We start from the raw sequence: 72089 nt of genomic DNA, 5'->3' as shown, positions 1-72089 counted from the left end.
GGCTCAAAACCAGTCTCGATCCTAAATCTACTCTTGCTCTGAAGTTCTTACAAGAACTTTGCCTTTCTTCCCAGTCTTGTTCTGGCTTGGTTCCCCGTTATTCTAACTTATGCTATTATAACACCTTCCTAATTTGTCTTTCTGTTTCCACATTTTCCTACTTCTGATCCAATCTGAATACCACTGCCATCAGATAAATAGCCCTAAAAACTGATTTTATCTTGCTCTCCCACTTTCAAAAAAACCTTCAGAAACTTTTCACTGCACATAAAATAATGTTTAAAGTTCCTTCTAAAACAAATCTTCACTCAAGGCCCTCCACAAACTGTTGTGACCTACATTTCCAGCTTTAATGCCAATGATAATGTTTCTCCATTTTAATTACACCATTAGCTATTCTGGGCTGCTTGCTTTCTCCAAACATGTGTTGTGCTTTTCAGAGACCACCATGCCTCTGCTACTGAACTAGGCAACAGAAGGACTTGTGAGTTTTGATAACCACCCTGGGAAGTGTCAGAATGCTTGCCACACCCATAACCACTTCTCAGGGATATCTAATTGACAGAACACTGAATTATGTATCAATTTATTCTGCCATTTCAAGCAAAACCATTTAGTCCAGGAGCAGGCACCTACCCTAGAGCAGTACACTTATGTTCATATAACAACTTGTCAGAGGAAGTTCTTCCTAACTGCCTATACTTGATGGTGAGCAGCCAAACCAGTCAGGCCCTTTGGAGGGTTGAACGTGAAATACAAAGAGGGAGTCAGCAGTGGGGAGAAACAAAAAGATTCACAGAGGGAAGAAAGCTGACATCACGTGGCAGCAGAAACCATGAGCAATAGAAAGTGTGAGACAGAGAAAAGAATAGAAAGTACTTAGTAGCAAGGGCAACAGAATAGAGTCACAATAATAGCAGATAATTAGAGTACAAAGCAACAGATATTTACTGCCAAAGAGCTCGCAAGATAACCCAGCTGCTATGGCTGTCTTATGTGCTGAATCACCTTTCAGTCCCCACTGGTCATTACTTAAACTTAGATGGAGGCAACTTGAGTCTATCTCTGTCCTGAAAATTAAATTTTTGCCTCCTGGTGTCTGTATCAGTCAAGATCATGGCAGGAAACTCACACTCCACTGGGATTTTGACAATAATTTAATCAAGACACTATTTACGAAGGTGTAGGCACGGTTTCTGGAGCAAAGGAAGTATTGAGGCACCCAAGGACTAGCGAGAGTTGAAGCCCAGGGCTGAAGAGACAAGGGATGGAAAAGGTGTTATGAGAGTCCTGAAGGAGCTCGAGCTGCAAAAGGGCATAGCTGCTGCCAGAACCTGGTGCTAAAGCAGAAGAAGGAAGAAGAAATAGCTTAACCTCTTTTTTTCTCCTACCCTTTGATACTTGCTGATGCCTCCTATTGGCTAAACCCAACAGTAAGCAAGAGGGCAATGGAGCCCAGGCGAGTCATCTGTAGATAACAGCCTCAGGGGGCACAGAGCAGGGAATAGGAGGATAGGAGGCTGTCATGGGCTACCTAGTGCACCTCGACAAAATATATCCACATGCTACTGCCTGGGACCTGAGGAAATTATAGTATATGCAAAGGACGTAATTGAGTTCAGGATCCTGATAGAAGAGTGCACGTATCCTAGTTTACATGGGTGGGCCCTGAGTGCAATCACATGTATCCTAAAAGAGAAGCAGCCGGAGTTCTGAGAGAGAAGAGGAGGAAGCAGCATGTCCACAGAATCAGAACTAGAGTCAAGTGACCACAAGCCAGGGAATCCTGAAGCCATCAGAAGCTGGAAGAGGCAAGGAACAGATTCATCCTGAGAGCCTTCGGAGGGAGCCTGGCAATGCCAAAGCCTTGATTTCAGGCTTCTGGCCTCCAGAACTTTGAGAAAATAAAATTATGTTGTTGTTAGCCACCCAGTTTGGTAATTTGTTACAGCAGTCACAAGAAACTAATACAGGGGCCAAACAGAGAATAAGGAGTGCAAAATCTATTCATCTCAAATGCTGTGTTGACTAACATGATATCCCCGGTCACTTTGACTGGAAATTCTTTTGCCTACCTTCGGTATTCCCTTTGGTACTTCTTTTTGGACCACTCATATGATTCAGATAAAAAGCTCCCTAGTTATAGTTACTTTTGCATACAAATATTTTTTCCTCCTAACTAGATTATAAATTCTCCTTTAGAACAAGAACCTTGTCTTGCCCATCTTTGTATCCCATGAAAATCCTAGCACAGTACTTTGAACAGAGTGCACATTCTGTAATTGGTAAATGAGAAAGAAAGCTTCCATTTGTCCATCCATAAATGGAAAATAACAATTTCCACTGACTTGTCTTTCAGAGATAATAATGACAGTGTTTCCTGGAAACAATTTCTGTACCTGTAATAGAATGATAGAACTGAAACACCCATTCCTGCTGGAGCAGTTCCTTTAAAAAAAAGAAAAACCATTTGGTTTTAGCGTGTTATCTATCCCATGTGGAGCTAAACCTGCTTGCAGTTTTACCCCAAGGAGGAAAAGGCAAGATAATTGAGAAAATATTAGAGCTGAATATTAGTTTTTTTCCTCAGGAATTCTAATTCATCAAATAAATATTTATCAAAAGACTATTATGTTAAAGTACAGTCCATAAATGCTGGGGGAATACACACACATGTACACACACATAGAATATGCTGTAATTCCAAGTCAGTAGCTGCCACACAACATGATGAATGCTTTTTATAAAAACAAGATGCTACGGGACCAGAAGGAACTCTATCGATGGAAGGTTTCACCAAAAAAAGAGGTCGCATTCAAGCTGGTCTTTTAGGACTTTATCAGGCAGAGCAAAGTCAAGAACACTTGGGGACCAAGAGAAATAACTTTGCTTGAGCTGTTGCCAAGCAAACCACACCCTCAGTTCAGCCCTGTTGTATCCACAAAGACCTATTTTTATTCATTATCCTCATAGTTTCTATTCAAGAGAGGAAGAGAATGCTGGGTACTTCCCTGTTTTGCACCTAGGTTATTTTATATGTCACTGACAGATTATCAGGAGGGAAAGCAGAGGTTGATTTCTGACAAGTCAAATAATGATGAGTCCAAGTAGCCACCCTATAATGAGTTAATGAAAACTCTTGCCTTTCCTGAGCTTCTCCCTCATTTCTGAAAACTGAGGCAGGCTATGCTGTGAGAGTGTGTGATACCAGGGCATAAATAGCTCTGAGGAAACCAGGCAAGGAATGAAACCTCTCCCTGGTCTCACCGCTCCAAATCAGGAGGCCCTTCTTTGTGGCAAAGCCCCCTTGAAGGAGGATTATGGCTGAAGCCCTCTGTCCTCCCCTAGACTGACCTTCATATGGCTCCTTGAGGAACAGTTCTGTCCAGGGCACCGCCCAGTGTTTCTCCCAGCCCAGCCCTGCTGGGCCTCTGAGACCAGAACTGTGCTGCGTATGAGTGGGAGGAGAAAAGTCGGGAAAGCAGCCAGCAGACAGGGAAAGAGCAACCTAAACCCACCAAGGGGCAGAGCGTTCCCCATCCTCACCCTCCAGCTTCCACTGGAAAACAAGGAAGCCAGGCAATCAGAATCCAGCCTGTAAGGACCTATCGCTTGTCCTTGTTTTCTCAAGAAGCCTCTACCTTCCAGACCTTGCCAGGAAGCCGGCGGCATTTTCATGAAGCAGTAATAACAAGGACAGAGCGTTCTAGCCTGCTGGAGCCTGCTGGCTGGTCACTCTTTCCACTGCCTTTTGTTTTCATGCAGCATTCCCTCACTTGCTTCTCAGATTCCTCAGGGCTTTGAAAAAGCCACAAATGCTCCACACAGTGACACCACCCAGCGGGCTGGCAGACATCGCTGACACGCACCCTGCCCTAAGCAATGGCACGTATGCAAGTCCTGACAGCTGGCACCCAGCCACACACCTACTGAGAGGCAAGATGGCTCCCAGAAAGCTAACATAGTCTCCCATCAACCCAGCTGTCAAAGGTGGGACTTTAAGTCCCCAGTCAGTGGGCTGGTCAATCATACACCCAACATCTACAACATATGTTGGGCAGTGGTACTTCTCTACCCATCTTCAAGGATCTAAGTGCAGATAAATCGATCTATCCAATATAGATGTTACCAACAAAGTGCTAGAGCCCTTTCACCATACCAGTTCACATACTGATGTACAGACTGTGCATACGTACATAGAGCTGGTGCTCTCAATGATACAAGTTTATTCATGATCACTGGGCTTCAGTATCACCTATGGCCTGTTTCAAACCACATTCCAGAGTTACCCTAACAGAATCTGTGAAAATAGGACCCAGATATGTGTAGTTTTTTAAAAATCTTGACACTGTTGGTTAGACTGTAAAATGAGAGAAATTCTCATATATCATTGATGAGAGTAAGAAGTAGTTCAGCATCTGTGGAGAATAATCTAGAGAGCAATCTAGTGAAGTTGAGAATGCATAGTCTATTCCTTAATAACTTCCATTCTAGATATATTCCCTAGAAGAACTCTTATACAGTAGCCTATGGAGGCATACGCCAGAACATTAATTATATAACAATTTGAAATAGCAAAAAACTAGACATAACAAATATCCACCTATAGATCATCCATTCTAGAATATTTATACAATGAGACTATATTGTAGTACTATATGTTATTACTCTGTTATAAAAAATGAACGAGCTCTACAAGTATCACATGGATAAATCTTAAAAGCATGATGTTGAAAAAAGTTCTAGAAAAATATGTACACCATTTATGTACATGTTTAAACACCCAAAATATATATATTTGTAGCAAAAATGTAAAAACATGTGGGAAGGATTCTCACTATCTTTAAGAGACTGGCTATCTCTGAGGAGAGACGGAATGAAAGGGCCTTTTTTTGTAACTAAAATGTTTTACTTATAGCTTAAAAATCTTAAGCAAATATGGCAAGTTGATATAATTTATTAAATCTGGATAATACATATATGTTGCACAGGTAACTCTGAGGGTCATCCATAGCAGAGAGATCTCTTGAAATTTTTAGGATTATCAAATATTGAAATTCAAAGTTTGTGTGTAGGGATAGCTCATATCAGTGAGCCTTCAGATCCTTTCTACTCTGTTTTTTTCAGACTCTCCAACTTTTAATGGTCTCTCCATCCCCTGAACTTTTCTAGAGCTCTAATTATCTGTAGTGTTCATTTGGCAATTCTGTACTTTCCTGCACATTGCCGAAACAGGCAATTATTCACTCAATAAGTTTATGTCTTATTTCTTGAATTAGGCTATCAGCTTCTTCAGAATAGGGATCATATCTTGTTCATTTTTGTATTTTTTATAATGTTTAACACAGATTAAGCAGTAAAGCATATGAGTAAGAATATAAGATAAAAACAAGTTCAGAAATGTGGCAGGATATAAGAACAATATACAAAAATCAATTGTATTTCTATACAATACCAATGAACAGTCAGAAAATGAAATTCAATGCAATCCTCTCCATATCTTACTGCTTTTTCTTTTTTCCTTTTTTTTCTTCTTTTAAAATTTTTTTTTCAAAAATCATCAAGCTGATGCTACATTTCATATGGAAATGTAACTCAGAATAACCAAAACATTTTGGAAAAGGAAGAACAAATTTGGAAGATACACATTTCCTGACTTCAGAACTTACAAAAAACCTACAGAAATCAAGGAATAAGGCATAGGAACTCATGTTTAGATCAAAGGAATAGAACTGAATGTCCAGAAATAAACCATCATGCACATGGTCAGTTTATTTTTTTTTTGACAAGGGACCCAAGACAATTCAATAGGCAAAAGGTAGTTTTCTCAATAAATACTGCTAGAACAACTGGGTTCAGTTCAGTTCAGTTGCTCAGTTGTGTCCACTGGGTATCCATGTGTAAGAGAATGAAGTTGGGCTATACCTTACACCATACAAATAAATTAACTCAAAATGGATCATAGACCTAAATGTAAGAGCTAAAAGTACAAAACTCCTAGAAGAAAACAGAGAAAATGTTTATGACCTTGGATATGGCAAGATTTCTTAGATATGCTGCCAAAAGCAGATGTGACAAAAAAATAAATCAGACTTCAAAATTAAAAACTTTTGGGCTTCACAGAACACCATCAAGAAAGTAAGAGGACAACAACAGAATGGGAGAAAACCTTTGCAAATTGTATATCGACAAGGAACTTATATCTAGAATATATACAAATGTATTATGACTCAATAATAATAAGACAACCCAGTTAAATCATGGGCAAGGAATTTGAATGAAATTCCTCCAAAGAATCTATACAAATTGCCAATACGCACAAGAAGAGACACTAAGCATCACTAGTCATTAGGGAAATGCCAGTCAAAACCTCACAAGGGATAGCTCTTCACGCCCACAAGGATGGCTATAATAAGAACAGACAATAACAAGTGTTTGTAAGGATATAGAGAAATTGGAACCCTCATATACTGTGGGTGGGCATGTAAAATGATGCAGCCACTTTGGAAAACAGTTTGGTAGTTTCTCAAAATTGTAAGCATGGACTTACTTTAATACTCATCAATTCCACTCCCAGGCACATACTCAAGAGAAATGAAAACATAGCTCCACACAAAAGCTTATACATGAACGTTCATAGCAGGGTTATTTACAGTGGTTAAAAAGTGCAGACAACCTATGTCCATAAACTGATGAATGGGTAAACAAAATGTTTTACATGCATACAATGGAACATTTTCTGCATGAAGTACTGATGTATGTGACAACATGGATAAACTTTGAAAACATTATGCTAAGCAAAAGAAGCTATTCACAAAAGACAATAGATTGTATTGATAGATAAGGTCCTTAATGAGGTTAAGTTAAAATGAAGTCTTTAAGGTGGGCCCTAATTCAATATGCACAGCAAGACACCAGGACTGCCCACGCCCAGAGAAAAGAACATCTGAGGACACACCAAGAAGGCAGACACGTGCGAGCCAAGGAGGGAGGTTTCAGGAGCAAAGAGACCTGCTGACATCCTGGACTTTTAGCCTTTAGCACTGTGAGAAAATAATCTGCTGCTGTTTAAACCACCCAGTCTAAGGTATTTTGTCATGGCAGCTACAGCAAACTAACACAGTGGTTTTTTTGAGTGTGTAACAATGCTGCGGTGTATAAGAAAGGCCTATGCTTTGAATTATTGTATTTTGCAGAGTGGCATCTTTTGATCACTTATATAATCAATTGCTAGAAATATGAGAACTCTCTAGAAGCTCAAGTTTAGTGCAATAGTTACCATGAGCAGGTCCATAAAGCCCTGGCCTTTGAAAATGCCCTATTCACCTGTTCAAGAAGGTAAACACTTAGAAAATCTCTCCAGACCCATGGGATTTTCATAAATTGGTAGAGAGTGATCCAGATCTGCTTATAACTAGGGAAAATGTCATTTAAAATCATGTTAATTACTGAGAACTTTTAATAACATGGGGAAATGATTATAATAGTAAGTAAAAATTCAGCATGCAAATTTAACACGTATAGATAGAATCACCTTATCTGTATAACGATATACATAGAAGACTTAATAGAAATATAGTCCGAGTTAATATTAGTTCTTCTTTGGGGTGAGACTATGGATTATTTTTGATTTATTCTTTATACCTCTGTATTTCTGAATTTTCCAAAGTGAGCACATATTAGTTTATAATCACAAAATATGCTTACATTTTAAAAACTAAAAACTGAGGCAGAGGGTATATAACCCAATGCTGGGACTGAGAATCATCTCCAGGAGATATGGTTCCGGGACTCAGAGGTCAGATCTGTCAGAGATCCTCCCTTCAGACCTCTAACTCCCAATTCTAAATTTAGGTTACTCTTTCTGGATTTATGTGGCCACCTCTCTTTCTCTCCCAATGACTCAACTCAATATCCCCCTTTTTCTCCCCTACCTTTCTCCCAATATTTGTACTCTGAGGCTACCCACAGTGATGCACTGATAGCTGTGTCCTTCATGAGCAGTGTGGCTAAGAAGTAGCACAAAATGAGAGGAGGGGGTCAAGAGAAGGGAGACACTGAGGGAGATGCTTCTGAGGATTCTGTCCTTGTGGACATTTGACTCTCCTGGCCTCTGTCTGCTGCTGCTGCTGCTAAGTCGCTTCAGTCATGTCCGACTCTGTGCGACCCCATAGATCGCAGCCCACCAGGCTCCCCTGTCCCTGGGATTCTCCAGTCAAGAACACTAGAGTGGGTTGCCATTTCCTTCTCCAATGCGTGAAAGTGAAGTCGCTCAGTTGTGTCTGACTCTTAGGGACCCTATGGACTGCAGCCCACCAAGCTCCTCCATCCATGGGATTTTCCAGGCAAGAGTACTGGAGTGAGGTGTCATTGCCTTCTCCATGGCCTCTGTCTGCCCCTCTCTTATTCCTCCTCCTTAGGGGAGGGGCTTAATCTGCTTTGTGAATTGCAAAGTACACATGGCAGGTTCAGTTTAGCGCCTCCTTTCTTTCAGAAGGTTATGTATCTACCTGCCCACAGTGAGGATATCACTTTAATTTACTCCTCCAGGGGCAGGGTCCCCTTCCTGCTCCCACTGCTACTCCCAGCATGAGAGGTCCTATTCTGGTCAAATTTTACTTGTGACTGGGTAAACAAGTTGACCTAACTCATTTAGTATTTAGTAATCATTATCTCTTACAATAAACAGCCTTTATCAACAATCGAAGTGGCATTTTGGTCTCCATCTGCTCACTCTTTTGTTTCATTTTACCAGTTGACCAGAACCCAGGATAAGGATTGGGGGAAAGAATGGGAACTTCTCAGAAACCTGAAAAAGGAAATAATATTTGTTAAGAGCCAGCTACGTGCCCAGCACTAAGACATGTTTTACGTATGTTCACTTATTTAATCCCTAAAACCACCTCCATATTTTACATTATTTTCCCATCTCACAGAAAAAGAACTGAGGCTCAGAGAGGTTAAGCATTTGCCAAAGTCTCACAGCTAAAGAGTGGCTGATGTCTCTTTGACTTCAAAGCTCAAGCATTTTCCACTGCATAAGACATTGTCTTCAGGTGCTGCCAAGGTGCTCCTCAGGGACTGAGGCAGCAATCTTATCCATCTTAATACTTCATCCTAACCATTTGATCTATCATCCTAACCTTAATCTATCAGTACAAGGGAGGAAACTGGGACACAACCAAAGGACAAGGAGCAAGGAAATTACAAAAAGATGCTAGGCCAAAAAAAATCAAGAAATGTATTTTTCCCCAGTTTTCTTGGGGACTTTTGGACAAATGGCCTTCCCTGCCCCCCAACTTGTGCTCTGGATTCCCCCAGTTGTAAAATAATTCAATAATACCCAATCCTCCTTAGGTCAGATCACATGTCGTGCTTCCCTGAGACTGGCCTCATCATAGTTGTCCTTTTGCACCCACTTGCTATTAAAAAAACTAACAAATGTATGTCATATTGCTCTGGGTAGCACATGGAGTAAGAACAATTATGATGAATAATGAATCAGCTTAGCAGTATATGAAAACCAGAAGTACTGAACTGATGAACAGAAAATGATGTTAAAATGCCAGTCATAGGGGCTGACCCTTTAAAGAGACAAGCTGAAGAAGATGTTTTGATGTGACCCCTGGAGGACAGTCAGCTGGCAGGCTAAACCACAGCCAACTGAGAGGGCCAACTACTCCCCAGATGCCTAAGGACCAGGAGCATTTCCAGGAGCTCAAACCACTGTTACTTTCTTCTCAACCTCCCAACAAAAGCTCAGAAAGAGCAAGGGCACCCCACAGGCCACTGAGCACATTCCCAATTGTCCTCTAGGGAAATCTGATGCTGAAAAATGGACCTTTTCCAAAATAGTGGTTCAAACCAGATGAGGAATTACAGAGAAGACAGCCTTCCATGGTAAATACCCAGCCTCCAAATCCCCAATGTCTTCATTAGGGGACGCAAAGCACTGGCACACCAGCTGGTCTCCACTGCTTTGAAGCACTGTGGCACAGTGGAAAGAGCAATGCTGTAGAGCCGGAAATAAGAGACTAGCCTTCTAGTCCCTGGCTCTGCCAAGTTTTAGCTGGGTGACCTTGACAAAGGTACTTAAATTCTCTGGGTCTCACTTTCCTCATTTGTTAAATGAGGTTGGATTAAACCACGGTGCCTTCTGGTTCTGAAATCTTATCTTTCATCTTAGGATTCCCACCTTACATTTAAAGAAAATCACAGCAGGTTCTTGGGTGTTGTGTTTCTTGGAGCTCTTGCCTCTCACCTTTTCAATATTCTTCATTGGCTTTCCTTCCACAAGATTAAACCTAAATTCTTTAGCGTGATGTTCAAGGTTCTTTGAAATCAGTCCATGCCTAGCTATTCAGCTGCCCTCCTCTTGCTCTCACCAATCATGTATTCTGTTCTGGCTATACTGGTCTATTTGTATGCACCCTGCAATTTCAAATACTTACTGAGCATGTACTCTGTGCTAGACACATCAGTAAGTCTTTTCACATATTGTATTACTTTATATTAATTAAAATAGAGCTCACTGCATACAAACAAGCTATGTAGGGTCAATAGATTAATGCAATAGAAGGTTATTTCTTAGTCATGTAACAGTTCAGTGTGGCAAGCCACCTTCCACCCAGGGTCCTTCTATTTTGCAGCTCCTCCATCCTCTAAGTTTCAGAGTCCAAAGCTAATAGCTAGGAAAGAGAAGGAAGAAAAGGCACACCTACTCTTATCCTGGCTGAGAAATGATGTACATCACTTCTGCTCACATCCAGTTAATGAAAACCAACCATTTGATTCCCCCAGAAATATAAGGCATTAGAAACTGGTCAGGCCAACTCCCAGAACACTTGATGCTATGGAAGAAGAGCATGAGTCTTGGATGGTCAGCTAGGCATTTCATGCCCTTCCTTGATCTGTCTGCTTAGTAATGTCTTATTCACCCTTCAAACCTCAGTCCAAGTGCTACCTTCATTGTGAAGTCTTCTCTGACCTACATAGGCAGTTCTGTTGTTCAGTCACCAAGTTGTGTCTGACTCTTCACAACTCCATGGACTGCAGCATGCCGGGCGTCCCTGTCCCTCACCATCTCCCAGAGTTTGCCCAAGTTCATTTCCATTGAAGTTCTAGGTCTTTCTTTTTCTATGCCTCATGAACTTTTCATATTTCCCCATTATGACAATTATCATAATGTACTGTGTGGTTTGCTTGTAGGACTATGAGCCTTAAGGGCAAAAATACTGTCTTTTTATTTTTGTATTTGGAAATCTTAGCATGCATGTGTGCGTACTAAGTTGTGTCCAGCTCTTTGTGAACTCCTGGACTGTAGCCCACTAGGCTCCTCTGTCCATGGAATTTTCCAGGGAAGAATACTGGAGTGGGTTGCCATTTCCTTCTCCAGGAGTTCTTCCCAACTCAGGGACTGAACTTGCATCTCTTGTGTCTTATGCATTGGCAGGCAGGTTCTTTACCACTGCGCCACTGTGGAGTGCTTGGTAATAGTAGTTTTATAATGAGATGTAATGAATTAATGTTAATGAATATTATCAGTGAGTGTATGAATGAATGCCCTAAGGAAAAGAAGTTGGTTTTTACAGAGGAACAAAACCTCAGTTTAAAAAATATATTGATGATTCAATCTTATCCATAATGCTAAAAGGAAAATAAGCTTTCCATACAAATGTTACAATTATAATCAATATTTTATATTATTATCAATATTCCTTTAGTGTCTCCCTGAGGGTAGGGACCGTATACATTTTGTTCTTTGATCTGACTCCACCATCTAGCACACTGGCACATAGTAGGAACTCAGTAAATAGTTCAGGAAGAATGAATGGATATAGAAATGAATGAAGACTGCACCCTTAATCCCATGAGCCACACAACAAACACATGGCTTACATTACAAGAGAAAAGTGTTGATGGGGAGGTGAAAACTTACACCACAACTGGAAAAGCAGAACAGAGTGCACATCGGGACTCTTACTATCATTACTTCGTACAATCTATGTCATCATCCTCTTTATATAAGGAGATGAACAAACATAATTGGAGGAAACTAGAATCTCAGTGGCAATAGTTGCCTGTGAGTAAAATTAGGACAAATGGATGTCTCTAAAATGGCTGTACTATGAAATAGCCTTTATAAATTGGTTAATGAGAGAAGCAGGAAGCAAGAGTGCAGACAATTACGGAGTTGTGACAACTGTGGAAAATATATTGAGAAAAGACGAAAACATGTTTTTCATAGTTTCTGAAGAGGTGAAAGGGACAACAGAGGATGAAATTGTTGGATGGCATCACCGACTCGATGGACATGAGTTTGAGCAAGCTCCAGGAGTCGGTGATGGACAGGGAAGCTTGGTGTGCTGCAGTCCATAAGGTTGCAAAGAGTCAGACGTGACTGGGCAACTGAACTGAACTGAAATGAGAGACAATTCTACAATGTTTATAATACATTTATTCTCATAGGTCCCATGTGACAAAGTTTGGATTAGACATTGCTGATGGCTTCAAGTGGATTACTTGCCAGACTTTGTCATGAGAAGCATTTGACGAGAGGGACAAAGCGCAAAAGCGTCAGCAACTTCCAATCAGAACCTCTGCACGGCTTGGCCAAGTATCCCGAAACTCTGGGAAGTCCTAAACATAAACAAGTAAGTTTGCAGTGTGAACTGATTTGTGATGGTAACAAAGTTGGTGCTGATATTGACGGATTTTTTTCTATGAACTGACCAAGGTATTAATGGTAGGTCTAGGCATCACGTAACCTGAAAAATAGGACAGTACACTTTTGCAAACCTTTGATGATACATGAGCTTGAAACCACTGGCCTGCCCTGAGGAGCTACCTGTCTCCCCCTGTGGCAGGAACTGCTATGAGCTCAGCACACAGCTGGACTAAGCTTCCTAGCCTCTTTTGAAATTGGGCAGAGCCATATGCCAGAGTTCTGGCAAATAGAAAATGGGTGGAAGAACTGGATGCCAGTTCCAGGTCTGGCCCATGGAAAGCCTCCTGTGCAATACACAGCAGGCTCTCTCCCTACCCATTGGCTGAATGAAGAGGATTCTGAGAACCTAGAGGAACCTAGAGGAACCTAGAGCCATGTGTTGGAAGAAGTCTGTGAATTACTGCGTAGATTTACCACTGCATCCCCACCCCTATTAATTTATATTATACTATATAGTCGCTACGAGTCGGGCTCGACTGAGCGATTTCACTTTCACTTTTTATTTTCATGCATTGGAGAAGGAAATGGCAACCCACTCCAGTATTCCTGCCTGGAGAATCCCAGGGACAGAGGAGCCTAGTGGGCTGCCGTCTATGGGGTCCCACAGACTCGGACACGACTGAAGTGACTTAGCATATAGTCAAGAACAATAGCTTTGCGTTGGGCCAAACCATTATTTTGAAGTCCTTTGTTATAACAGTTAGCTTATCTTGACTAATACATCCTTTTTCTGAACTTTGTGCTGAGCTCATAGCAGTTCCTGCCACAGGGGGAGACAGGTAGCTCCTCCTGGTCACAAGTAGGAAGAGAGGCTAGGGTGAATTTCAAGAGTCTCAGTCTACAGCTTCAGAGGATCAAGACAAAAGAAGATAGCAGAGACAAAGCTCAACATAAGGGAATATCATATTTAGTGGAATTCTAGAGTTACTTTTAAAGCTGAGACATTCCCATAGAGCTAAAGCCACGCATGTGAGTCTCTGCTTATCTAACTAGTCCCCTCTGGAGGTTTTCATACTCTTGCGAGTACAGTGAATAACTATCTCCCAAACATAGTTATCATATGAACCCTCAGTATAGTCCATTCAAATTTATGTGCTTAGGGTCTAGTCAGATAATATGTGTGTGCTTACTTAGTCATGTTCAACTCTTTGTGATCTCATGGACTGTAGCTCACTAGGCTCCTCTGTTCTTGGAATTTCCCAGCCAAAAGATATTGGAGTGGGTTGCCATTACCTCCTCCAGGGGATCATCCCAACCCAGAAATCGAATCTGAGTCTCTTGCATTGGCAAGCGGATTCTTTCCCACTGCGCCACCTGTGAAGCCCCTAGTCAGAAAGCACAACAGTTAAAACCTGTTTTGCTTTTTACTAAACATGGCAATTATGAAGGAAAAATCAACTAGTAAGTAACTTTGTGTTTGAAGGTATATTTTTAAAGTGATTATGCAAGGTTTGGTTGAATAAAATACTAATGAAATTACAGGGGAGCCAACCAAGTACTGTGGCAAAAAAAAGGAAAAAAAAAAAAAAAAGAAGAGGCCTTTTAGTGCTTGCCTGAAGATGTTATTGGGAAACTTTTGTTTACTTGCCAGACTTTGAAAATTAAATCCTTCTTCAAGTAGCCTCGGGTGTTAAGGACAATAAATAAGATGTGCTGATTGAAAACATTTTAAAAAACAACTTGTTATAGTTTTTAAAATAACAAGGGATAAATTCAGCTTGAAATGGGATATACCAAATTCATGTAGCCTGCTCGATAAAACACCAAGCTTTAAAGCTGGATTCTACAGGTCATCATTGTATTGATGCTCTACCAAATGAAATTTTGCAGGGGCCTGAGACAACAGCCCTAGGAAATGCTAGGTAGCTTCTACCTGTAAACCTGATCCCATTAACGAAAGGGGCAATTGATCTCCCTATCTTGAAAGTGCATAGATAAAGGGGTGAACTGGAAGTTGGTCATGATTCAGGGGGAGGAAAAGGTAAGAGTAGAAAGGTAAGAGAAGAAAGTCTCATTTTTTTGGAAGAGTCCCTGAGGGCATAGATGAAAGAATCAGTCTTGAAGTAGTACTTTTCAAGAATTCTCTTGCCCTATTTTCAAGAGGTACAAACTAAGCTATAAGGATCCTCCAAATTTTCTAAAACTTCATCTTCTATCCCTTTCTCCAAGGCACTCCATTCCTTTGTCTTCCCACCTAAAATCTCTGGCTACAGTTAGATCCTGGAGAAGGAAATGGCTACCCACTCCAGTATTCTGGCCTGGAGAATTCCATGGACTGTATAGACCATGGGGTTGCAAAGAGACACAACTGAGCAACTTTCACACACAGTTAGATAGCCAGTATAGACCTGGTACTTCTTGAAGCTTATCACCACAGCTATGTCTAAAATCACATAGGAATCCAGCAGACAAATAAGGCTTCCCAGGTGGCGCTAGTGGTAAAACCCACTTGTTAATGATGGGATTCAAAAGATGCAGAGTCTATCCCTGGGTCGGGAAGATCCTCTGGAGAAAGAAATGGTAACCTGCTCCATTATTCTTGCATGGAAAATTCCATTGACAGAGGAACTGGGCTACAGTCCATGGAGCCACAAAGAGTCAGACACGACTGAGCACACACCCACAGACAAACAGGTGGACTTAAGGAAATGTTGATAAGGTATGGTTAGGGAACTGACCTAAGGCTATCTCCCTCAAGATTAACACAAAGGATGTGTGGACTCCTTGTGCAGACTTGGCAGGAGTTCTTCAGGGGGGATCTGTGTGACCATGTAAGCTGTTACATGAGTGCTTCCCAACCTCTTATCTCAATGATCAGATTCATTTTCCCCCCAAAGCTATATGCTTTGAAAGAGTTTCATCTACTAAAGAAAATATACTAAGAATTTATTAGGTACCAGGTATTGCATTAGTGACTGCTTTACACACATTATCTAAAAATCCTCAAATAGTCTGAAAAATAGAAACGATTATCCCTTCTTACAGACGAGTAAACTGAAGTTCAGAGGTGTTAAATAAATAGCCCAAGTCTTACTGTTAGAAACTAAATTCTGATTGGCCTTACCTCCATACCCACATTCTTTCCAGTAGACTCTACCCTACAGATAACACACACAACCAACCAGAAATTCATACTGTGAAGGCACAATCTTTATAATGAGTCAGTGTGGCATAATCCCCCATATTCCAGACCTCTGCCTCCCTACAAAAGAGAAAAGCTTTGCATTACTTAGTCAATCTGTTCAGGCTTTATTGTGAATACATATACAATGTCTTCTAGGCTTTTTTAAAGTATTGGACACGGTTCAAGTAAGTCCATTACTATCTGACTCTGAGATCCCAGGAAAAGTACCTTTACCACCTCCCCTATCTAACTGATAACTTGCAAGCCAAAATCTTTAAAAATTACAGAATAAACAAAGAAAAAGGATATTACTAATTCCAGTAGTAAAATGAAAATTGTTAGGCCAGTATCCTAAGATTAAGTTCTCTCCTGCTATGCAGAAAATTTCCAAAAACTCCCTTGTTTTTGTGCTAGCTGAAAAACAAATAACAAAAACAAACATAAAAAGCGAACAAGCAATAGTAACCTAAAAGCCCTTCTGGGTATCCAGAAATACCGGACAACCTTGAGCAGTTTAACTGGCTGGGTATTTAACTATTGTAAAATCAAAGTGTTTATTCGGAGATTTTAAAATAACTCATCTTCCTTAGAAACCCAAATTCTTACTTTTAGTAATGAACTCCTTTAACCTAGTTGCTTATATTTTCAATGGATTAGTTATTTATAGCAACTCAAAGATAAGAAGTAAACATCAACCAAAGAGAACAGATGCATGCTTTTTCCTCACTCTTGAATTTGAACAGTACTCAAGAAACATCTAAAGATCTGGCTATTCTGCATCCAAAGAAAATGCTCTTCCTTAATTGTTTATTCTAGAGTCTAAAGTGGTTTTGGTTGGGGGGAGGAATGGAAGGCGAAGGGAGAGTTATTTTAAAATGCCATAAAAGAGTCTTCTCTATCTGAACTCCCCCAAGTGTTCTATCTTAAATACGTGTTAGCAAAAAGATCTGTTTATTCATAGCTAAATTCTGGCTAATGACTGATTTCAGAGTACCTTTTTCTGGGCTCAGAGAAAAAGTCGTCTCTGCTAGACTTCATATTCCAGAAAGTTCTGCCCTGATTGACCAACCTCAGAGATAAACTTGAGCTCCTGCATCAACTCCATAAAGAGGATAAAACCTCAGTCTTAATCTTCTTATCCTTTACACAGGATAAAGGCTGTCTCCTAGGTGTCAGGCAACAACTCAGAGCCCTTTTATCTGAACATTCAAAGTAGGGATGATCATTTTAAAACAGTACAAGTAGACAAGCTCTCTTTTTAAAAACCCATTTTTTAAACTGGCTATCATCACCTTCACCCAGTGATCAGTATTAGTTTCATTAGTAGTGGGACATTCAGATATAATGTAGGTCTAATACGAGGCAGTAGGAAGTATATAGCATTCCCCAAAGGAGAATTTTACCAAACTGTTTAATCTGATTCTTCTCAAGTTTTTAGATCCAACTTTGAGTTTACAAGAAATACAGAGGACAGAAGAACAAGTTTAACAACACCAAGAGGAAACAATCAGACAAAACCTAGCAAGTGGGACATTCTGTAGAACAATTTGCCCAGAGTGGCTGAGAAGTCAAAGTCATGAAAAGAAAATGCGTGTGGGTGTGGTGCTATGAGACAGGTCTAGATTAGGAGCCTTAAAAAAAAGGGCAGACATTCTTAAAGGGTATACAGTTTGTTTGGCATAGCGAAAAAGTTTTGGAAATAGTGGTGGTGATTACACATTGTGAATTTACTTAATCCCACTGAATTGAATACTTTAAAATGGTAAATCTTACACTATTATACTTTACCATATATTTTTAAAAAGATATTTTGGGAACAAATAGTGAATATTTGAATGTGGGTGGGTATTTAAATACTATTGAGAAGTTATATGAATTGTGTGAAATGTGATAATGGAACTGTGTACCTAACAAAGATGTGTATATTATTTAGAGATGAATGTTGAAATATTTAGGGGGGAAATATATTTATATATATATATATATGTTTCTATGAGTGAAAAGTGAAAGCATCAGTTGCTCAGTCTTATCTGACTTTTTGCAACCTCGTAACTATAGCCTTCCAGGCTCCTCTGTCCATGGAATTCTCTAGGTAAGAATACTGGAGTGGGTTGCCATTCCCTTCTCCAGGGGATCTTCCCAACCCAGGGATCAAATTTGGATCTCTTGCATTGCAGGCAGGTTCTTTACCATCTGAGCCACCAGGAAAGCCCCATATGCTTCTATAACTTGCTTTAAATAACTTCAGCAAAAAAGAAGAAAAAGGAAAACTTGAGAACATCTGGCAAACTTTTAGCAGTTGTTTGACCTAGGTGATGAATATTGGATGTTCATTATACTATTCTGATTCCTTCTCTCTATCAGAATTTTGCAAAGGAATCATGGACAAATCACCCCTCTGTAAAACAACACTAACAATGATTGGAATTCTGAACTGGAGATATAAGTTACTTTGAGGTGATGCTCTCTGGAAGGCCAGAGTTTCTAGGGTAAGGAGGATGGTGGCACAGGATGAGTGTCCGTGGTTAGAGTCATGTAACCCTAACAGAGGTGTTACATATAAAAAAGCAGCTGAAAAGAAAGTTCAAAAGGGAGAAGCAAGAGTTTCAACCCAAAACCAGAGTGCCGGAAATCTGCGCAGAGAATCATTGCTCTCAGCTATAACTGGCTCCTCTGCTACCCCCTACGTCCTCCCTTGGGGTTTGGGCTGCTTACTTGCACTGAAAGGTCAAGAATTGTTACAGCTCTGGGAGCTAAACAGAAAGGAAAAGGACTATTTTCACCAAAGTCACTGTAGGTCACTTCCTTTTTACAAAACAATGCACCATAATGCAAGTCACTAGATTGTGTCTCTCCTGTACAGTTTGAAGTTTATCTCCATCCTCATACTTCACGAAGAGAACTTTAGTAAACCCTGACTAGAAGTGCACCCGGAAGAGAAAAGAAGACTTTGAAAAAGAACCACCCAGAGCACTAATATAGTAAATTCATGGCTTCCCCTGCCCAAAATACCTGATAACATCTGCAAAGTGCTTCATTTATACCAATGATTGTAACCTTGTTATAAAACACAAATTGCTTTAATAATTCTTCAATTTCCCTATGGGTTAAAATCTTCCTTGGAAATCTTGAACAGCTTCTTCTCATGGATCTTTGATTTTAATGGCACTGTGAAGCATTCTTACTCACCAAGGTATTCTGCTCAGGTTTGGTTTGACCTGTCTTCTCTGCTACCTGCATTTGTATATCTCGGTCAGGAACCTTCCTCTGACTACAAGCATCAAGGAGAGGAACATCAATCTTCTCTCTATCCTCTCCTTCCTATTCTGCGAGAGGGGACAGTACCTTGATTGTAGGCAGAGATCTACATTTACAGTGAGTAGGGTCACTGGTCCTTCCTCATCCTCCTTCTTCTCTCTCCACCCTCTTCCTTCCCTCTCTTTCCTCCTTCCAGGCAGCATCATCCATTTACGAGGGCATCTCTCCCTCACACTACAAAGTTCAGCTATTTTGTTCTTCTCCATTTTCTCCAATGTTCTTGATTGCTCTCTTATCAACACACCCAGTGGAGAGTGATAACACTGCAAGATTCAAGTTTGGACTTAGGGCAAGGAAAAATGTCCCCAAAATCTTTTAACTTGGTTGTAAGATCTAGACCAGTTTAACAGAGAGCTCTGTATTAACATTTTAGGTGCAGCCTGATTAACAAAATATTATATTAGTATTGACTCTACAATCTGGGCAAAATCTGGATTTAGGTTTTCTTTTATCCTTTGTCCTAATAATACTTTAATCTATCTATCCATTTATTCATCCAACCATCCATTTGTTCGTCTATCTATCTTTCATCCATCTTTCTATATATATCTAACAGCTTTTTTGAGATATACATCACATAATATACAATTCGCCCATTTAAAGTATACCGCTCAATATTTTTATTATATTTACAGAGTTGTGTAAACATAACCACAGTCAATTTTAGAATATTTTATCACCCCCAAAAGAAACTTTGTACCCATTAGCAGTCACTCTGCATTTCCTCCTAACCTCCTCCATCAAACCTCAGCAATTAAGCAATTGCTACTCTATTTTCTGTCTCTATAAAGTAGCTTTTCTGGATATTTCATATAAATGGAATCAAGCTTTTTTCCCATAGCATGGTGTGTTCAAAGTTTATCCATGTTGCAGTAATTCATTCCTTTTCATGGCCAAATAACATCCACTGTATGGATATATAATATTTTATTTAACCATTCATCAGCTGATAGACATTTGGATTGTTTTCTTCCTTCCTCCCTCCCTCCTTTTCTTTCTTTTTTGTAGACTGGAAAAGCATAACCATTTTCAATAGCCAAAGAATGGAGAAGCAGGACTCTAGTTCAGGAATCAGCTTCTCTGGATTGTTTCTAATTTTAGACCATTATGAGTACTGCTGCTGGCACCCCATGGACGGATAAGCCTGGTGGGCTGCAGTCATGGGGTCGCTAAGAGTTGGAGACGACTGAGCGACTTCACTTTCACTTTTCACTTTCATGCACTGGAGAAGGAAATGGTAACCCATTCCAGTGTTCTTGCCTGGAGAATCCCGGGGACGGGGGAGCCTGGTGGGCTGCCGTCTGTGGGGTCGCACAGAGTCGGACACAACTGAAGCGACGTAGCAGCAGCAGCAGCAGCAGCAGCTATGATCATGCATGTACAGTTTCTGTGCTGACATATATTTTCATTTCTTTTGGTTGTATATGTAGGAGAGAAGTTGCTGGGTTATATAATATCTCTCTGTTGTAGTCTTTTGAAGAGCTGCCAGACAGATTTCCAAAGTGGCATACCATTTTACATTTCCACCAGAATGTATAAAGATTCCAATTTCTCCACATCTTCACCAACCCTTAACATTATCTGTCTTTTTGATTATAGCCATCCTAGAGGGTACGAAGAGGTATCTCAGTTTAGATTAAAAAATGGTTTTTTTTTTCGTTTATTTTATTCATTTAGTTTTTATTTTATTTTTGGGTGCTCTGGGTCTTCGTTGCTGCGTGCAGGCTTTCTCTAGTTGCGGAGAGTGTGAGCTACTTTCCAATCGCGGTGTGTGGGTTTCTCACTGCAGCGGCTCTTGCTGTGGAGCGCTGGCTCTGAAGCCCATGGGCTTCAGTAGTTGTGGCACAAGGGCTCAAGAGCACAGGCTCAGTAGTTGTGGTGCACAGGCTTAGTTGCTCCGCGGCACGTGGGATCTTCTTGGACCAGAGATCAAACCAGTGCCCTCTGAGGTGCAAAGCAGATTCTTAACCACTGGACCACCAGGGAAGCCCTCCTTTTAGTTTTGATTGGTGTTTCCCTGATGGCTAATGATGTTGAGCATCTTTTCATGTGCTTGTTAATTGGCCGTTTTTGTATATCTTCCTTAAAGGAGTGTTTATTCAAATTCTTTGTTGATTTTATTTTTTTAGGGTATCAAATGTGATTGATTTTTATTGTTTTTGTAGGCAATTTAGGGTCTTCTGGGTATGTCCATTTTGGGAGGAAACCAGGTTGCTTTTGTAGGGCATGCTTGATGTGGTCCTAAGATTGGTTCACATGGTTTTATTTATTTTAAAAAAGATTTTTTGGAGTATAGTTGATTTACAGTGTTGTGTTATTTTCAGGTGTACATCAAAATGAATCATTTATATATAGATATATATAAAACTAGTTAGTATAATCCTTTTTATTTTTGTGGAGTTGATAGTAATGTCCTCTTTTATTTCTGATTTTAGTAATCTGAATCTTCTCTCTTTGTTTCTTGGTCAGTCTAGCTAAAGGTTTGTCATTTTGTTGATCTTTTCAAAGAACCAGCTTTGGGTTTTGTTCATTTTCTCTATTGTTTTTCCTATCTTTTGTTTTATTAATTTCTGCTCTAATCTACTACTTCCTTCCATCTGCTTGATTTGGATTTAGTTTGCTCTTCTTTTTCTAGTTTCTAAAAATGGAAGAATAGGTTATTGATCTGAGATCCTTTTCTTTTTTCCTCTTCAACATAAGCATCCACAGCTGTACATTTCCTTCTAGGAACTGCTTTGGTACATTCCATAAGTTTTGTTATGCTTTGCTTTTATTTTCACTCATCTCAAAGTATTTTCTAATTTCTTTAGCAGGTTTTTTTGGACCTATTTGTTATTTAGGAGTAAATTGTTTACCATCGAGATATTTGTGTACTTATCAAATTTCCTTGTCTTATTGGTTCTACTTTATTTCCATTGTGGTCAGAAGTCACGCCTTATATAACTTCAAACCTTTTAAATATATTAGAGTTGTTTTATAACCTATAGTATAGTCTATCCTGGAGAATAGTCCATATTCATATGGAAAGAATGTGTACTTTGCTGTTGGTTGTTGGAGCATTTTATAGACATCTGTTAGATCTAATTGATTTATAGTTTTGTTACAAACCCAACAATACATATTATAATTATTAATTAATACAATTTTATGTCATTTTTTAAAAGTTAAGAACAGAAAGGAAAGCAGGTTATACACAGGGTTTGTTTTATCGCCTTCTTATTTACCAGTTCTGGTTCTCTTCATTTGTTCCTGTGGATTCGAGTTACCATCTTGTTGCATTTCTTACTCTACTATAGCTTTTTGTTCCCACCCATCTCCATTGTGAAATGTGTTCTTTTATACAATTGCTTTCTAGATCATTAAAGAGAAAAAAAGAGAAAAATTATGCATTGATATGCTGTCTTTTATTCTTACATAATTGTATTTACTAGTGCTCTTTGGTTTTTTGTGTGGATTTGAATTACTGACTGGGATTACTTGTGTTCAGTTTGAAGAACTTCCTCATTTCATATAACTCTAGCTAGCAATTAATTCTCTCAGATTTTGCTTATTGAGAATGTCTCTATTTCACTTTCATTTTTGAGAAATAGTTTCTTGGATAAAAGATTCTGATTTGAGAAGATTTTTTCCTCAGCACTTTAGTTTCTTTAAAAAATATGTATATATATATATATATATATATATAAAGGTATATTAATGTTTATTTATTTTTGGCTGTGCCGGGTCTTTGTTGCAGGCTTTCTTTAGTTGCAGTGTCTGGGCTTCTCATTGCAGTGGTTTCTCGTTTTGTAGAGCCCTGGCTTCAAGGAGCATGGGCTTAGTTGCTCTGGGGCATGTGGAATCTTCTCAGACTAGGGATCAAACCTGTGTCCCCTGCATCTGCAGGTAGGGAAGTCCTCCCCTCAGCACTTTAAATATGCCACTTCACTGCTTTCTAGCCCCCATTGTTTCTGGTGAGAAGTCAGCTATTAGTCTTATTTGGATTCCCTTGTTTGTGATGAGTTTATCCTTGCTGTTTTCCAAATATTCTCCTTCATCATTTTTACTATGATGTGTCTGAAGGTGGATCTAGGTTTATTCTACTTGGGGTTAGTTGAGAAGTCTTCAGCCGTTCTTTTTAAATTATTTTTTCTGCTTCTTTCTTTCTCCTGTACTCCCATTATACATATGTTGATGTACTTAATGCTTCTCACATTTCTCTGAAGTTCTGTTCATTACTTCTTCATCCTCCTTTCTCTCTGTTCTTGAGATCAAATAATAGCTATCTATCTCGTTTGCTGATTCTTTCTTCTGCCAGTTCAATTATATCACTGAGCTCCTCTAGTGAATTTTTTTTTTCTAATTGTCACAATTTTCAAGCTTGGGACATCCATTAGGTTCTTTCAAAAATAATAATTTCTATCTCTTTACTGATTATCTTATGGGAGATTTTTATCCTACCTTCTTTTGCTTCTTTAAGTATGGTTTTCTACTGTTCTTTGAATATATTTATAATAGCTGCTTTGAAGTCTTTGTCTGCTAAGCTGGATCTGAGCCCTCTCACAGGGTGTTTCTATTGACTGCTTTTTTCCTCCTGTTTGGGTCACATTACACTTTCTTGTTTCTTTGCATGTCTCATAAGTTTTTTGTTGAAAACTGAACATTTTAGATAATATATTGTAGCAAGGCTAGATACTGATCCTCTCAACCTTATTGTTTATTTTTGAACTTATGAGCTTATTGTTGTAATTTGCTTTTTTATTTCTTCCGTGACTGAGCTAAACTATCTTAGTAAATTCCATTTCCCTGCAGTTTGAAACCTCTGATGTTGCTCCTCAGAAGATGCATATTTGGTCTTATGCACAGTCATCCTGGGATAATGTTGATTTTAGCATAGTTCTCTTTGACTGTCTCTATCCCCAGTCTCCCTAAATTGTCTTTCTCTGTTGTTATGATCCTTAGATATTAGACTCTATTAGTTGCTAGCAAATCACTCTATTGTTTTCAACAATGCTTGTTGCATACATTGATATACAGCCTGATCCAGTTAATTTTAAGACCCTCTGCAGAGGTGGTTTTTGAGGCCAGTCTTTGAGATTTGTTCTGACCCTAGGAGGGCTCTTCTTAGCTTTCTTTTTCTCTGGTCCTGTCTAGTAAAATTAACTGGCCTATAGTGAGGCTTGTTGTTCTCAAAGAGATACCAACTCCCCCTTAACTGCTTATCACCGAAATCTCCATTGTTTTCCAAGACTCTCTTCAGCTTGAATTTCCCCACATTCTTTTCCAAATAAAGTCTGTTCCCTTGTTGAGAGCTTCTGAGGGAACAGTGACCCACTTCTCATGGAGTGATACCCTTGTTTTTACAAGTGAGGCACCAGATTGGGGTGGTAGCCTTTGATCTTCTTGGCTTTCATCTCCCTTTATGGAACAACAATGTTAAATGGTAAATAATTTTCACCAGGTATGGTTGTTTTGTTGAGGAGTGAGTCTGTGAAGCTCTCCGTACTACCATTCTGGAAATCATCCCCTAATGCAATCTTAAGAGTATTAAATCTCTTCTAGACTGCTAATAACATTTTTCTGAACTATGCAGAATTTGGGTTTTGAACCAATTATGATATGAAGACTAAACTGGAGGTGAATTTGGAGGTAAAGCTACCAATAGATCACCCCTGACCAAATGAAAACTTCATAGAGAAGATCTGAGAACCATCTCCCTTGTGCATGCCAAGCATAGAATACCAGCAGATCCTGATCAAAATAAACCACTAAAACAGGTATCAGGAAACAAAGGTACTAAATCTTAGCTCTCTTCCTGGTTTTCCAGGTGACCCTGAGTAAGCCAGTTGACCTCCTCTGAGTTCTAGCTCCCAGGAATAGCAAAATGTTTTAAACTATTTGTCTTACCACTGGCCCTCAAATAGGACTTGTGGTTTAGATTGTATTTATGATGGAGTGATTTTCACTAAATCTTCCCTATTCTTTTCTCCTCCTGCTGTTTCTTGTGACTGACATCATGCATCTGGAAAATATCTGCCTGGGCTTTGAGAGCTATTGCTACTTTGGGTTTGTGAACTCCGGATTGAGTCCTGTCTGATAAGCATCATGTTATAAACACCTCAAACTTGTTGGACGAAGAAAGGAAATCACAAAGGCTTATCCCTACCCGCACTAAATGTTTTAATTTGTGAAAGAAAAGACAGTAGGAAACTTGGAATTTCCAGCTCTGGTCTTTCAGTCATGATCTACTGTTCCAAGTCAGAATCGTGTCTTATCCTCCTTGGGCACTATCATTTTTGGTCACTTAAAATGAAGTTGTTCCTAGACAATTCATCTGCCAGCTATTTTTGGAACAAAGTTTGCCTCTAGTAGAATCTTTATAAGATCCTGTGGTCCTGACAGTTTTTGCTGACTTCTTAATAAGCACTGCCACAAGCCATTTGAATACCTTGGAGATAAAGATTAACAAGTCCCATCAGTCATTAAGGTGGCTTAAAAATCAGGCTCCTTACTTCCAGAGATTAGGTTTAACAGGCTCACCCACAGGATTAAAGGAGTCTTTAGCCAAAAAACCCCAGATATAAATTGAAAGCTACTGACCAAACCAAGACAGAGCTAGTTTCCTTATTAGCAGCAGTCACACTATTCTCCTGACTGGGAGGCAGAGTTTTCACGGCATAATAAAGTTGTTAAAAACATTTGGAGCCCAGAAGGGCATCATTGCTTAACAGTTACAGAGTTTTTATTTTGGATGATGGTAAAGTTTTACAAAGAGACAGTGGTAATGGTTACACAAGATTATGACTATACTTATTGCCGCTGAATAGCATATTCTAAAATGGTCAAAATAGTTGACTTCATGTTATGTATATTCTATCCTCCCCCCAACACAAAACACGTGGGTCCCCACTGCTGCTGGCTCTCTGTCCAGAATGTTCCTCAAATTGTTTAATAATAACATTTAATCTGAGGCTTTGCCAGCACCTGAGTTTCCCAAAGAGCTCCAAAGATTTCCTGAGTTATTAGTGCCAACAACATGGCAAACAGAAAAAAAAAATTAACTTCCCATATCCCTGCCTGTTTCCCCAGAAATTTGGAAATAATATGTAGCTACTTAGAGTCCAGGGGTGCAGAAAGCCTTAAGATGGGTGTATGCACATTTGGAGTTGGCCTCAGCTGGCATCCACTTCCTCGTGCCCTCATTAAGTGGTACCTGAAATAACTAGCAGGATCATAAAGTGGCTTACCCTAATCCTTCAAATTGTTAGACTTAATCAAGAATTATGACACTATATCTCCAATTAACCGCCAATAGTTTTGAACATTCTTTTCTGATTGACTATGCCTTTTTCCTGTTTATCTGTTAGCCCACTGCAGCCTTGTGACCCAAGGCTCTGGAGTGGATCAGCCCTCCTACTCACTCCCTCCTGCGCACACTGCATCTCCATGGAAACAGCTTGTCAGGCCTTGTTTGGCTGCAGGTTCCGAAGACCTCTCATCTGCAGCCTCAATCCTGCACAGATTCAGTCTTAATAAGCCAGGCTTCTAAGTAGAAACTTGTATTAGGAGGCCCATCCTCTCTTGCTGGTGGGGTCTGGAATTGTCTTTAAGACTCCTTTGGGGTACACCTGAAGAATCCCCAGTGCTGGCTAAGTTGCCGTGACCTGCCACCACTGGTATTCAGGTCAATGGCTGCGTTTCTATCTTGAGTTCCTGCTTCAACCTGAACTTATCATCTTCCAGCAAGCCTTCAGCTCCCATCATCTCTCCCCACCCACCAAATGTGAGAGTCTTTCTGAACTCTGCAGGCCCCACCTGTGGCTAATCACCAAGGTCACTTGGTAACTGCTTTTGTATCTCTCAGTCTCATCTTTCTTGCATTCCTTTTGCCTCTGCTATGGCTCAGGTCCACATTATTTCCTTCTTCAGTTCCTCCAACCTGGTCCTCCTGTAACAAAGCACAGCCAAACACAGTCTTTAGCAGGTGGCTGCTGCTGTGGGCCATTATTCCAGTACTCTGTTACCAAGCAATGGGTCCTGCTCAGCCACTGGTTGGCACCACAGTAGGCCCTGCCCACAATCAACCAAGTCTCAAGCAGCAACCTGATGTTGTTCAGTCGCTAAGTCGTGTCCAACTTTGTGACCTCATGGACTGCAGCACCAGGCTTCCCTGTCCTTCACCATCTCCTGGAACTTGCTCAAACTCATGTCTATTGAGTTGGTGATGCCATCCAACCATCTCATCCTCTGTTGTCCCCTTCTCCTCCTGCCCTCAATCTTTCCCAGCATCAGGGTCTTTTCTAATTAGTTGGCTCTTCACATCGGGTGGCCAAAGTATTGGAGTTTCTGCTTCAACATCATTCCTTCCAATGAATATTCAGGGTTGATTTCCTTAAGAACTGACTGGTTTGATGGTTTGATCTCCGTGCAGCCCAAGGGACTCTCAAGAGTCTTCTCCAACACCACAATTTGAAAGCATCAATTATTTGGCACTCAGCCTTCTTTATGGTCCAACTCTCACATCCATACACGACTACTGGAAAAAACATAGCTTTGACTCTGTCACCTTTGTCAGTAAAGTGATGTCTCTGTTTTTTAATATGCTATCTAGGCTTGTCATAGCTTTTCTTCCAAGGAGTAAGCGTTTTTTATTTTATTTTATTTTATTTATTTATTTATTTATTTTCGTTTTTTAATATCATGGCTGCAGTTACCATCTGCAGTGATTTTGGAGCCCAAGAAAATAAAATCTGCCACTGTTTCCACTTTTTCCCCCAGCAATTTGCCATGAATTGATGGGACCCGATGACATGATCTGGCACTTTCTTGTCAGAACAGAGAATAACATTCATTTGGTGGAGGTTTACAGAAACATCATTACCTGACTATGATGTGACCTCAAGAACAGAGGCTCTGACACCAAGAAGTTTGCAACAACTCACCACATCCCTCCCTCCCCTTTCCTAGACAAGGGCTTTGCTGAGAGCTTTTGAAGAGTTTGGGGGTTTTGCAGGCATGAGCTACCCATCTCCTTGCAGGGTCCTGCAATAATAATAAATCTTTCTCTGTTTCAAACTCCAAAGTTTTGGTATTGTTTGGTATCACTGTGAGTCAGGCACACAGACTTGCATTTTGGTAACACTCCTTGCATCTTTGAATCCAATCTCTAGATTACAACCAGTGAGAAAACTTCCTTAAAAAACATATTTGATATATCCTTCCCCCAGAGAAGGTCAGTTAGTCATTCCCATTGGCCTCGGGATAGAATTCAGACCCTCTTACATACACATTCAGGATTACACCTTTACAATCTGATACCTGCTCACCTCTCCAGGGTCAGTTCTTGCCCATTCCCCTGCATATTCGAATGTAGGCCACACTAAACCACATTACTTCTCCAGTGAACCTCCTGTTCTTTCTCGCCTCTGTGACTTTGAACTGCTGCACCCTCCACCTGGAGGGGCCCAACTCCACGTCCCTCTGCACCACCCCACCCCGCCTACCTGCTGCTCCATAAGCCTTTCACATTCTTTGGGAAGCTTCTCCAACTGTCAAATCTTAAGTCCCTCTTCTATGTTCTCTTAGAGGTCCTATGTTTACTCCCTTTCTGCTTGACTGTCCATTCCATAAGGGCAAGGAATATGCCAGCCTCTAGTTCAGTGCCTAATATGTTTGTTCAATGTCTGTTGTATATGTGAAAGAATAAAGAATAAAATTCTCGAATAAAAATGCCACCACATGCGAATTACAAGTACATCCTTTTCCAGAGTCTTCTGTTGTCAGGCATCATTCATCCACCAGACTGGACCAGGCATTGCTATACCACCAGAACACTGCGACTCGGACTGCTGACCACTGTCCTTGAGGGGCCATCTACAAATAGGTCAGTTGTCCCAGTTCACTCTGGCTAGTCCTGGTTGCCTCTTTTTCGCTAGTCACTGGGGAGGTCCCTGCTGGCCTCGTGGCTGAACCCGTGTGGCCTCAGTTAGCAGCTGGAGAGCCATTCCTGAGGGCTGAGATAGTGACTCAGCCCTTCTCTCTCATTGCCCAGGCAAGATTCCTTCCTCCCTGGTTATGCAAGGTCACACAGACTATGTTTTCCTTAGTGGAGTCCAAAATTTGGAATCATGGTAAGAGAAGAAAATGGCAGTTCGTCTCAGGAATAGATAAGATCCATCATGTTTCTCCAGGAGAGGTTTCCTTTTTTTCTCTTTTTGTTTTTTGGTGGGTTGTGGGTGGGTGAAAGCAGTGGTAAGGAACCTGTGTTCATATATAAAGAAATAAATCCAAGGAGAATTTGCATGTATATGGATGCTTTTTGCTGCAAAGTTCAATGTATTATTTGGGAAAGAAGCCAGAAAAAGAGAGACTTCTTACCAGAGGTAGTTGGCCACCCATGTGTGTAAAACAGCATTTAGCCCTCAGCCCTGTTCTGTTCACTTGTCCCTGAATGAACACATCTCTCATTTTCCAGAATGAGAAACCAACCAATTTTTTGCTGTGGACTTGAATGACATGAAAAAAAAGAGGGGATTTTGCAAAAACTAGGTTCCCTTGCTTGCAGTATAAGGCTGACACAGACAGGGAGGTGTAAGGACTCTAGGAAGAGGAAATAGCAAAGTAAAGGCACAAGCTCACCATCTTCCCTGCAGTAAGAAAGTAAAAGATCCATTAGATGAGAAAATGTACCTGAAAGCACTTAGCACAGTGCTTGGCAAATGGATGAGATTCAATAATATTGACTCTTTTTGTTTTTCTCTATGCTCTGTGTAGGGACTCATAAGGCAGATTTTGTGTAGGAAGAATATAGGGGGGAACAGTGGGAATGAGGGAGCATTCTCTACCTGGATGATAGTTAAAATCTTGCTGTTGGAGTTCCTTTCCTTTGTATCAAAAAACAAACACCAACTAGAGGCAAAGCACATTGTTTTCAGACATTTCTATGTTAGTAACAATGGTTCGTTATATTCTTTTCCTTTCAGGCAGTAATGGTATGAATTTATAGCCATTAAACTCACGGATGAGGGAGGAAGTACACATTTTCTATTACTCTAAGCTAGACAAAAACCTATCGGTCTAAACTGGAATACTACCACTCAACATCTACTATATAAATAAACAATTTTAACAAGTATAAGGTTCTAGTAGAGATGAGACAGCTAAGGAAGAGACTAAGGAACAACTGGGTCATTAGCCTCAGTACTGAGATAGTTTCTTAATTAGACATGTCAGGAGACAAGATCTTGTCTGTTGACAACTTAGAAAGTTGCAGTTGTGGAAGCAAAGGGAAAACAGAAAGCATAAGCACTTTCACACATATTAAACTCTTAACAGGCAGCTTCTAACTCTGTATGTACTACCAAAACCAGATAAGCACACTCAGAGTACTTGACAGTGCTCAATAACTGTTAAAAAAAAAAAAAAAACTAACTAAAAGCAAAACAAAATGAAACAAACAAAACTGGTACTTGTCAGCATCAGTCAGCTATGTCCCACTCTAGGTTCAATAATGAAAAGTGAAAGTGAAAGTCACTCAGTCGTGTCCAACTCTTTGCGAGGCCATGGACTATACAATCCATGGAATTCTCCAGGCCAGAATACTAGAGTGGGTAGCCTTCCCATTCTCCAGGAGATTTTCCCAACCCAGGGATTGAACCCAGGTCTCCTGCATTGCAGGCGAATTCTTTACCAGCTGAGCCACAAGGGAAGCCCAAGAATACTGGAGGGGGGTAGCCTATCCCTTCTCCAGGGCATCTTCCTGACCCAGGAATCGAATGGATCTTCCTGACCCAGGATCTCCTGCATTGCAGGAGGATTCTTTACCAACTGAGCTATTAGGGAAGACAGGTTCAATCATGCCATCAGATTAATATAAGCTCTGAAACCAAGTACCCATGTTCCATGATTATTCAGTACCATCCCACATGTACTTTCTTTTTATACCCAACAGTTTTATTCACAACATATACTCAATATGTAGTCTTTACCACCTCCATTTACAAGTAAAGGAATCATGTCATAATAGGTAAGTCAGCTTGCTCAGATTAGCAAGAAAATTAGTTAACCTAGAATCTAAGATTCCTAGCTCCAAAATGAATAGATGAAAGGTTGAAACATCCTTTATTAGGGGCAAAGAGATCCTCCTTAATATTTTAATAGAAAACTATTACAACTCATTAATTAAAAGACAAAGACCCTAATAGAAAAGTTGGCAAGGGATACAAACTAACGAATCATAAAAGGACATCTCTAGCAATCAGATAAATACTTTTTTGTTAATCAGGCTCTGCTTAAAATGTGAGTTCAGAGATCGCTGGTTAAGTGGCCTAGACTAGCTCTCAGAACAAAGGTTAAAGATAAATGGGCCTTTTCCTTGCCCTAATCCCAATTTGAGCCTTGCAATTTTAATACCCTCCATTGGGAATAAAGACATGAGGAAGCCAAGAGCACTGAGAAGAACAGATCAGCATTGTCCGGACCTCACAGATAATTGTCAGCAGCTGAGGAGAAGGAATGCACAGGGTAGCATCCCAGAGGCTGTGGGTCCCCAATGTTTTTCAGGGACAGAGCCAAGCCTTGTCTGGCTCTGTGTGGAACCCCTGTGGTCTTGCTCTTCAAAATGTGGTTCCCGGGCAGCAGCAATAACATCTCCAGGGAGCTTATGGAAATGCAGAACCTGACTCCAGGTCTTTTGAATCAGAATCTGCATTTTAGCAATTTTCCCAGGTAATATCACACACAGTGAAGCTTGAAAAGCACTGCCCTAGGGGGCGTGGCTCAGGGTCTGTTCATCACAGGTGCTCAGTAAATGCATGCTGATTAAATGAATGACAGGACAGGGGGATATCTGCATTACCTTTCAAGAGTAAATCATCTGACTTACTAAAAACTAGTCACTATCCAGTTGGGTAAAGTATCAGCTATTTTACAAGGGGCTTTAAGTAGGATTAATAATTCATTAATAATGAACTGATAATTCATTATTAATTCAATAATGGTGTTTTGGTGTTGAAATTTTCTACAGTGAATTCAGAGTTTATTATCAGTGTCATTTCACTAGGTTTCTTTATATGCCCAGGAGGCATCAACAGGCATAAATCCTTCTGATTTGTCCTCTCTGTTCCACCTTTCACAAAAAGGAAAGAATTGGGAATGTAAAACTGAATGAGTAGAAAGGAGAGTAAATATAAAAATCCTGGAGAAAAGAGTGCGCACCAACGTAAGAACATTGCTCTTTTACCTGCCTTTCCAGAGAGTGGAGTCTCTAAGCTTTCACTTTGTGCCACATGGGCATGTGTGTGGAGGAAGGGATGGTGAAGAGGGAAAGAAGAGACGAGGAAGAGACCAAGAATTAAGGACCCCTGTGCTGTCCTATGAGCTGACACAGGCAAAGGTACCAAATCTGGCTGTTAAAATGCATCTGAAGCAGCTGCGTGCACTGTTATCATTATTGTTACCATCATCATCATCGTCGTCATTCTTAGTTCTCCTTGCAGTCTGCCAACCTCTTTATGGAGCAGAACATCTTAAGAGTGACCCAGCCCCTAGCTTCAAGGTTGTCCACTGATCTGACGCTGCCAGAAAACCAGTTACAAGAAGGGAGACGAAAGGGATCTGGAGGATGGAAAGGCATTCTGAGTTCCACTAATGAGTGAGGTGACTCATGGCTGACTCAGACAAATGAAGGCAAGCCTGGGAGAGGGGAGGCAGTGGGGGGCAGATCTCAAAGGAGCCCTGCTGAAACATTCAAATGGGAGCTAGGAGGCCAGGGACACGGTGTTATTTAGAGAGCAGCCTGCAGCTCTGGCAATGAGGGAGGAGCAGATCTGAAAACAGAGGGAGAAAATTACATTTGAGGCCGAAACTGAGTTGTGAATCTGTAGTTTTGACAAATGTGTAACATTCTCTGGTGACATCGAGCTGCTCCTTGGCAAATCTCAGAATACTAAGTCAATAGGAATTAATTGTCATCAGTTTCCTGGGGACTAGAAGTAAACCAGGCACTACCCTCTATATTTCTAATGATCTCAATGAGAAAAATAAGCCTTTTTCTTTAGTATTTTACATTTGGAGAACTCTGTGACCTGACCTATGCTTATAGACAGATTTTTTTTTTTTTTAATTTACAATACTGTATTGGTTTTGCCATACATTGACATGAATCAACCACGGGTGTACATGCATTCCCAAACATGAACCCCCCACCCACCTCCCTCCCCATAACGTCTATAGATAGATTTTTAAAATTAATTTATTTTTTAACTGAAAGATAATCGTTTTACAGAACTTTATTGTTTTCTGTAAAACCAACATACCATTGAACCGTCTTCTCTCTTATTAATGGCTACTTGAGGTTTCAAGTTTGCAGATTCCAAAGTCAAATATTGTTATGAAGGTTTATAATTGCATTTTCCTTTATGGACTGTACTGAAATGATATGTCCCACCACATGTTATGTCTAGGTCCCCTAAAGATCATGCCTTTGTGAGATGGCTAGATGTAGGTAGAGACAACTTGGGTGACACAGTTTCCTGTGTACTAAATATCCCATACAGAGATCAAACCCATGACCTCAGTCTCATCAAGGCAACGAAAGCGAACTGAAATATCTAAAAATAATTTTGGTTGATTACATATTTATATATGATTGTCACTATTGTCACAAAGGCACTTCACTGGAATGGCACGACGGTGGAAGAGACACGGGATTCTTTGCCAGCTTGGCCCCCTGTGAATTTTCACTAAGATGAAAAATAATTTGCTCCAAAAGCAAAATTTTTTCTGCTTTGTCTGCCCCCAACAGACGGCAATGGCAGTTGGATGCAGTTGTTTTAGTCTTGGCCAACTAGTTTTTTAATTACCAGCAGGTTTACTGTATTTAATTTGGGGTGTTTTGCAACATTATTAAGCCCAGTATGTCTGACAATTGCAAAAGCAATGGGAATGTTGAATGTGCTATTAAGAAAAGGCTTATGATTATGATGAAAATGAAAATGAAAGAGATTAACAAAAACAAATGTTAGGAATGGTAAGAAAAATCACCAGTGTTGCATGTGGCTAAGAGCAGGATCATTAGTCAATAGAGGTGATTCTGAAAGACAAAGAGAGATGCAAAACGTGTGAAAAATGTTGGCTGGATCTATGCAAGGCACATCAATCATCAAGAAATGAGGGAAAGTAATCCAAGAAATGGAAACAATTGGGAATATGTGAATGCCTATAATCCAAATATTAATTCAGATAAGGGCTAAAAAAGGACTTCCCAGGTAGCGTAGTGGTAAAGAATCTGCCTGCTGATGCAGGAGATGCAAGAGATGCAGATTCTATCCTTGGGGCAAGAAGATTCTCTGGAGCAGAAAATGGCAACCCACTCCAGGACTCTTGCCTGGAAATCCCATGGACAGCCTACAGTCCATGGGGTCACAAAGAGTCAGTCACCACTGAACATGCATGCACAAGGGCTAAAAAAATATGTTCAAACATTTAAAAGCCAAGTGTAAAAATTCTCATTCTGGAACCTTTACTGAAAGCCAGTGATGGTTCCATAGATTCAAGATCTGTTTGATCTGTTCGGCAATAAGTTCTATATGGAAGATGAAAAAGAGTTGATTATGACACTTGGCAGAGGCAGTCTTGCTCTTCTTTAGTTGCTAAGTAGTTTCCAACTCTTTGTGACCCCATGGACTGCAGCACGCAGGCTCCTCATCCTCCACTAACTCGCACAGTTTTGCTCAAATTCATGTCCATTGAATCGGCGATGCTAACTAAATCTCTCATTCTCTGCTGCCCCCTTTTCCTTTTGCCTTCAATCTTTCACTGTCTTGACCGCCTTTCAATTTACATGGACTGGTCTATCTTGGATAAAGGAGCCCTTTAGAATGGATATCAGCAAGGAGATTAGAATGCCATCTAGTTTTAAAGCTTGGAAAGACCATCAAACCCCTTTTTTGTAGGGATGTGTCTTCCTAAATCACCAGTAGCTAGTTTTGTCTTACTAATAGTTTTATAGAATTCACCTGTTTATAAGATATATAAATTTGTGGCATATGGCAGGCACTCAATAAATGTATTTGGATGGATGAATGAATATTTGAACACCTCTGGAAATGGAGAATTAATTCACTGTCCCCTCAGCCAGTTTAACACATCTCAATCAGCTCAAATGATTGGAAAATTACCTGTATGGAGCTAAAACCTATCACCATCTTTACACTCCTCTGGGAACATTTGGTTTTGTTACTGTTTCCTATTTGATGGGTACTCAGGACAGAATGTTGTTTTCTTGGCAATGCTGACCAGGCTGTAAGGGTACCAACTGCCCCTCTTAGTAAGGATTTCATATTTCAATTAATGCAGTTCAATATTATAACAGTCTCTTAGGTGGCCATATCACCTATTGACTCATTCTGAGCTTGTAGTTGAGCTTCCAGCCCATCTTCTCTCCTCTTCCTGACCCCCAACGGACACACTAATTCCCTAAATGACCTTAAACAAATTATCTGTCTGGGACTCATTTCTCATGTGAAAAATGAGGGTGTTGGGCCCAGTGATTTCTGAGTTGTTTTTCTTTCCTGTTTTAATATTCTTTGAGCCTAAAACAGGAAGTTCTGGTAGAGTTCACGTTGTACTTTTCCATGGGCTCTTTCACCCACAGCAGCATGAGCATGTAAAATGTACCTGGAGACAGTAAGCTTGTCAAACAACTTGAAACTCCGCAGGTAATTTTTCTCAGCGGTATTAAGCTTATCTTTGCAGATATGTGGACAGTGCGTGGTAGATTGTATATGAGCAGTAAGGCAATAGGCAGTGCTGAACTATAGGAGTCAAGGAGGGAGAAATCGAGGCACAAGCAGAAAAAAACAGTGACAGCATGAGGGGAATCAGGCTGCGGTTTTCTCTGACGGAACTCTCCATCACTATTTTAGGATAGAGACAATGACAATGGGATATATATTTCACTCAATGGAAAGCCTGGTTTAACATCATGTCAATTTTCTCATCTTACTTCACACACTGTTGTAACATTAAAAAAAATTGCTCTCAGCCAATGAGCAACTAAATGCGTTTGCTGTCTGGAGGAATCAACCCATATCTCCATACCCCTTGCCCTTGGCCAATTTCTTATAAAGCAGACATCCTTCATGATTTTAGCTGACTAATTCCTCCTAGTATTTCTGTCTGACAGTCCTTGATCCATGGCTGAGAGGCTGGATCCACTTTCTACCCTAGACTAAAATTCTACACGTTATTATTTGACCTCTTTTGAAAAACTCATTGCCAGCTTTATAACCCGATCTGGGCACTCTCCCCATTGGGGCCTGCATTTCCTGTGGATGATGCATTGGTTTCCTAGGTGACGGTGGGAAGGAATAGACCTGTTAGCTTGTGGCTTCTGACTCACTCACTGCAATGGACGTCAGAGAATCGTGGCTGAACAAGTGGATGCTGATAAAAGCATGTGCTTAAGCAGTGCACTGGTGGTTAAAACCATCCCATTTGTACCAGCTCTCCCTCCCACTAAGCAAGCAGACAGACTGACATAAATCCCAGATGTGAAAAAATAAGCAACAGATCTGAAACCTCTCTGAACTCTCAGTCCTATAGAAATGCACAGTGGAGTCCTATTTACAATCCCATTATTTTCCTTTCCCTGTTTAGAATTTCCTCTTTTTTTTTTCCTGGAACATGTAAGTAACAGAATTTTCTAATGTCTGATGGAGGCTGAAGAGGGGGAGATAGAGACAAGCCAAAAACTCACCAGAAGCCTATTTACTAAGGTGACATCTCCTTTTAATCTTTCACTTTTGTTCCCTGAGAGGGGAAAGTAAACTCACAATGGACTAGCAAATTGTCAGAGTCCAGAATAAAAAATACATTCTGTTGGGCAAATTTCTTGAAGCCTAGAGACAAGGAAAGACATGCATGTGTGTGCATACACACACAGAGAGATACATGCACACACACACACAGAGATTAACTTTCTAGTTCCCTCTTTCATCACCAACTGATCCCAGCAAGGGACAAGGCAAAGAAGACTGCCTGGGATTAAAAAACACGGAGAACTCCTTTGTCCTCCACATCTGAACTACTAAAGACTGAATGGATTCTTTCAATTCTTGAATTCCTTAAATGACCAACAAACCTGAAGGTTCCCAACTGGAAGATAATGCATCTTGTTTTCCACGGAGCCTTGAGGGATCCTTTAAATAGCATCAGCAAGCATCCGAATGAATTAGACAGCAAATGTAGGTTAGCTTTATTTAGACAGATAAAGACAAGCAGAGAAAGTTGTCTGGTTCAAGGGCAGTGCAGCCTGACACGAAAGCATTTCTCAGAGGAGGGGAAATTGCTGTGGGGGAGAGCTGTATTTTGGACAAAGAGCAAAGTTTCTTGGATCAGCACGGGAACTGATGCTAAATTCTTCCATACAGAGGAGCAGGAATTGAGAATGGCCTGCCACTCATTGAAAGGAAAGATCTACGGATTTAAAATGTAAAACAGAACTTGGCACCCTCTCTCTCTCTCTCCAATTCTTGGGCACCCTATCGGGAAGGACTTGCTTCCTAGAACATAAGCTGGGGCAGGGAGTTTGTAAGACTCCTTCGGACTGGGATTTGAGAGTCTCACCAAGTTCTGAGTCAGAAAATGGATCTAGATGGAGGGTCCCTGGAGATGCGGAAGCTCAGAAAGCAGGGAAACTGGCAAATTTGGGGGCAATCACTCACTAAACAAAAATATAGATGCTTGGGAAAAAGTTGCACTCAATAGCCATGATCTTACAATAACTTTTAAAGGAGCATAATCTGTACATCAGAATCCAATATAGTGTAAATCAACTGTACTTCAGTTTCAAAAGTTGCAGTCAATAAAGTTTATTTTCCCTTTCCCCACAATCCTTAGATTATTTCCTGAAAATAAACTCCTTAAGGAATACATTGGGTCTAGAAACAAATACATATTTCTGTGATATTTATTGTTTTTCCGCGATTTAAATTTTTTCCTGTTTCTTCTCATAGAAAAAGCCAAATGATATTTGATATCAACTTGCAACCACCTTTAAATTCATTAAAAAAATTTTAATTAGTAAATGTTATGTGAATGAATTATATTTATCAAAAAACATGTAATGGTTTCATGAATGAACCATACATAATACATTATCATGTTTCTAAAGTAACATTGAATTTAAATTTGTAAAAAAATTCAGAAAATCTAAAAATTTTTCATTGATTTCTATTTCCCCCAAATCTAATTTTTAGATGCTTTGTCTTTCAGAGGTCTCATAACTTCTAAAAATTATACATCTTTAAATATCACCAAGCCAAGTATCATAGAGGAAATATGTTATAACCCTATCACAAAACAAAATTTAAATTTCATTTTGAATTAGGTGTTTATTGCCACTTTCTTCATCCTCATCACTCATTCACTCATTTCATTCCTTTCTTCCTTCAGCAATTATTTACTGAGTACCTACCATGTGCAAACAGAGTGAGCATTAGACCCCACTCCGGTACTCTTGCCTGGAGAATCCCATGGACAGAGGAGCCTGGTAGGCTGCATGCAGTCCATGGGGTCGCTAAGAGTCGGACACAACTGAGCGACTTCATTTTCACTTTTCACTGTCATGCATTGGAGAAGGAAATGGCAACCCACTCTAGTGTTCTTGCCTGGAAAGTCCCAGGGACGGTGGGGCCTGGTGGGCTGCCGTCTATGGGGTCGCACAGAGTCGGACACGACTGAAGCGACTTAGCAGCAGCAGCAGCAGCAGCAGCTGCTTTGCTTGTCCTTTACCAGGTACTTTTCTCTCCCTAGTCAATTCATCACAATTCTGTCCACCCCAAATCTATTCACTAGTTACCTGGTAAATTAGCATATGGACCAACTGTTCATCCAGTTGGGGAGTACTGTTTTGCACTGTGACCAAAGCACACAAAATTTCCCTAGTTCACTGTGCAAAATTCCATATGCTTTTTTTTTTTGAGGTATAGTTGATATTTGATATTATCTATGTTTCAGGTGTACAACATAGTGATTCCCAATTTTTAAAGATTATATTCCATTTATAGTTATTATAAAATATTAGCTATATTTCCTGTGTTGTATGATATATCCACATAGCTTATTTATTTCATATATAGTAGTTTGTTCCTCTCATATGGTTTTAACTATTTGTGAGATTGGCAAATCAGTTAATCATTTGAAGTCATTATAATTCTAAGAAGGTAATGGAAAGTCAATTCCTATATTCTAAAGTAATAAATTCAAAAGACTCATATGAGATCTGATGCCAAGCTTATTTCACTATTATATTAACTTTTTATAATCCCTCCTCACCTAAAGTCAATTCTATAAATTTTTCACTTGTATGGTTATAAGAATCTAATCAAAATGAAACCTACTCTTACACTTCTTTTTGGTAGAGATGAACATTTCTACATGAACAGAAAAGAAAAAATTAATAACATCTCTGGGATCTATATTTCTTGCTCTGACCCCTTTAATCACTTCACTATTATTAGATTATCTTTATCAAAACTTCATAATTTGTACTAATAATGAGACTTTTAAAATGTTCTTCAGTAAATCAACCTCAGAACTTGTTTTCTATATTTTTTAAGTGCTGAAGGAAAAACCGCAACTCATATATGGGGATAGAAAGCAAAGTTATAATCAATCACTGATCCAAATAAATAGAACTTTAAAAAAGTATAGCAATTTCTTGGTTTTTCTGTGTTCACTGCACTAAATTTTATTTCACTAATTTTAATAATGCTATAAGAAGAAAATATTGTAATAGCATTTGACTAAGATAAGAATCCCCCATTTTATTTTTAATTTGTGACATTTGTGGCTCTTCAGCATGACATTGGCATTCTTCCTCTTCTAATATAACTTCCTTCTCTGTTCCATGCTGTTTTGGTAGAGGTTATTTCAACCTCTCCCTTCTCTGAGTAGTCCTTCAGCTAGCTGTCTGTGAGATCCCAAGCTATCACTTTGTTTCCTGAATATCCACTTCTGCTTTATGTGGCATCACCTGCAGATGAACATCTAGCTGGCCATCCAGATGGACACAGACCCCACACTCTTGGACCCATATGTACATAGACACAGGTACACACACACATGCTCCACTCCTCCACCATCCCCCAGGGAGCTCAACCCACTCCAGCTGTTTGTGGTCTTGGCAACAAAAGCAGCAGCAGAGTGTCTACTGTCAGTCCTCTGATTGGAACCAGCACTGATAATGTGGCTGCTGCCAAGGAAGAATTTAAGTCCCTTAGACTGAGGAGAAGACAGCTGTACATCTGGCTGCACAGAGTGATCAGAGGAAGAGGAACAAGAGTTGGGGGTCCTCCACCTGAAGTGCTCTGCCCTAACTGTCTGTTGATAGCCATGTACTGATTTTTCGAGACGTGGCTGAGCTATCACCTCTTTTTGAAGCTTTTCCTGCTGAGCTGATTGTTACCAAACAATCCTTGTTTAGTTAGGTGCTCATCTTCCTCCAAAAAACCCCATTAGATTGAAACTCTTAAAGGCACCGACCCTGACTGATTCATCTGTCTGTTATCACAGTATCTAGCATGTAGCAGGCATTGAATAAATGTTGGATGGATGAATGGAATTCACAGCTCCTCTTCCATGGGTGAAAGTAGCAACTGATTTTTGGTGGACGGGGAAAGAGAAGGGTGTCCTAATGGTGTCTATTCTCCTCTTTAAAGTTAACTTTGGAAGGAAAGAGGCCAGTGTCATGCTGTGAGGTTGACCCTGCACATGTGGAAATAACTCAGCAATGAGTTGCCTCATCATCGCCCCCATCACCGGTATTTTTCAGGTAACAACAGATAAGTCCAATCCTACTTACAAGGTAAGCCTCTGAAAAACTTGCAAGTGCAAGTAAGAAGAAGGTGCTATATCAAGGAAGGTTATGCCAGCAATGAGAAAATGGCTCACATGATTAAGCTGATGAATATGATTCATATTCCAGAGTAAAATGTTTCAACATCTTAAATATTTTATCAAAGGAGGGTAAGGATGAGACAAAACTGTGTTGGGTTCTCTATTTGCCTGATCTCATTTTAATCCTCACAGAGAGATCTTATTGTCTTCATTTTAGAGGTGAAGAAAGTCAGGCTTGGAACAAATAAAAATTGGGAAGCCATCTTGGTATTAATACTCAGCACAGCTTAGATTAGAACCCAAATTTGTCTGACTCCAAAATCCTTCCTGCTGTTGGTTTCTCTCAAGAGCTATTTTTAAAATACTGACTTTACCTTTTTGGAGAGATTGAAACTTAAAGATTGAGCACTGATGGTGGAGCACACAGGGCAGTGTGGGGGCTGCAATAAACCATCCTCCACTCAAGGAGCTGAGGACCTTAGTGCAGGAAGCTGACACACACATGTGGGCTGAACAGTAGACCATGAAGTCACTTCATGGCAAAGGGATGGGGGGAAAATGGAAACAGTAACAGGCTTTATTTCCTTGGGCTCCAAAATCACTGCAGACCGTGACTGTAGCCATGAAATTAAAAGATACCTGCTTCTTGGAGAAAAGCTATGACAAACCTAAACAGCGTACTAAAAAAGCAGAGATATTACTTTGCCGACAAAAGTCCATCTAATCAAATGATTCTTCCAGTAGTCATGTATGGATGTGAAAGCTGGACCCTAAAGAAGGCTGAATGCTGAAGAATTGATGCTTTTGAACTGTGGTGCTGGAGAAGACTCTTGAGAGTCCCTTGGACAGCAAGTAGATCCAACCAGTTAATCCTAAAGGAAATCAACCCTGGATATTCATTGAAAGGACCGATGCTGAAGTTGAAGCTCCAATACTTTGGCCACCTGATGTGAAGAGCCAACTCATTGGAAAAGACCCTGATGCTGGGAAAGATTGAGGGCAGGAGGAGAAGGGGGCAAAAGAGGATGAGATGGTTGGATGGCATCGTCAACTCAATGGACATGAGTTTAAGCAAACTCCTGGAGATACTGAAGGACAGGCAAGCCTGGTGTGCTGCTGTCCTTGGGGTTGCAAAGAGTCGGACACAACTGAGTGACCGAACAACACCAACGAAGGGAAGTGTCATGAGCCGCTTGAGAACAGCAGGGAGGAGTGGTTGGTTCTGTTCATGCATGAAGGGTGAGGAACGTTCCACAGAACACAGGAAGACAGCATTTTGAAGAGGCCAGCGAGGATGCAGCCAGTGCTGGGATACTACAGAATAAGGAAGGAACATATAAAGGAGCTGGGTGGCAAGTTCACTGAGGCTGGTGTATAGGAGGGGGTATGGTTTGGAGATGGAGGGTGAAAGTGGTCTGCAGCCAGACCACAGAAGGCTTTGAATAGGAATCTGAACTTGAAATGAGGAATTATTGAAGGTTTTTGATTAGGAGAAGCCAAGGATCCAACCAAATCCTTGACTAAAACATCCAAAGTATTGCTGAATCCATTCTGACACCAGATCACAAGTACACAAAGCAGAAAGATATAGAAAATCAATATTCTTAGTCAAGATTCAACAAAATGGCTTGCTTATTTCTGAGAAAACCGCAAATAAAAGGATATGTACCTGAATTACCAGCTCAAACCCCATCTGCCCTCTTTCTTCTGCATTGGCCAAAGGTGGTCCCATGCCCTTAATTCCTAAGACTTGTCAACAAGAAGGCCCAGGGCAACAAATATAATCCCTTCCTCGCCCTCAAAGGAAAAATTCCCTTCACTTCCTTTCTTTCTTTCGTCAGAAGCCAGCCCGTGAAGATTGCTTAACTGTCCTGTCACCTCAATATACCAGACAAACATCCTAGAATGGGAACTGGATCCTGATGGCTTAATTGAGTTAAAAGGAAAAGGTCAGATCATCTAAAAGCCTCTCAATGGTTTCAGAGTGCCTCTCATGTCTCTGAAAGCCCAGTGGCGGTTCTCAGTTCCTCAGTGAGGGAGGAGCTGAATGAATTTCCTAGCAGAGAATTCAAAAGCACTGGAAGTCAGCAGTTCTGAAAGACTGCAGAAAGCTCTTGTTTACATTTTTCTCTTGGGCTGAAACCCATCTATTTAAACTTTAACCAGAGGCAATTATAAAACCTTGGTGTGCCAGAGATGGCAGTCTGCACAAGACGGGGAGACGGATGCCAACAGTCTGGCATTGAAAGAGAATATTTTGAGAAAAGAGTCGAGGAAGAACTGCAAAGAAGGTTTTGGAAACAAAAGGTGTCACCTAGGCAGCTGTTCTTCAGAAGAATAGGAAGAGAAGTGGTGGGGGAGGGGAGTGAAGTTGACAGGAGGGTGAGCAGAGAAGACAGCAGCCTCCGCTGGGGTAGGCAGGTAGGGTTAGGGCTATCATCATCCCACTAGCTCCCAAGTGCCACCCTGTAAGAGCTGACTGCAGTAGTTCCTACTCTTTACACCTTTTTTTCCCTTTTGAGTCAAAAGTGCTTTAACCCAGGGAGTTAGCGGCTCTGAGAGGCCTGCCTGGAGCAGACACACCCCACTGCCAGGACACAGGCTCCCTTCCCCGAAGGCCAAGCCTCCCCTTCAATTCAGGTTTTCCTGGCAAAGACCCACCTTGGAGCTGATGAGCAGTCCAGTGACGTCAGAGGAAATACCCTACTTGACAAAGGACCCTGTTCCAGCTGCCAATAAACTGAACTCATGAGCATGCCCTGATCTGGGCCTTTAGAATTTGGTGAGTCCTCAGAACAAAATCAGAGAAAAATATTGCTGCTCCAAAGTGAATGTTTTTATTCTGGATTTGAAGATGTCAGTGGACCTGGCATCAACATTAGGGCCAGTTTTAGATATATATACAAAAAATGTGGGGAGACCTACAAGACACAAGCACCCCAACCCCACCAATCTTTGTAAACGAGCGTGACAATCTATCCCCAGATATTCACTTCTTTGAGTTTTGTAACTCTCTGGTTTTGAATATCTTTTTTAAGATGCAAATATGGTACATAGAAGAGAGCCCTTGCCTGAGATGTAATCAGCTAATATTTTTAGCAGGAATTCTCTATCAATTCCATTCAGATTAGAACTACGGCCCTGTGGGATGAAGACCCAGGACAAAGATTGTGGAGACAGAGAATGGGCCTCGGAAATTATGATCAGGGAAGCTGGCAGGAGTCATGGAAGAGGCCAGAAGACGATTGAGAGCTGCATCTCAATGTAAGTCAGCATCTGAAAGCCCAGCTTATCCTAATCTTTTGTGAAGTTTTCTTCTCTGCTAACCCAGGTCTTAGCAGGGAAAGACATCTGGGGCACACCCAGAGGACAATAGGAAAGGTCGGAGGATTTGCAGATATTCAGGCCATGGCCATAGTCTCCCGGGGGAAAGAGGCCAAGGTCACAGGCTTCTCTCCAGACCAGTTTGCTACTTTCTCCGGAAGCTATGTCCTACAGCTCTGAGCTGCACTCCCAAGTCCAGCCAATCATCTAAAAAATTCATGATACTGTTTGTAAGGGCCTTGGTGGAGAAGGTGTGGATAGCTTCCTGCAAACTCCACCCGACTGGGGACAGACAGCTCCTGGGGTGAGAGTCTCGCTTATGTTTGTGTGGGTGAGGTGGTGGGGGCACTTCACAAGAAGCCTATAACATAGTGTGATATTTTATTTTTGTTAAACATATGCTCAATTTTTATTTCTTAAAATCGGTATGAGCAGAAATTGCTTTCTTGCACCCTTATCCCTAGAGAGAGAGAAGGTCTGATTCTGATGTCTTCTGCAGGAGGTAATCTCTGAATCCACGGCTGCTAGCAGATATCCCAAGAGCTCCACAGAAATTTCAAAGGGACACACACATTGCGCAGCACCTACCAGAGGGTGTTATACCTTGGAGGAGGTATTTTGTAAAATCGCACATGAGATTTCTAAAGGAAATCCTGGGGGACTATAAATAAACCAGACAGGAAACATAGTATAGTGGTTAAAAGCACAGATTCAGAAGCCGAGCTTTCTGGGTTCAGACTCTAGCGCTATTACTTATTAGCTGTGTGACCTCGGACAAGTCACTTAACCTCTCTGAGCCTTAGTTTCCTCATCCATAAAACTTCAGCTAATAGTAGTTCTCAGTTTACAGGGTTGTTGTAAGGATTAAATGAGTGGATATTTAAAGGGTTAAATGAGCAGATACTTAAAGCACTTAGAACAGTGTTGCAGCAAGCACTGTTTAAGTGTTACATGTGAAAAGTAATGCCATCAAATCTCTAGGACTGAAAACCTCAGCTGGTTCTATGACTGACCCTGTCTTCAAGAACACCTTTGGCTGGCTCTGGCCTGCACTTTCCTTCCCACCGTATCAGTTGGAGGAGACAGAAAAAGGATACCCTGGAACTTTTCACCTCCAGCTTCCCCTCCAGCACTAGGCGGAGGCACTTCTCACCTTGTGCCCGCCCAGGGCCGAGACCAAGCCAGAGCCACCGACGGGGAGCTCGTTCTGCTGCCTGGGCCAGAAATAGGAATTTCTCAGTGCAAACCCCTCAAGCCCTTGTCAGGCTTCACACTCGTGCTGCCACTAAATGCTGCCCCAAGCCAGGATGACAGAACTCAAGGAAAAGCCCTAGCTCAGAAAAGTAAGAAAAGCAGAGAAACGATGAGCAGGAGGCAGGAGGAAGGATCACGGAGAGGGGAAACCCACCATACACGGGAAAAAGTAGAAAAGCAGTAGTTAAGTGTAAGGAAACTTTTTTTTTTGTCTATTTTTGACCAAGTGAAAAACAACAAACCCCAGAGAATACACTGAGCAAGCTAGAATCAGAGGGAGCCAGTGAAGGGAGGGAAGAGGCAGCAGAACTGCAAATACATGCTAATTACCTCGCCCCTCCTCTGTGACTGGCAGGCACGGCCCCACAGCCATTTGTACCACGGCCTAACAGTGATTTCAGCTCACAGACTTCCTTCCACTTTTTTTTCTTAACAAAGTCTACCACAACTCTGTTTTGTGAAGTTGAAACAGTATCTATCGTAAGGAAATTTAACAGTCAGAAAAGTTCAGATAAGCATAATTGAGAAGTAAAGACTAGTTGGTGTGACTACAACAAATACCAAATCACAAATATTTGAAATTCTTTCCCTTCCGGGCCCAAAGTAGAGAGGTGCCTTTGTTTGCTGAGTTGGCTCACAGATGACTTGGCTTTTGTGGGTTGTGTAGGATGTTGAATGGGGAGGAGAAACTAGAGGAAGGTCAAATATTTGTCAAGTGCCTACTATGTATCAGGCATTCTGCTGCTGCTGCTGCTAAGTCGCTTCAGTCGTGTCTGACTCTGTGCGACCCCATAGACGGCAGCTCCCCAGGCTCCGCCATCCCTGGGATTCTCCAGGCAAGAACACTGGAGTGGGTTGCCATTTCCTTCTCCAATGCATGAAAGTGAAAAGTGACGAGATGCTAGAAATTCAATAGTGAACAAAACATGCCCCTGTCCTCTTAGAGCTAACACTTTTTTCTTTTTTTTACTTTTTAAAAAGTCATAGTAAATTACACATAACATGAAATCTACCATCTCAGCTCTTTCAAAGTGTATAGTTCAACAGTGACACTGTGGTGCAAATACCCTCTAGAATTTTTCTATCTTGTAAAAACTAGAACTCTATGCCCATGAAACTATTCCCATTTCTTTTTCCCCCTAGGCAGAGGCGACCAACAATCTATTATACTTTCTGTTTTTATGAATTTGATTACTCTAGATTCCTCATATAAGTGGAATCATATAGTATTTTCCTTTTTGTGACTGGCTTATTTCACTTAGCATAATATCCTCAAGGTTCATCCATGTTTAGCATGTGTTGAAATGTCCTTCTTTTATAAGACTGAATAATATTCCATTGTATGTGTAGACCACATTTTGTTTATTCATTCATCTGTTGATGAATATTTGTGTTGCTTCCACCTTTTGGTGGAATAATGCTGCTATAAACATGGGTCTAAAATATCTCTTTGAATTAACACTCTTTTAAGGAGTTTATTCCATCATATTTGGATCATTTATTTGCCCATTAGTTCGCCCAAATAGATGGGTAGCTGCACAAGGACCTGTGTTGCTTATCTTTGTACTCCAACTTCCTATATAGTGCTGGCACATAGTAGGAACTCAATGAATATTTGTTGAACAAAATAATTTATTTTTACACTTCTTAGTCACTACTGCTGCAGCTGGCTGTTTTACATATCTTAATAAATAAGTTTTGCAATTTTAATGACTGCTATTTTGATTATATTTACATACTAAGCTAGCTTATATGAGGGGATTAGTATTAAAAAATATAAAGCTCAATCAAAATTCACTTTCTAGATGAAATGCTACTGACAATTCCTTCTCAGTCACTTTGTTTGAAATCAGCTCTTGCTGCTCTTATTTTTCACCTTCCTTTTCTTTCTTTTCCTCAAGTCATAGCACTGCATGGATCTTGAGGACCTCACTATGGATCTCCTTAATTCAGGGGAAAGTGAAAGTGACAGTCACTCAGTTGTGTCCGATTCTTTGCAACCCCATGGACTATATAGTGCATGGAATTCTCCAGGCCAGAATACTGGAGTGGGTAGCCTTTTCCGTCTCCAGGGGATCTTCCCAACCCAGGGATCGAACCCAGGTCTCCCATATTGCAGGCAGATTCTTTACCAGCTGAGCCACAAGGGAAGCCCAAGAATACTGGAATGGGTAACCTGTCCCTTCTCCAGGGATCTTCCTGAACCAGGAATCAAACCGGGGTCTCCTGCATTGGAGGTGGATTCTTTACCAACTGAGCTACAGGGAAGCCCAATTTGGGGACATCCTGTGGAACAGAGCTGGGCATGGGCCTAAAGTTTGGTTTTCTCAGTTCAAAACCTTGCACTGAGGGTCATTTTGTACAAGATACAGCATGAACAAAGCGCAGCCCTGCCTCTGGAGGAACTCTGCCTTGTGGTTATGTGTGGTTATTCTTGGCCACGACTAAGTAAAAGGCCCAGTTTTGTCAGGTGTAGAAAATAGTATTTACCTCTATTCCCCATAACCCACATGACAAACACGGACACAACTCTTAACATTTACAAAACATGAGGAGCTAAAAGATACTGCGAACATTCTGAGTAGCATTGTATTTGCTGATAATTACTATATGTAGTATCAGCAGATTTAGAAGCTAGTTCTGTAATCCTTTTCAAAATAGACATTTAGAATTATGATTTCTGGTCAAAGTAGCATTGTTGTACACAAATCTTTGAAGTACTTGCTCAGCTCCAAAAATAAAGCGGTGGTTTTTAAAATGTAGAAGAGAAAAATTAAAGACACAGTTGGCCCCAAGTGTAAACTTTTTCTACGGACCAGACATGCAAAGTAATGAGTGAGACTAAAGATGTGCCTGTTGGGCTCCAGGTATTAAAGGATGCAGAAGATGCTCTAAAGGGGCATCTTGTACAGGGAAAGCGAGACTGAAGGTGACATGCATGGGGTGATGGAAGCGGGTGAGAACCAGACCAGATTCACTGCCTGAAGCTATGCACTACACTGAGAACCCCACCCCCATACTCACAAATTAGTTTATGAAAGAGGCTAAAAAAAAAGCTGACCACTGCCTAGTGGCAGGCCTTTCATGAAAGAATAATGGGGCAGGAATATAGGACACATGATAGGAAGTTGGATCAAGCAACCATAGATCTCCAAGACTAACCTATGACATCTGTATCAACACAGTAAGGGAAAAGAATAGACTTGGCAGCACCAGCAGCAGCATCTCAATATTTATCCAACTGAAGTCGCTCAGTCGTGTCTGACTCTTTGCAACCCCATGGACTGTAGCCTATCAGGCTCCTCCATCCATGGGATTTTCCAGGCAAGAGTGCTGGAGTGGATTGCCATTTCCTTCTCCAGGGGATCTTCTGACCCAGGAATCGCACCCGGGTCTCCCGCATTGCAGGCAGATACTTTACCATCTGAGCCACCAGAGTTGCCATTTATCCAATACAATATTCAATATTAAATGAAAGACTCCATTCTTAATACTAATAAAGTGCTTTGGAATAACTATAACAAAATATGGATTTATGTATGGAAGACTTGTGGGAAAAGTTAAGATTTAAATAAGTTGAGACATACAATATTCATGAATTCAAATATTCATTATAATGAAGATGTCAGTTCTCCTAAAGTTATCTTTTAATTTCAGTGCAAACCCAATTTAAAAAATCCCAACCTGCTTACATAACACAGAAAAATGATCACAAAATTTATGTGTTAGAGTTAGGGGTCAAAGTTATTATAGCAGTTGGGGATTCCTTTGGCTACAAGGAAAAGAACATAAAACAAAGTGGCTTACAAACTAAGAGGTTCATTATTTCACATCACAGGATGTCTACTGGTAAGTGTTTTCAGTATTGGATAATTCAGCAGCACAGCGACATCATGGGAAGCTGGAAACTTTTCATCTGTCTACTCAGCCATTCTCAGTGTGCAGGATTATACTCATCCCTTCAGAGTGGCAAGACAGCTGCCACAGTAATGGACATTACATTTTCCTCCAAATCTATATACAGATAGGAAGGGTAAATCTTTTTCTTATGTACCTTTTTAAGCAAGAAGAAAACTTACCTACCCCATCCCATCTCCACTATAGGACAATTTCACATAAGTCTCATTGGCTAGAGATCGCATATGCTATGGCCAGACCAATGCCAATGGAATGAAATTACTTTAGTGGACTTAAACTGAGTATTATAAGATAAAGATAAGGTTCAGGGACACCTGAAAACAATTTAGGTTCAAGTTAGAAAGGAGAAAGAAACATTCTTTGGTCAGATAACCAACCAAAATACTCAAGGCAATTTTGAAAAAGAATAAGTCAGGGGAATTGTCTTACCGAATACCTGAATTTAAAATCAGAGGTGGTATAATAAACCAACAGTGAAAAGATGAACTATTTAAGAAATACGTGTTGGAATAATTATATGCATATTTTCTATTTCTATTGGTTTAAAGACCTAAATGTGAATTGTCAATTTTTAAACTTCTACAGAAAAATAAAAGAGATTATCTTTACACCCCTGGGTTAGAAAATTTATTAAAGCATAAAATTGTACACCCGTGGTGGATTCATGTCAATGTATGGCAAAACCAATACAGTTTTGTAAAGTAAAATAAAGTTAAAATTAAAATTTAAAAAAAGCATAAAATATAAAGGAAAAGGTTGGTACATTTTATTGAATTAAAATAAGAAGAATTTATTAGTAAAGTGAAAAGAGTCTTAGACTGGGAAAAGATATTTTCCCAGACATAAAACAATCAAGGTATTAGTATTCAAAAATTATAAAGAACTCCTACAAAGTAAAAAGAAAAAGAAACACCTAGAGAGAAAATTTGGCAAAGGAGTTAAATAGGCTAATTAACAGAAGAAAAACTAACGGTCAATAGACATATAAGAAGATGTGAAGTCTCACTAGAAACTAAGGGAAAATGAAATAAAATAATAAAAAGTTACTATTTAGTACCTGTAAGTAGGCAAAAATTTTAATTCTGAAAATACCAAAAGTTAGCATGATGGGGAAACAAGACTCTTAGAAACCAAAATGATGGTTAGTAGAAATCCTAAGACCCAGCAATTCCTCTTAGGTATGTTGCCCAGATTAGTGTTCTCAACTAGGACCAACTTTCCAATGTTTGAGGATATTTCTGGTTGTCACACCTGAGAGTGCTACTAATAACTAGTGGTTAGAGGGAGGTTGGGGCTTCCCAGGTGGCGCTAGTGGTAAAAAAATCCCATCTGCCAATGCAGGAGACGCAGGTTCGATCCCTGGGTCAAGAAGATCCCCTGCAGAAGGGCATGGCAACCCACTCTAGTACTGTTGCCTGGAGAGTCCCATGGACAGAGGAGCCTGATGGGCTACAGTTTACAGGGTCACAAAGAGTCGGACATGACTAAAGTGACTGAGTATGCATGCAGAAAAGGGAAGCTGTTTAATGTCCTACTCCACAACATAGAATTATCCAGTCCAAAATGTCAATAATGTCAAGGTTGAAAAATCCTGGCCTAGAAAAACTTTCACTTGATGTCTGTACACCAGGAGGCTGGTATTTGAACATCAATTGCAGCATTGTTTGTTATAGCAAACAACAATAATAACAAACAAAATAACCTACACGTCAGTAATGCAGAAGGATGGATAAGTAACTTGTGTATATTCAAACAAAGGAATAATGTACAACAGTTATAATTAATGAGTTAGTTCCTCAGGTGGCAACATGGATAAATCTAAAAAATAATGATAACTAAAAAAGCATTGCAGAAGGTTATGTACAGAGTGATATTAGTATTCCTTGATATTTTACAAATACAAAGCAATACTGTATTTATTTACGAATATATACATATAACAGAAAATTATAAAACATGCATAGGAATGATTCATAGTAAACTTCACGATAGTGATACTCTGGAGAAAAGAGGAAAGGAGAAAGAAATGAATGGGATCTGGCTTAAAGTTATACTTATAAAACTTTTTATAAAAAACAAAAAACCCTAAAGCAAAGAAGTCAAATTTTGATTTGTTGAGTATTTTATACATAGCTGTTTGTTCAACTATGTTCACTGTTTTTCTGTTGGTTTGAAATATTTTATAATGATAACATTTTTAAATACGAGATGTGTTTGCAAGAATGAGTGAGTATTCTTTATGTCTCAGAAGCATGGAGATGGTGGAGGGAGCCAGTGTTTCCAGAAAAAACTATATTACTCCAAAGGAAAATGATAGAAGGGGAAAGTGAACCCTGAATAAAGAAGAATCTATTCATTTAAAGACCCTTTCCCAGGGACACTTGGCAGGAAGAGAGCTGGCTTTCCTGCTGCTCCAGTAATTGGAAGGCTAACCTCTGTCCATGGTCCTATTTCTCTCCCTCAAACTGTAGAAGCACTCAGAGGTAGTTTCAAACATGCCTTGTTAGGAAGACATTGAAGTGTTTGAGATAAAACTGAGAAGCTGAGAGAAGAGGAAATACTGTGGGTACAAGCAGGTGTTGAGTATTTGGAAGGAGGTTCTGCCAGTCTGCAGTAGTGGCTACCAGCAGAAGGAATCTTGCTGGACAGCCATTCTTTGTAACAACGATGAAAAGCATCTATCAAAGGAGTAAGCGCCACTTGCGCCGAGGTCTGCTCAGTATGAATGATACTGTCATCTCCCTAACATTTCATATTTTTAACGAAAATTTCTTATTCCTAATGCTTTTCATAATCTCTTTCCAACAATCCTGTAAAAACCGGTCGATATCCACCTCTTGCTTTTACAGAGATGAGGAGAGATTAGCAAAGCTTCTCCAAAGATGGGGTTCTTTCTATTAACCAATATTTTTACCTAAGCCACCAGAGATAAATAAACAGTGAGAGCAACTCAACTGAGAAAGATATTTTATGGGCATCGTAGAGTAATCACCTATCTTTTAAAAAGAAACAACATTTCTTGAGATCCCGGGAGATGTCTGGCACTACACAAAGTGATATGAGTGTGAGAGTGCAGAACATAATGTTTGGGAACATAATGTTCCTCCAGGGACTCAAAAATTAATGCAGATTCAAAACCATTGAAAAAAATACAAGGGTTGGTTGTAATAAATTATGGAAAAACAAAATGAAAGGTGTAGAGGTAAAAATCCCAAGCACGGTGATAAACGAGGGAACACGAAAGCAGAATATGATGAGCCAATTAGCCTCAAGAGAACACAGACTCACAATATGGGCAGAATATATGATACCCTGTGAAGTCAATTTTGCAGACTTGGTTGCTTGTCCACACACACACACAAAATCGATAGCTATTTTTTGATGGGCCACTGGCAAAAAAATAAAAAATTTGCTTTTCTTTTCTCTAGATGTAGTCTAAATCATCCAGCATGCGGTAAAATGTTTAGGGAAAAAATATGTGTGTTGGTAAACTTTTAATCTAAAAGACTAGACATCTAGTCTGGATGATAGCTGTAATGGAAATACGTGCAATTGGGTTTGTAGATGCTGATTTGTATCAGCAACCAGAAATTGTGCTAAAAGCTCCATTTGGCCTACTTTCCTTTACTTGGCTAAGTAACTGGGGACATTTTTGTGAGGCTATTTGTTATATTCAGAAGAGAGAATAAAGATATACATGAAAACTGTGATGTAGAAGTAAGAAAGTATCTTAATAGTAATATGTGATCTAATCTAGGGCAACGTTTCTCCACCAATGTGACAGAAAGTACTGGGAAATGCAGGAACCTCACTGCTCCTCAAACTGAGCTTTCTCCATCATCCCAGCTTTCCTGTTTTAGCAGCTTCTACCTTGCTAACCATCAGTGCTAAAAGAGGCAATTTTCTATATTGATGGTCAATGTTTTTAAAAATTTGTTTTATTGTGATAAAAGTCACAAATAAAACATACTATTTTAATCACATTTAACTGTACAGTTCAGTGGCACTAAGTCCATTCACATTGTTCTGAAACTCTCACCATCATCCATCTCCCAAATTTTTCACTTTCCTAAGCTGAAACTCTGTCCCCCTTAAACACTAAATCCCCATTCCCCCTCCCCACCACACCCCACCCCAGCCCCTGGCATCTACCAATGTACTTATTGACTTTATGAATTTAACTAGTCTAGATACCTCGGATGAGTGGAATCAGTATTTGTCTTCACCAACTGTATATTGGAATGCACTTAAAAAAATTTTTTTGGCCACACTGCGGGGCATGTGGGATCTTATTTCTCTGGCCAGAGATCAAACCCATCCCCCCTGCACTGCAAGCATGGAGTCTTAACCATTGGACCACCAGAGAAGTATCTGGAATGTATTTTTGAGGTTAACTTAATATATGTCCTACAAACAGACTGTACCTTCTTTGTACCCCACCCCCGTGCTATACAGTAGGTTCTCACTAGTTATCTATTTTATACAAAGTAGTGTATATATATCAAGCCCAATCTCCAAATTTACTGAAGGTCAGCTTTTGATTTGACCTCCCTCATGGTCACTGCAACTTCATTCACTTTCATATTTATCCTCTCCTGTATTCTAGTTTTATAGTAATATGAAAAGATAAAGATGCCTAGAAAACCTTATTCCTTGTGTAAGGCAAGGAATTGCAGTTACAGTCATATAGATATCTAACAGACATCTCAAACTCAACTGCTCAATTCTACCATCAAGGACCCAGTATTTTTTCCTAATTCACCATGCTTAACATCAAGCCTTTTGTCTTGTACTCACTGGAAGTCTGCTGTGACTCCAGGCATTGTGATGGTGTTCAAGATAGCCATATCTATTCCCAGAAGGCTTTCACTTTGGTCTCATTAGCCAGAAGTGAATCACCCCTAGCTGCAAAGAAGATGTGGGAATTGAATATCTAGCAAAAGAAAATGGGATTATTACGATTGAATTACACCACTCATGATTCATCACTTGAAGCTGGACATCTTGTCATTCTCAACAAAGTCAGGGCTCTGTTAGCAAAGAGGAAGAGAGGAATGGTTATTGGGGAGGGAATCAACACAGTCTGCCACACTTCTCATTCCTAGCTGACCTATCTCACTAAATAGCATCACCATCCATCTAGTGCCCAAGCCAATAACAGAAGAGAGAACGTTGATTCCTTTCTTTCTTTTATGTCCAATATGCAAACAATCGGAAAGTTCTGTTGACTCTGCTTCCCGTATATACCTTTAATCCTCTGCATTCTTCCCTTCTTCACTGCTTCCATCCTGTTCCTAGCACCACTATTCACCTGAATTACTTCAGCTGCCTCCTAAAGATCTCTGAGCTTTCATTCTTGCCCTCTACAGTTCACTGCCCACACAGAAAATCACTGCCTTGCATGAAACTTCCTATTGGCTTTGCATTTCACCTAAAATCCAAATTCCTTCCTTTGATCTCCCATGCCTATAAGATCTAGGCTTTATCCAGCTATCCACCTGCATCTTGTAACCACTTTTCTCTTTGCCACTGAGTTCCAGTCATCTAGGCTTTCTTTTTTTTAATTAATTTATTTTCTAATTGAAGGGTAATTGCTTTACAGAATTTTGTTGTTTTCTGTCAAACCTCCAACATGAATCAGCCATAGGTATATACATCTCTTCCTCAAACTCAAATTCTTTACCATCTTGGGGACATCTGAACAATCTGTTCTCTCCATCTAGGATGCTCTTCATTCTGATCTTTTCACCATCAGCTCCTCCTTATAATTTAAAAAAAAATTTATTAATAATCTTTTTGGCCACATGATATGTGGAACTTCCCCAACCAGGGATTAAACCCATGTCCCCTGCATCAGAGTCTTAATCACTAGGCCACCAGGGAAGTCCTCCTCCTTGTCGTTTTAGATCACTGCTCAAACGTCATCTTTTCAGAGAGGTCTTCCCTGGACATGCAAACTAAAAGAGCCCTCTAGTCTTCTCCCACTTCAGCCTATCTTGTTTCTCTGTAACGCACCTGTCACTATCTAACACTATTTTGTTTGTCTCTTTTATGTATCCGAGAAGGCGATGGCACCCCACTCCAGTACTCTTGCCTGGAAAATCCCACGGGCGGAGGAGCCTGGTGGGCTGCAGTCCATGGGGTCGCTAAGAGTCGGACACGACTGAAGCGACTTAGCAGCAGCTGCAGCTTTATGTATCATGTCATGAAATACAACTATTTATTAATTTTCTAACTCCTCCACAACTAGAATATCAGCTTCATGAGAGCAGAAACCTTGTCTGTTGTGTTCACTGCTACAGTCCTAGCACGTAGATCAACGTACCTGGTAGACTCTCATTGACTGTTTCTGAATGAATGAATAAATGAGGGGGAAGATTTGTAAGTGGAAACTTCAGCAATAAAAATAACATCTGTAACATATTATTAGCATGCTTAGAGTCATCCCTTATAGAGCAAAATCACTTTGTTAAGGAATATAAAATGTGTTATGATGTAAAGACATCATAATTATAAGAAACACTAATTTCTTCCACCTAGTCTCTTTCCTCCTGTGTTTTCCTTTTCAAAGTTAAACACATCACATATACTCTTAATCATAGCACTCTATCAATGCAATTATTGAGTACCTTCTCCCCTGACATCTCTCCTTTGCCTAATCATATGATTACATTTTCTCACCATTTTCTGAAGGTCTGGGACAATTTAAAAGAAACACTTGGGGAACATCCTTCTCTCCTTTAATTTTGGTCAGAACTTTAAGAAGGAAAAAACCCAAATGTTCTTGGAAAAAGAGAAATACTTAGCATCTGAAAAGTTCTGCCTTCTTCTGATGTTTTTACATACCTATATGTGTTCTTTCTAAAGGCTAAAACCATTTTTACTCCCTTTACCTGAAAGCCAGATTTTTTAACAGGCTGTGTTCCAGGTAAAATGCTAAAACCAGAGAAATGAATATGCAGTCCTCCTTCATCTCCCTTTCTGTGATCCACTCTGCTCTTTCCATACCATCTCATCCCGAGGTGACCCTCTGCAGGCACAGGCTTTTGGATCAGCAGCTGACTGGGCCCAAGGCTCAGCCTGTGTTCTAGGCCTCCCATGCACCTGGCAGGCCATGGCACATTGAAATTGTGCAACAAAAACTTGGGAAGATTCACATTTACATTAGGGGTAGAGCATCCTAGTGATGCTAATCCAGTATATTCCAAAATGCCCTTGTGTTTAGAAACATCTTCAAATGCTGCTCATAAATTACACACAAAGAATCCTGGGCTTCTGAACTTCCAGACTTGCCAACAGAAAATAACAAAAGGATTTTCATCTTCAAAGGTCTTTAGTGAATATATTAAACACAGAAAGAAGAACTGTTGCTCTGTATTCAAGGCAACCTCAGCCCTTCCTCATCTTCCATCACCATCTCCCATCTCACACCCACATCCAGCTCCATGTCTACACATTCACGGACAGGGCCCTGAAACTCATGTCCCCAAACAGCTTTACAACATTTTTGATCATGCATCAGTAAAAAATGTGGGGATATGTAGCCGCAAAATATACACATTATATATACATATATACCATCCTTACGGCAGAAAGCGAAGAAGAACTAAAGAGCCTCTTGATGAAAGTGAAAGTGGAGAGTGAAAAAGTTGGCTTAAAACTCAACATTCAGAAAACGAAGATCATGGCATCCAGTCCTATCACTTCATGGCAAATAGATGGTGAAACAATGGAAACAGTGAGAGATTTTTTTTTGGGGGGGGGGTGCTCCAAAATCACTGTGGATAGTGACTGCAGCCATGAAATTAAAAGACACTTGCTCCTTGGAAGAAAAGCTATGACCAACCTAAATAGCATATTAAAAAGGAGAGACAAAAAAAAAAAAAAAAAAAAGCAGAGACATTACTTTGCCAACAAAGGTCTGTCTAGTCAAAGCTATGGTTTTTTCAGTAGTCACATATGGATGTGAGAGTTGGACTATAAAGAAAACTGAGCGCCAAAGAACTGATGCTTTTGAACTGTGGTGTTGGAGAAGACTCTTGAGAGTCCCTTGGATTGCAAGGAGATCCAACCAGTCCATCCTAAAGGAGACCAGTCCTGGGTGTTCATTGGAAGGACTGATGCTGAGGCTGAAACTCCAATACTCTGGCCACCTCATGCAAAGAGTTGACTCATTGGAAAAGACCCTGATGCTGGGAGGGATTGGGGGCAGGAGGAGAAGGGGACGACAGAGGATGAGATGGCTGAATGGCATCACCGACTCAATGGACATGAGTGTGAGTAAGCTCCAGGAGTTGGTGATGGACAGGGAAGCCTGGTGTGCTATAGTCCATGGGGTTGCAAAGAGTCCGACATGACTAAGCGACTGAACTGAACTGATATATAAATATATATTAAAAATGCAAGTCAAAGAATAAAATAATAAATAATAAACAAAAAATAAATTATCTGATTCTATACTGTTGGGAACTTATTTCCAGATTATATCTCAGGTTAACTGGGAAACTGTTTCCTCATGGTTATCTGAATTCTAAAGATAATTTCTCAAGATTACCAGCCATGGTTATCCAGTCAATACCTGAAAACCCTGGTTAATCTAGGTACTGCTGTGAAGAGATTTTGCAAATGTAATAAAGTCCAGGTCAGTTTTGTTGTTGTTGCTCAGTCACTCAGTTGTGTCCCACTCTTTTGTGACCCCATGCTCTGCAGCATACCAGGCTTCTCTGTCCTTTATGATCTCCTGGAGTTTGCTCAAACTCATGTCCATTGAATCGGTGATGCCATCCAACCATCTAATCCTCTGTCATCCCCTTCTCCTGTCAATTTACCTTAAGATATGATTATCTAGGGGGAGAAGGCAATGGCACCCCACTCCAGTACTCTTGCCTGGAAAATCCCATGGACGGAGGAGCTTGGTTGGCTGCAGTCCATGGGGTCGCTAAGAGTCCGACACGACTGAGCGACTTCACTTTCACTTTTCACTTTCATGCATTGGAGAAGGAAATGGCAACCCACTCCAGAGTTCTTGCCTGGAGAATCCCAGGGACGGGGGAGCCTGATGGGCTGTTGTCTATGGGGTCGCACAGAGTCGGACACGACTGAAGTGACTTAGCAGCAGCATGATTAGGGACTTTCCCTGGTGGTCCAGTGGTTAAGACTCAGCCTTTCCACTGCAGGGCATGCATGCTAAGTCTCTTCAGTTGTGTCCAACTCTTTGTGACCCTATGGAACATAGCCCACCAGGCTCCTCTGTCCATGGGATTCTCCAGGCAACAATACTGGAGTGGGTTACCATGCCCTCCTCCAGTGGATCTTCCCAACCCAGGGATCGAACCTGCGTCTCTTATATGTCCTGCATTGGCAGGTGGGTTCTTTATTACCACTAGCACCACCTGGAAAGCCCCTTCCAATGCAGGGGACACAGGTTTAATCACTGGTCAGAGAACGAAGATCCCATATACCCGCAGTGCCAGCCAAAATAAATAGATAACACTTTAAGATACGAATATGTAGGTGGGCGTGGCCCATTGAAGTGAGCCCTTTAAGAGATCTGTTTTCCTCACTTGGTAGCAGAAGAGGAAGTCAAAGAAATCTGAAACATGAGAAAGATTCCAGAGTTATTGCTGGCTTTGAAAACAGAGAAAACCAGTGAGAAGGAATGGGTGGGGCCTCTAGAAGGCAGAAGGAAACAGGGACCTCAGTGACCCAGACAAGGAACCGAGTTCTGCCAGACATCTGAATGAGTCTGCAATCAGACACTCCCTAGAGCCTTCAGGTAAGAGTCCAGCCTGATGAATACCATGATTTCCACCCTGTGGGACCCCAGGCAGAGAATTCAGCCAAACCGACCCCGTCTTCTGACCTAGAGAATGGTGAGCTAGTAAATGAGCTGTTGTTCCAGCCCCCAAGTTTGTGGTAATTTGCTACACGGCAGTAGAAAATTAACACATCCCTTTGGTTTTCACATCTCTAAAAGTAATAATGTCGGGCTAGTCCAAGAAGCACTTAGACAACAAATATTAATAAGATTATTTAATTAATGTGTTTTAAGTTGAAAAGAAATATACTGAATTATTTCCAAGAGGCTATGATTTTTTAACTATTTATAGTAGCCACTGAGGTTCGCTTCAAGGCAGCTGAACTCTTTAATCATAGGTTTGTTTTCTCATATTTACTGCAGTTGCGGGACAGGGCTAACTTTAGAAGCCACATCATGAGGGTTTAGAGTGTGGAGTTGTTGCTTCAGGGGGACATAGCTTAACCTGGATGTTTTCATTTCACAAAACAAGATGCTGCATTTTAGAGATACTCTACTGAATACCACATCTACATGGCAAATATAGGGGTTTGTTGTTGTTGTTTTTTAAGCTATAGTTCTCTTTATAAAAATCTTGACCTTCACCTTGGTAAATACATTGAAATTTAGCAAGCTGTATTCTGATCTTGAGAAAACTATAAGCGGAGAGGCAAAAGATGATCATACCTGTTTTAATAAAAGTGATCACTGAGACAGATGAAAACCAAAAAGTGGGGCAGGAACATTCTGACCATATAATCATGCACTCAGTAAATAGATACGAATGGTGCTAAGCCTGCTAACCCAGATTTCTCCTCTTGAGTCAGACGTAACCATGGAGTTCTCTGAAGAGCACAACCTCACAACCAGACAAACAAAGTGGACCGGAGAAGAGGAAGAGGAAAGGGGTCATAGTTAAGTAAATCAGAGGTTGTATTCAGGGTAAGAACATTCCAGTTTGGGGAGTAGACTTTATACACAGAATGAGAAGTAGAGCTTGGTGGTTCAAAGCTGCATGCTGCTGCTGCTGCTACTGCTGCTAAGTCGCTTCAGTCGTGATGACTGTAGGCCAATTACTTAAATTACCTGAGCCTCAGTTTCCTCCTGTCTAGGTCAGGATAGTTTTTCAGTGTTCTTAGCACCTGGCCTAGAACATGGAGTTCTCAAAAAATGATGGCTGGATTAGGATCATACAATCTTATCTTTCCACCCTTGTCCAAGAATCCTGGATAATCATCTCTATTCTAATGCATGCTAAAAGCCCTGCTGGCTAGTCCGAAGCATCATGTTCAAAGCAAAAGACTACAGGCCAGTGTCCAGGCCTGAAGTCTAATGCAAACACTCCCTTAAGTCAGGGAGGGACAGAGAGAGTGGGTCTGGCTAGGGGAAGTGGATTCCCCAGGCAAAGGCAGGGTACTGCTAATTAGAGCCACAGACCTGCAAGCAAATATCCACAAATAAAAATCTTTTTCTAAAACAATCTAGTTTTCTGCCCCAATCAGTTGACAATGACTTGGCTATTGAAGATCATATTTTTCCAACATGGTCCATTTTCTTGGCTTTCCTAAGTTATTAATTATGACCATGTTTTCCCAAATGTGGAAATTCCCCTTGTGCAGATGCCGCTGCTGGCCAATCCTTCTTTCCTGAGAAGTCTCCACACCACAAAAATATTTTTGTTTTCCCCAATTGCCCACAGGGAAAATTTCCTCACTTTTTTTTCTCTCCTCCCTTAAAGTCCTCTGGCAATTTCCAGGAATCTAAACAAACCAGAATCACTTAGATCACAGGAGAGCCTTTGAGATGTTCTACTTCTAACATAGCAAAAAAAAAAATCCTGAACTTTAGATTTAACATTATTAAACCAATCTTAAATTGAGTATTTTGGGGGTTTTGTTTTGTTTTGTTTTAATAACCAAAGCAATGCCACTGAAATCAAAATACCTCCCACTCCTGTCTGAGACTATAGCTCTGCGACTTGGGAGCTTAAATTATAAACAGAGGTGATTATCTTTGTATCTGGATCAAATGCCATTATGTAAAATGTGCTTCATACACATTAAAGCCCTACACAAATGTAGGCTTTTGGCACCAAAGTGGGTATACACGATGTGAATAGGGAGTGATTATTCAAATAATAGAAATTCGTTAGACGATTTACCCTGGTTACCTATTCATCTTCTGGGTTTACTGAAGTGCTTTGTGCAGGACTGACGACAGCATAGGTACTCCAGAGATATTTTGTTCTTTTCAGAACATTCATCAAGAAGCACATTTCTGTGCCAGAAGCTAAATTTAGTTGGTGGGGAGAGGGCAGTAGAGTGATGAATCAGACTGAGACTCTGCCCTCAAGGTCTTAATAATCCAGTAAAGAAGGTATAAAGTACATATTAGCTCCATGGTTCTCAGCCAGGCACGATGTTGCCGGCCCGCCACCCTCACCTCACCCCTGGGACACCTAGCAATGTCTGGAGAGGTTTTTGATGATCAGAACTAGAAGTGGGGGTGCTACCGGCATCTAATGGAAGAGGCAAAGCATATTGCTAAACATCCTACAGTGCACAGGACAACCCCGCCTAACAAGAATTATCTGATCTGAAATGCTAACAGTGCCAAACTTGAGAAACTCTCAACCAGCTGAATTACTTAGAACAAAGGGTTGATTGATTGATTGATGAGTGTTAGTGTTGGTCCACATGGTAAATAACTTTCACCCTATGACTTCAGTCATTTTGAATTGTGCCTGTGCCTAACCCATTATAACTGTTCAATGTCTTTTGAATGAATGAGTAAATTCAGACAGGTGGTGATTAAAGCATGAGATAAAGTGTCACTGCTGCTGCTGCTAAGTCACTTCAGTCGTGTCCGACTCTGTGCGACCCCATAGACGGCAGCCCCCCAGGCTCCGCCATCCCTGGGATTCTCCAGGCAAGAACACTGGAGTGGGTTGCCATTTCCTTCTCCAATGCATGAAAGTGAAGAGTGAAAGTGAAGTCGCTCAGTCGTGTCTGACTTCGCACCCCTGGACTGCAGCCTACCAGGCTCGCAAAATGAATAATCATTTAGAGTGAAGTGTTGACTAAAGAGGACAAAATTTTTCTAGCATGATGCTGAGCATACAGTGACTGCTCAGTGAATGTGAACTCAACATATTCAGATAACCTACATTCAGATAACCAACATTCATTTGCTGAAAAAGCTTAAAGTGCACAATATTGAAAAAATCTTATCTTTAAAATAGTCCTAGCAGTAGCTTTTCTTCTTGGAAATACTTCATATGAGTGGCATATCATACCATAAAGGGATAAAGTATGTATTTTTATATGCATTCAAAGTTTTCACTAATTCAAATTGGTTCTGTTTCTAACATGCCTAATCAGCTAATATTAATGACGTTTCAAACACTGAGGTGGCTACTTAATCTAGGGAAGGAGGAAGAAGTGTTTCGAAATATGGCCTTAATTCCTTTACATAGTTCAGAGAAGGAAATGGCAACCCGCTCCAGTATTCTTGCCTGGAGAATCCCAGGGACAGAGGAACCTGGTGGGCTGCTGTCTATGGGGTCGCGCAGAGTCGGACACAACTAAAGCAACTTAGCAACAGAAGCTTTTACATAGAATGTGGCTCCTACTCTTTATATATAATAAAAGTAAAAACAAGTGACATAGGCATGGACTTTGAGCCTGCTGCTTGATTTTCACAAATATCAATAGTGAAAAAAAAAGGTGAAGTTCCACTCTCGATTAGAACATGTCAGTGAAAAAATATTTAATTTACTAAAACCATTGACACTTTTTTTCTGGAAAATGAATCAGGTGATCTTATATTCTAGTTTAATCAGATAAACAGAGCTATTATTAGGTGAAAATATCTGTACTTCTGATTAAGCAATTACCTTTCATTGTGATAGACAGGGTACCAAGGGAATACATTGGCTTTCCTCTTTCATCTATTTGACCTGCATTTTCTCAGTGTAAGTCGGTGAGTAAGTTAGGAAATGACATCTAATTTTGTATTAGCATTAGTCAAATATAAGTAGGAGGGGAATGCTAGCATAAAAATTTTAAATAAAAATAACTGGGATAATCTGCCTTGTGGATAATCAGTATCAATGTTCCCCGAATTTAACACACATAATGAAGATCACAATGTCCCTTGTTTTTGAAACATAAAGAAAAGAAAATTTCTTTCAAATTTAGCAATTTCCAGCCAAGTCTTTGACCAAACATGAGTTTAATGAGGTATGTTTAACAGTAGGAGAAGGGGAATTTCACTCTTTCCTTTTCATAAAGAAATAAATTTAAATTTAAAAAATGTATCAAAAAAAAGAAATAATTAAATAACAATTATTTCATCTCAGCAAGAATCATGGGTTACATTCACCAATAAATAAATGAATGAAGTTAAGAGTGATACATTTTAAAAAGTCAAAGATTAGAAAATCAAAAGAATAAACCTTGACTCAGGGAAACATTTACTATGCTCAGAAAAAGAAACATAATCAGTAAAAATGGACCTTGATGTGGCAAAGCCCCCCTGCCCCATTATTGAATAGTTTTACTTATAAAGAAAAAGATTTCTTCTTTCTTCTTCCCGTAGGGGAAGCAGGTTTGGCTAAGCAAGAATAGTATTCTTAGAAGGGTTCTAGGTCAAGATGGCAGAGTAGGAGGAGATTCAGCTCACCTCCTCCCCCAGACACACCAAAACTGCAACTACACAAAGACCAACTGTCTCTGAAAATGACTCAAAAACCAGCAGAACAGATTTTCTACAACTCAAGACATAAGGGAAAGGCCCATTGAGATGGGTAGGAGGGACAGAGACACAGTCTAATCAGAACCCACTCCCCCCATGAGGTACCCACTATAAGGAGGGATATCATAGTCACAGAGCTTTCTCCCTGTGAAGGGAGAGAGCCAGACCTCAGGTAGACTCCCCAGCCAGGGGATCCTGCACCAGAAAGATGAGCCCCCCCTAACATCTGGCTTTAAAAACCAGCAGGCTTACATCTGGGAGAGCCAGAGGGCTGTGACTCGATTTTTCTTGTTATTCAGTCAGTCATGTCTGGTTCTTTGCGACCCCATGGACTGCAGCACACCAGGCTTCCCTATCCTTCACCATGTCCCGGAGCTTGCTCAAACTCATGTCCATTGAGTCAGTGATGCCTACAAACATCTCGTCTTCTGTCGTCCCCTTCTCCTCCAGCCTTCAGTCTTTCCCAGCATCAGGGTCTTTTCTAATGAGTCGGCTATTTGAATCAGTTGGCCAAAGTACTGGAGCTTCAGCGTCAGCATCAGTCTTTCCAGTGAATACTCAGGATTTATTTGCTTTAGGATTGACGGGTTTGAACTCCTTGCAGTCCAAGGGGCTCTCAAGAGTATCAGTTGAAAATATACTGTCAAGAATATCAGTTGATAAGAGCATCAGCTCGATAATATATGACAATTATTATCCAACTATAAAAACAAGAATGAAATCTTGCCATTTGCAACAATTTGAATAGATCTAGAGATATTTCACTAAGTGAAATGAAAAAGATAAATACTATTTGATTTCACTTATATGTGGAATCTAAAAAACAAAATAAATGAACAAACAAAACAAAACAGAAACAGACTCGTAGATACAGAGAACAAACCGGCAGTTGTCAGAAGGCAGGCAGGTTGGGAGTTGGTGAAGAAGGTGAAGGAAATTAAGAGGCAAAAACTTGCGGTTAAAAAAACAAATGAATCATGGGGATACAGAATAGGGAATATAGTCAATAATATTGTAATAACTTGGTATGGTGACAGGTGGTTAACTAGACATTGTGGTGATCAGTTCGTAATGTTTATAAATGTTGAACCCTATGTTGTAGATCTGAAAATAATGTGTTACTGTTGATCAACTACATTTCAATTTAAAACAAACAGTACTATTCTCAGGTGAATACTGAAGTGGCAGATTTGGATTGAATAGTGCATATGACAGTGTATGAAAAAGCAGACATCACTTTGCTGACAAAGGTCCGTATAGTCAAAGCTATGGTTTTTCCAGTAGTTGTGTATGGGTATGAGAGTTGGACTCTAAAGACAGCTGAGCACTGAAGAACTGGTGCTTTCAAATCATGGTGCTGGAGAAGACTCTTGAGAGTCCGTTGGACAGCAAGGAGATCAAACCAGTCAATCCTGAAGGAAACCAACCCTGAATATTCATTGGAAGGACTGATGCTGAAGCTTAAGCTCCAATCTTTTGGATACCTGATGCGAAGAGCCAACTCACTGGAAAAGACCCTGATGTTAGGAAAGATTAAAGGCAGGAGGCTAAGGGGGTGACAGAGGATGAGATGGTTGGACGGCATCACTAACTCAGTAGGCCTGAGTTTGAGCAAACTCCAGGAGATGGTGAAGGACAGGGAAGCCTGGCGTGCTGCAGTCCATTGGGTTGCAAAGAGTCAGACATGACTTAGCAACTGAACAACAACAATGTATATTTGCCTTTACTGATAAGCATGAACTTAACCAGAAGTGTGGGCAGAATCTCTTGTACCGGGAATAATGTAATTTCTATATATCCTGGCATCTGCTGTATTGAGCTCCTGCTACAGCCTTTCTGCCCTAAAGCAAGGGCAAAATGGCTGGTCATTCACCTGGGAAGACCTTCCCTACTTCTCCCTACCCCCTGGAAAGCTGTTCTCATGGGAATTAAATATATTGCCAAGATAATGGAAATATGAAATGGCACCAAATTGTGTATTCAAAGAGCCACAGGAGATGGTTTTGCTAGAGTATTTGCTACAAGGGAAAGTAAAGTGAGAATGTAGGCATCAGATGATAAATAAATAGAAGTGCTAGGCAAGAGTTTAGGTTTGCCTATCATTTCCTATTAAGTTTATCTGGAGAAATACCAACAACCTCAGATATGCAGATGATATCACTCTAATGGCAGAAAGTGAAGAGGAACTAAAGAACCTCTTGCTGAGGGTGAAAGAGGAAAGTGAAAAAGCTGGCTTAAAACCCAGCATTCAAAAAACTATGATCATGGCATCCAATCCCATCACTTCATGGTGATTAGAAGAGTAAAAAGTGGAGAAGTGACAGATTTTATTTTCTTGGGCTCCCCAATCACTGCAGATGGTGACTGCAGCCATGAAATTAAAACACCCTTGCTCCTTGAAAGGAAAGCTATGACAAACCTAGACAGCACAGTAAAAAGCAGAGATATCACTTTGCTGACAAAGATCCATATAGTCAAAGCTCTGGTTTTTCCAGTAGTCATATACAGACATGAGAGTTAGACCATAAAGAAGACTGAATGCCAAAAAATTGATGCTTTCAAACTGTGGTGCTGGAGAAGACTCTTGAGAGTCCCTTTGACTGCAAGAAGATTAAACCAGTCAATCCTAAAGGAAATCAACCTGAATACTCATTGGAAGGATTGATGCTGAGGCTGAAGTTCTAATACTTTGCCTCCTGATGTGAAGAGCTAACTCATTGGAAAAGACTCTAATGCTGAGAAAGATTGAAGGCAAAAGGAGAAGGTTGTGGCATAGGATGACATGGTTAGATAGTATCTCTGATTCAATGAACGTGAGTTTGAGCAAACTCCAGGAGGTAGTGAAGGACAGGGGAGCCTGGTGTGCTACAGTCCATGGGGTCACAGAGAAGCGGACTTGACCGAGCGACTGAATAACAACACCATCATTTCCTACTCCAAAGGTGATGTTCATTTAATTGCTGGTAAACTATCAGCACTGGACAATCAAAACAGCTGTCTAATTAAGCAAAAAGGATACTTTGCCATAAACAACTGGAATGACCAAACTAATATGTACCAGCTTAGTATCAACTGATTATTTTACATGGTTATGAGAGTCAGTGTAACGTTGACTCATAAACTGAAAGCATGTTGGAAACATATCTTGTTGTAATATGTTTCAGATGCAGCCAGACTGAGAGTCAATCACAGATATTTAGACTAAATAAACATATCTGCTTATTTCTACTGAACTCATACTCTTACGGACTGATCATTCTTCTGCTCTTCACTTCCTCTCATCACTTTTCAGAAGAACTAGACATTTTCAAAAGTCAGGTCTAGAGTCTCTTTAGACCATCCTCCAAAGACCGTGTTTAGCTGCCTGAGTGCAAACTGCTTTTTAAAATTCTAAGATATCTCTTATCCCATCTCTGGAATAACATTCCTGTAACATCTATGACAGTTATTTTTAGGTGGTGGGATGTGGGATGGTTTTTGCCTTCTTTCTTGTCTTTTTGTGTGTGTTGTGTGTGCGTTGTTTGAATTTTTTCAATAGTTTCTCTTTATAAGTAATTAAAAAATAATAATTATTAAAGAAATCTCTCCATTCTACTCAGCCAAAATTGTAGTTCACAGTCTTCTACCCTCTCTATTAGCTAACTGATTTTCTAAATTTGCTTCACCAAAACTCAACAGCACTTTCACCCTTACAATTCAGCTTGAAAGAATCTCCCATATGCCCAATGTGAAAAGGCAGACTGCCTGTTTCCAGGGGGCACACTATCTTTGAAGGATTTTCTTTCACTATTTTTGTTCTTTGTGTTGTCACACCTAGTTGTTTCAGAATACTGCTGAACTCTCCAGTTTCCTTCGAAAAGAATCCCATCACGTGGTACAGTTTAGGCAACTTGGAAACACACTGTTAGATAGTATGTGTAAATGTTGGAAAGATCCCTCAATAAGATAATCTCAGAAATTTTCTTTTATTGTATGGATGTCAGAGTGACCAAAGGGGATGAATTAGGAAGAGATTCAGAAAACACTGTGCTACCGAGGGTTCTAAATTCTATACACAGCTTTTCTTTGGAAGATCTCACTCTCATGGTGTGATTGGTACCATGGACAAATAAAATCTCCCAAATGTCTTTAAGCCCAATGCTTCAGCTCCTTTACATTCCTCATGGACCCTAAATGGTTGTATTTACTTGAGACTGGGGGGTCCTGGATCAGTAACATAGTAATAAAAGTTAAAAATAGTTGTTATTTTAAAGGGTGGCAGGATTAGGAATTTTTTTTTTTTCCTTTTTGGCCTTGTGATTGAACACTTTTTGTGCTCTAAATACTCATCTATCAGCATAAAAATGAAAAAGGTAGGATATTTTTGTCATTGGAAATTTTTCAGGTCAGTCTGGATAACTATCAGGTATGATCTACAAGAGAGACACATACAGAAAACTTGACTCATGTATCCTCTTACGTTCCTTTCATCTTTAAATTCTGTGCTCTGAAGTTCACCCTCTAAACATAGGGTGGTGATGTGCCATATTGAAAGGATAGGAGTCTCTCCTGGTCCCCCTCCTCAGTCTGTCTTGAACCAGCAGCTTCTGTGAAGGTGGCATCTCTGAAAATTAAACAGGAGATGGAATGGGTGGGAAAATATTCATAGGAAACTTGGAGCTGTCCAGCAGTCAAAGTCCCAACTAATGAGACTTAGGACAGTTTGGAGCAGAAATTCAGCTATCTGTACAGGTGTTCAGAATGCTTAAATGTATGTAGAAGTATTTGCTTATCCAACCCCATCCCAAGGAGATATTTACTGCTTTCTATATTGCTTTTCATTTTAAATGAGGTCAATGGTCTTTTAAATTGTGTAAGAAAAAAGAAAGCAATAATATACAGGGTGAGGTCGAAGAAGAAAAGTCAGAGATAAAGGAAGGCAAAAACAGGACTGTTACAGGGTACAAGTAGCCTTTCAGCTTGTTAATTTAACTCTTTAGACACATACATGCACACACAAACACAATATGTAAACATGCCCTGTGACTGTATGGCTTCAGTCCTGTAGTAGCTTCATTATTTATATTTTGCAATCAGTAATACAGTCACTATAGCATACCATTTGGGGGAAAAAAAGACTGTGTCAAGTTTTTGCTTACAAAGACTTCCCAGAACCTATAACTAAAAAAAATTTGGATAAATTTGGCCTAAAAATGTTGCCATCGTTTTCCCTTTGCAAGTGGTGGATGCATTCACTTTGATGAATCCCCACTTGATGGAGGTTTTGAAGAGTGATATCAAAATCTCTAAGCATGTTTATAATTGTCTTATAAGTGACTGGATACTATTTCTCTTTTTCTTATATTTTCTTCTGAAAAGAGGAATCAATGTTTCCACCGACATCCTAGATTTGAAAAGAAAGGGGATTGGGATAACATCTCATCTGGTTCCCATGTATTAGGCAGTTTTATAGGTAAGTAACCCAGTTTTACAGAGAAGGTGATGACACTCTACTCCAGTATTCTTGCCTGGAAAATCCCATGGACAGAGGAGCCTGGTGGGCTGCAGTCCATGGGGTCGGGAAGAGTCGGACACGACAGAGCAGCTTCCCTTTCACTTTTCACTTTCACACATTGGAGAAGGAAATGGCAACCCACTCCAGTATTCTTGCCTGGAGAATCCCAGGGACAGGGAAGCCTGGTGGGCTGCCGTCTATGGGGTCGCACAGAGTTGGACACGACTGGAGCGACTTAGCAGCAGCAGCAGCAACCCAGTTTTATAGGTAAAGCAGCTGAATGTGGAGAGGCTAATTGCTCTGTAATAATTTGTAAAAATTTTTAAATTTACAGAGTAATATGTATTCACTGTAGACGATACGAGAAATATAAAACAAACAAAAAAAAATCAAGATCATCCTGGTGTAACTATTCACATTCTGATGTACAGCCTACTAAATACAGATGTATGGTTATATACATATTTCATGCTCAATATTTCTTTAAGAGAAAACAGAAAAGGTAAAGTGAAAGAGCTCTTGGTCCATCTGATCCTAACCTGAACTTATTGTCCACATATTTTAAACATCTACTTGATCACGTCTCCTCTACCCTTGGGCTCAATCTGACAATAGATTGTAAATCAAGTGCCAGATTTCCTATTTAGAAACTAGCAGTAGGGTTGTAGGCAACCCCTTACCTTTCTTTTCCTGAATAGAGACCCAAGAAATTGTAAAAGAAATATGATACTGCAAAAATTGGCTTTATATTTGTGAGGTAACATTGGAGGTCCCCATGTTGACAGCTGCAAAGGCAGTCACATGTTTAATAGAGCAAAGAGCCCTACAAAGAAAGAAGTAAACTTTAGCTTTAAAAGTCCTTTTATCCTCCATGATTTTGATGGCTTTAAATTTGTCACCTGAATGCGATATTAACATAATCATCTGCATTTCAGCTAATGAATGCACCTGCTTCTAAGACTTTATTTTAGCGGTTTTAATGAGCTCTTCAAAAGAGTTTGCCTGGACTTACTGCACTGCTAGAGAAATAGCAGCTGTAAGCAACTAACAACACATTCAGTATTTGAATCAAGCTCTGTGAAGTTGTTAAACTTGAGAAGGAGTATCTATCCATCTGTCTGTGATAAGGGAAATGAATCTGAGATGTAGCTGTGGCATTTGGAAAAAGCACTAGAGTAAGTGGGGTTGGCCAGCAATGGTTATTCCTGTTTGGCCATAATACATGGATTCCAAACAATTCATTTAAGCTCTCTAAACCCCAGTTTCTCATCTATATAATAATGGTACCCAACTTATAACTTTGTAAGAATCAGATGCCTCATTTGTTGTAAGGACTCCATAATGTTAAATTTTTTTATAATTATTGTTTATTGTTAAGCAGCTATGACTTTAAGTGGATCAAACAAATTTAATTTGATTGGCTGTAAGTTGTCACATGGCTCTTAGGTGAATAATTGCTCACTGAGACCTATAGTAAGAAAAAACCCAAACTGATCTCTTTTACCTAAGTAGTTAGGAAGTCTACATCAATGCTGAATCATCATACCTTAACCCCACAGTGAAGATTTTTAAAAATCTTCTAGAAATTCTTGAAGTCCAAACCCCTAAATAATCTGATAAGCCATTTAGAATATATAAATATTATGTAATGATGGGATACTAGCATAGGTGTTGACTTTTAATATATATTTTAATACTTTTAACTATCACATTCATTTCACGCTTGTTACACTCTGATTTCAACACTACATTTTCATGATAGTAGTCTCCCTCCTCCTTTTTCCCCATATGCTCCTGTGTACTTTAATTTGAAGAGTAAGTAGTAATAAACCATCCAAAACTCAATTGAATGGAAAATGAAAAATAGGACAAATGTTACTTTAAAGATACACACACAGACATATTACAGCTCAACTGGAGGTAACACCCTAGAATAAAGATGCCAGATTGATCTCTCTCTCTCAGTCTCTCACCTGTTCTTTCTGGGAAATAGGTAGAATAAAGGTAAGACAGCTATTAAGAAAATGGAAAATCCTCTGATCCACAATTTATTTCAATCAAAAATGAGACAATTACTCTGGCTGGGATGGATGTAATTTATTTTCTAGATTCCTTCTGCCCGTTATATTCTTCTGGCCAACAGTATTTCCTCAATAATAGGAGTTAGTTCATCTATGCTTCACTCCATATGACATAATGCTATAGAATCAGAAGACCAAACCAGTTTAGGAGTCTTTGCCAGTTTCTTACAGGGATTTCTCTGAACAGGCATTGAGTTCTAGAAGCCATCAACTTGAACCTGCTAGATTAGGTGGGTTTCCAATAACTGCTTGCATCCCCACATTTCAAAAGATCCATTGTATCCAGAGTTGCATGAAGCATCTTTTCCAGAAGACATTCAGTTCTTCTCTTAGACCATAGCTCTGTAATCTGAGAAAATAACCCCAAGGGAGCTCACTTCCAGCTGTCCTTTGACTGTGTTTTGCTATGGGAGGACAGC

Source organism: Capricornis sumatraensis, chromosome 5 (genome assembly GCF_032405125.1).
Source record: "Capricornis sumatraensis isolate serow.1 chromosome 5, serow.2, whole genome shotgun sequence".
Classification (NCBI taxonomy): Eukaryota; Metazoa; Chordata; class Mammalia; order Artiodactyla; family Bovidae; genus Capricornis; species Capricornis sumatraensis.
Note: the sequence above shows the minus strand (reverse complement) of the source record.